The following is a 72089-nucleotide window of genomic DNA, read 5'->3' on the forward strand; positions in this document are numbered from 1 at the left end:
CCTCTCCTTCATATATTCTGCTACTGATTCCTTCTAGAGTATTTTTAATTTCAGTAATTTTATTGTTTGTCTCTGTATGTTTATGTTTATTCTTTAATTCGTCTAGATCTTTGTTAATTAATTCTTGCATTTTCTCCATTTTCTTCTCAAGGTTTGTATCATTTTTACTATCATTATTCTGAATTCTTTTTCAGGTAGTTTGCCTATTTCCTCCTCATTTATTTGGACTTCTGTGCTCCTAGTTTCTTCCTTAATTTATGTAGTACTGCTCTGCCTTTTCATTCTTTTTTTTTAACTTATTATGTTTGAGGTCTCCTTTTCCCAGGCTTCAAGGTTGAATCCTTTCTTCCTTTTGATTTCTGCCCTCTAATGTTGGTCCAGTGGTTTGTGAAAACTTTTTATAGGGTGAGACTTGTGCTGAATTTTTGTTTCTTTGTTTGTTTGTTTTTCCTCTGATGCGCAAGGCTGAGTGAGGTGGTAATCCTGTCTGCTGATGATTGGGTTTGTATTTTTGTTTTGTTTGTTGTTTAGATGAGAGGTCCTGCACAGGGTGCTACTGGTGGTTGGGTGATGCTGGATCTTATATTCAAGTGGTTTCTTTTATGTGAATTCTCACTATTTGATACTCATCCTCTGTCGTCCCAGTCTCCTCCTGACCCCAATCCCTCCCAGCATCAGAGTCTTTTCCAATGAGTCAACTCTGCTCATGAGGTGGCCAAAGTACTGGAGTTTCAGCTTTAGCATCATTCCCTCCAAAGAAATCCCAGGGCTGATCTCCTTCAGAATGGACTGGTTGGATCTCCTTGCAGTCCAAGGGACTCTCAAGAGTCTTCTCCAATACGACAGTTCAAAAGCATCAATTCTTTGGCGCTCAGCCTTCTTCATAGTCCAACTCTCACATCCATACATGACCATAGGAAAAACCACAGCCTTGACTAGACGGACCCTGAGAAGAGGACAACAGAGGATGAGATGGATGGATGGCATCACTGACTCGATGGATGTGAGTCTGAGTGAACTCTGGGAGTTGGTGATGGACAGGGAGGCCTGGCGTGCTGCGATTCATGGGGTCACAAAGAGTCGGACATGACTGAGTGACTGAACTGAACTGAGGGTTAGTTCTCTCGTAGTCTAGGGTCTTGGAGTCAGTGCTCCCACTCCAAAGGCTCAGGGCTTGATCTCTGGTCAGGAATGAAGATTCCACAAGTGGTTTGTTATGGCATTAAGTGAGATTAAAGCAAATATCCAAAAACATGAACCTGAAGATCAACCCCAGACAAATGGAAGTTACAAAATCAGGCAAATAATAATTAAAATAATGGAATATATACATATACATTTACACCCATGAACAAAGTCAAAACAGTCCAACAAAAATAAAGTACAGTAGATTGACCTGGCGAACAAAGGAAATAAAAAATTATACTTACTAGTTAAGAACAAAACTAACCAAAGCACAACCTGGAAAACAAAAATAAGCAAGGTGCCATGTGGTACCTTGAAAACAAAACTAACAAGTATGTTGAGAAGAAAGAAAAGAAAGAATAGATATGCAAAGTTAAATAGAGGTAGATGAAGATTTATATACATTAAAGATGAACTGCAAGGGGAAAGGAAGAGTAGGAAAGGCAAACAAAGGAATAAATGTAGAAAAAATATAATAGGCTTAAAAAATTAAAAATTATAAAAAAGAAAGAAAAATGAAAGAGTAAAGAAAAAAGGAAGAAAAAAAAAAAGGAAACCTCCACAGAACTGCCAAAGCTCAATGTAGAGTTTTATAACAATAAAAAGTGTGACTGAATAAACACATATACGTATATACCCATAAGCAAAATCAAAATCCAACAAAAATAAAGTACAATAGATTGACCTGGCAAACAAAGGAAAGCAAAGATTACATCTACCAGAAAAAAACTAACTAAAGCACAAACTGGAAAAGAAAACTAAAACAAGGTGCCAATTGGGGAATAAAGCACTGAAAATAAAATAACAAATATTTTTAGAGGAAAGGGAAAAAAGAAAGAAGAGACATGCAAAGTTAAATAGAGATAGATAAAGAAGATTTATATACATTAAAGGTTAACTGCAAGGGGAAAAGAAAAGTAGGAAAAATAAACAAAGGAATAAATGTAGAAAAAATAATAGGTTTAAAAAATTAAAATTAAAAAAAGAGAAAAGAAAAAAAGGAAAACTCCACAGAACTGCAAAAGCTCAATGTAGAGGCAGAGGTTTATAACAACAGTGGAAAAAATATACTGAAGGAAAAAGAAAGCTCAAATGCTTAATTAGACTTCATAGTGCCAATAAAATCGACTACACCAAGGGGGGAAAAAAGGAAAAAATATGAAAGAATCTACACAACAAGTGAAAACATAAGAATAATAAATGTTTTTCTTGAGTTATTGCTGTCAGAGTTCTTTCCCTTGCTGGGAGTCATAGTCCGTCTCACCTTCCCAAGAGGCCCTCCAACACTGTCCTGTCCTGATCTCTGGACCTGCCCTGGGGGCGCTCAGATTCTCATCTTGTCCTGTTCCTGTGTGTTCTTGCCTCCAATGTCCGCAGCTATCAGAGCTAGTGCATTTTCTCTTGTGGGAACTCTCAATGTCCTTTTATATATTCCATAGGCACAGAGTCTGCCTCGTTGATCTTATGGATTTAATCTGCAGCTTGTACAGCTGGTGGGAAGCTGTTGGGTCTTCTTCTTTAGCCACACTGCTCCTGGGTTTCAATTGTGGTTTTATTCCCACCTCTGGATATGGGCTGTCCACTGGGGTTTGCTGCTGAGGCTGCCCTGGAGGACTTTGGTTTGCCTCTGTGAGGGCCAGGTGTGGAGGTGGTGCAGCTGCTTGGGTTGCAGGGGTTCTGGCAGCATTAGGTACTCAGGGGAGTTGGCAGCTAGGGCAGCAGGAAATACAGTGCTCTAGAAGGGTATGGCAACCAGTACTGGCCAATGCGCTTCAACATTCTTGCCTGAAGAAGCCCCCTCCCTGATAGAGAAGCCTGGCAGGCCACAGTCTACAAGGTTGCAAGAAGTCAGACACTACCAAAGCAACCCTGCGTGCATAGATGCAAGACTTTTTTTGCCTGTGGCAGCTCTGCCCCGTGAGAGTTGAGCATGAAGGTAGTGCAGCTGCTTGCTTGCAGGGACCCTGGCAGCACCAAGTGTGCAAGGATGTGGACTGTTTCCGCTGCAGGAGTTATGGCCCTATCAGAGTCTTTTTTCGAGCCTCTTGTAGTTGACGATCAGAAGGCCTCTTTGGCCCGTCTTTCTCCATAGCTCCACCCATTCAGGCACTTAGAGGGTTCCACTGCCTGGGGTCCTTCTCTGTTGTTTGGCAAGTCAGGCACATAGAAGGGCCCCCATTCTAGGGTCCCACTCTGTAGATTGGCACATCAGGCGTTTGATGGGCCAGCCTCTTTATTGTTCGGCTGCTGATGCTGGCCTGTGGGAAGTGAGAGGCTATGGTGATGGCTCCACCCCCTACGCATGACTCAGCAGGATCCCCTTGCTTCCATGTCTGCCCAGCTTTCCTCCACAGGCATTTCCCACCGTGATCTCCTCTCTCACATCCCCTCAATCCTTCTCTCCACAGTCAGCGGCAGCCCTCACCCTGGGATTGCTCCACTTTCCCTAAACTCCAGCTCCCAGCAGCTGCACCTTCCAGGGGATCTGCGTCCCTATTCGTGATATGTATGGGCACGGCAAGGAAGGACTGTCTGATTGTCATTCTATTTAGCCTGCCACAGATCTGCTATTTCACTCTCAGCCTTAAATGTGTCTCTTCTGACTCAGACCGTTGCCCCAACGTGGGGATTGGACCCCTGCTTCAGTTCCCCCACTGGCCGAGGGCAGGTCCAGTCCTACTAACACTCCCATTTTCCCCCCTAGTTCCTTCATCCTACCGAGTTTTGCCTGGCTCTATATATTCTTTTCCACTGGTCAGGTCCTCCTGTCTGCTCTTGGCTGGCATTCTTCATGGACTTATGTGTCTTAAGGTGCATTCCTGATGTATCCATGGAGAGAGATGTACTCCATGTCCACCTACTCCTCTGCCATCTTGTACTGCCTGTAAGAAGCTTATTTTAACAGAGGCTTGTGCTATTGACAGAGTAGAGTTGGTGTAAATGCTGAGGTCATAAACATTACATATTAGGGGAAATCCAACCAAACATGTTATTTCAGGCCCTTCCATTTACACTTAATTTGAGTTATTTTAGTTTTCTCCTTTCAATATTAACTGGATTAGTAGAGCAATACTCTAGTTGTATGGAGAAGGCAATGGCACCCCACTCCAGTACTCTTGCCTGGAAAATCCCATGGATGGAGGAGCCTGGTAGGCTGCAGTCCATGGGGTCGCTAAGAGTTGGACACGATTGAGTGACTTCACTTTCACTTTTCACTTTCATGCATTGGAGAAGGAAATGGCAACCCACTCCAGTATTCTTGCCTGGAGAATCCCAGGGACGGGGGAGCCTGACGGGCTGCTGTCTATGGGGTTGCACAGAGTCGGACACGACTGAAGCGACTTAGCAGCAGCAGCAGCAGCACTCTAGTTGTTGCTGGTTTCTGGTTTCTCTCTTTGTTTTTTGGCTTACTATTGATTATTTGAATATTTTGAGGAATATAAACCATTTCCCATCTTCTAAGTAAAGAAGTACATTTTTAGAACGTAGGCAAACCAGAAAATTGTAGCTCAGAAAAGCCACTTGGTCTCCTTGGAAAGAAAGTTGTCCTTTTTCTTTTTGTGTTTCTTTACTTGTAGTCTTTGTCTGAAATTTTAACATTTATTGTCCACATGATTATAATTTCTTTGCGTGTGTGCTAAGTCACTTTAGTTGTGTCCAACTCTCTGCAGCCCTGTAGACTGCTGCCCATCAGGCTCTTCTGTCCATGGGATTCTCCAGGCAAGAATACTGGAGGGGGTAGCTGTTACCTTCCTCCAGACGACCTTCCTGATCTGGAGATTGAACCGAGTCTCTCCTGCATTGGCTAGCGGGTTCTTTACCACTAGCATCACCTGGGAAGTTATCATCTCTTTGGTGGAGGGGTGGGGGTGGGGACGGGGGCACCAGAATCATGAGCCATATCTTATTTTCAGACTCTCAAAGCAAGATTATTTCTGAGAATGGATTTCTCAAAATATATATCACAGGCACTGATTTGTACTTGTTTCAATTGGAAGTTTTGTAGCTGTGGTTTCTGTCAGTAGGAGAGCGTTTGTTAGGTTGATTCAGCATTATATTGATCAGTTCTTCCTTCCATACTCCAAGGACACTGTTTTTCCTTTGCAGAATATATCTTGAGTCAGTGTTGAACTTTCAGTGTTAAATCTATTGTAGACCTCTCCTTTCTATGGTTGGAGAGAATTTCCAACTCACCCAGCACTCCTATATATATATATATAACAAGTTACATTTTGTGTTCCCAAATGTCTTGTATCATTGGCATTGTTTATTTTGGTTTGGGAGTCCTAGGGACCTCTGGATCTTACTACTTCCCCTAGAAGCTGTACAGTGGATTTCCAGAATGCCTGTTGTATTGTATGAAGAGGTACATTCATCATAGAGTTTATAATTTAAGAGGTTGTTGTGGACTTCTTTATCCAGGTATGCTATTACGGTCTGAAAAATCACCCATATGAATGTTTGGACTTCCCCGCTTGCCATCACCTTATGGCACAATGGTCCCTTGGCCCACTGAATTAGAAACAATAGAGATTTTTAAAAAGTCATCTGGCCATGTCTGACTAGCAGGGAGCAAAGATACTGGAAATAGCATGCCATTTTAAAGTTAAAGTGTCTAACTTTTTGTATGTTTTCATTTTAAAATGTGGAAAAGGGTGACACTTGGCTGTCAGAGATAACATTCCTGACACTTTTGCATTTCTATATTTGGGATTTTAAATTTCAGTTGTGACGTTGACTTAAAGCATCTTAGAGCATCAGTACAGGATTTATAAAAGAAAAATTGAATTCCTTTACTGTATATACTTAATATTTTTACTGCCAGGTGTACAAAAATCATAAAAGAGTTTCTGTAATCTAAATCACCAAACTTATTTCAGTTTTATCTATTCTTTGCAATTGTTCTTTAGTTGCTAAATCGTGCCTGGCTCTTTGAGACACCATGGACTGTAGCCCACCAGGCTCCTCTGTCCATGGAATTTTCCAGGCAAGAATACTGGAGTGGGTTGCCATTTTCTCCTCCAGGGGTTCTTCCCAAGCCAGGGATCAAACCCATGTCTCCTGAATCGCAGGCAGCTTCTTTATCACTGAGCCACCTGGGAAGACCAGTTCTTTGAAATACCTGCATTAAATATGGTGAGATGGTATGAAACATGTACTTCCTGAAGCACCACAGGTAAATCACCAAATCCATATCCCCTCCTCCCACTGGAAATGTCAGTGGCAAGAAAGTCAATGACAGGACACTTCAGATGGTGTGAGCTCTGCAAACATGGAGATTGTATAATGTGATGCAGCACTGTTGACCTTCTCAACTGCCCCATCCCACTCCTGAGGATCCCTCCTTACCCTGCCCTGCGGGTGTGGCTCCCTGCAAGGGTGACCATCTGCTTCCATTTGCCTGAAAGTGAAAGTCACTCAGTTGTGTCCAACTGTTTGTGACCCCATGGACTATGCAGTCCATGGAATTCTCCAGGCCAGAATACTGGAGAAGGTAGCCTTTCTCTTTTCCAGGGGATCTTCCTAACCCAGGGATCAAACCCAGGTCTCCTGCATTGCAGACAGATTTTTTTTACCAGCTGAGCCACAAGGGAAGCCCAAGAATACTGGAGTGTGTAGCCTATCCCTTCTCCAGGGGATCTTCCCAATCCAGGGTCTCCTGCATTGTAGGCAGATTCTTTACCAACTGAGCTATGAGGGAAGCCCTGGACTTCTCCCAATTTTAATACCCAAAGTCTCATGTCCCAGGAAACTTCTTAGTCCCAGGCAACCAGGACAACTGGTCTACCTACCCTGGAGCCATGTTCTGGTTCGTGACCTCCCCTAGGACCATGACTGACACAGCCCATGGTCCTTGTTGTTCTGAAAGTGGACCGGTCACCTCTGCTGTTGAGATTCTGAATGCTGAACTGAGAGAAATTCACTAGGAGACTAAGGGTTGTTTTGCAGCATTATTATATTAAATGCAGTTCTTCAGAGCAGTTCCACATCAAATACATGTTAAAATCGCCTGGGACACTTAAAACATACTGCTGAATAGGCCTGGGCCCCTGAAACCAATTTAATTGGTTTGAGATGGGGCCTGCATATGGTACTTTAAAGCAGTCTTATCTGTTGGTTCTAGGTTGTAGCTAGAGTCCCTCATCCACTGCTCTTAAATAAAGATATACAAACCCCCCAAACTTCCAGAATTGAGGTTTCTGGAATTGCCTTGACTTCTGCTATTTCTGAAGCTTGCTTGTTTAACAATTTATTGGATTACAGGCACTCTAATACCATCCTAGTAACTCAATTAAAAAAAAAAAAACTAACTACCTTTACAACCAAAAGAAACACAAATATTATACAAAGTCAGTTTTTCAAGTTTTCTACTTTGGGTAAAGCAGTTGGAGAATATGGATCAACACAAGGTACAGTGATGAAGGAAAGACTTGCTTAGGACCCAAGAATAACAGTATTATAGCTAAGACCAAAGCCTCAGCATAGCACATGTTAAACATTCAAGCATCATGAACTGAATGAATTAATTGATGAATTCCATAACCCCATGCTATGGAATATGGACCAAAAACCAGATGATCATTTAGAGTTAAGTTATAGGAAAAACTGTCATCCCAGATAAACTAGTATGCTTTTCATTTTAAAAATAAAATATTAGAACAGCTGTAGCACTCTGTTTTCTGTTATTTTGTCTCTGTTGCCAGGAAACTTAGAACCAAAATTATGCTTAATCAATAAGCATATTTCCATATGTTTAAAGCACTTTTTATTTTTCTGTTCCTTTCTAAAGTTTACAGTTTTTCTTTTTATTCAAATTGTTATATTTTAGGAATCTCACTTATTAAGCTGTTTTAAAGTTTCTTTTGAACTAAAATGTTACAGACTTAAAAGAACAAAAAATTTAAGAATGAAGTGTTCATAAGATGAAAGTCACTATGAATACTTGTGGACATGGCTTTTGGAGATAAAGATCTTTTAAATTACAAATGCTGATAAATAAGTGCTATGATAATAAATTTGGGAAAAAATCAGAATTTAGACAAGGAAATATTTTCAGAACATGCTTCATACAAAAATTAATATTTTTAATATAAAAATCTGATAAGTAAAAAGATAAAAGACAAAAATCCCATAAAAATGAGCAAAGATTATAACAATTCACAAAATTAAAAAGGGTAATAATCACATTAAAATATGTTCATCATTACAAGTAGTCAAAATTAAGCAAATAAGACAAGAATAAGATGTTTTATTTTTCAGACAGGCAAATGTTTTTAAAATATCCAAGGCTGTCAAAAATTATGTATAAATAAGAACTGTTGACTGGGATCAAGAAAGGGAATGATATTTCTAGAGGACAAATTGGTAATATAGATTAGGGTATTCATAGTTTTGCAACTCTGAACGTACAGTTGACCCTTGGTATCCATGGGTTCCTCATCAGAGAATTCAGCCAACCACAAATGGAATATATTCAGAAAAAAAAAAAAAACAATCCAGAATGTTCCAAAAAGCAAAACTTGAATTTGTAGTGTACCCTGACAACTATTTATATGCATTTACATTGTATTTGTAGCTTGAGCACCTGAAGATTTTGGTATCCACTGCGGTCCTGGAACCTGTCACCCATGGATACTGAGGGATGATTATACTCATAACTCATATATGTTATAGTGAAAGGGAAAGTCGCTCAGTCGTGTCCAACTCTTTGCGACCCCATGGACTATACAGTCCTTGGAATTCTCCAGGCCAGAATACTGGAGTGGGTAGCCTTTCCCTTTTCCAGGTGTTCTTCCCAACCCAGGGATTGAACATAAATTAAAAGCAAATACATATGTGCATTTTTACTCTGTGTGTGCACACACACATATATACAGCAAAATTCTTACTAGGATATTGACCTGTACTACTATTATTGATGATTTTTTATTGTCCTTTCTATAATTCTTACATTACTTTAATGAATGTATTATTAAAAATCAATAAAGTTTGTCTAGTAATTTGTAACCGATATATATAAAAGTCATTCTCTTCATTTCACACTATTCTGAAATATAGTTCACTATAGTTTTTATAGCTGTATTAGTTGTTTCCTAAAAGTGGAAGTGTTAGTCACTCAGTCCTGTCTGACTCTTCTGCAGCCCCAGGGACTATAGCCTGCCAGGCTTCTCTGTCCATAGGATTTCCCAGGCAAGAATCCTGGAGTGGGGTGCCATTTCCTTCTCCAGGGGGGTCTTCCTGACCCAGGGATTGAACCTGGGTCTCCCACATTGCAGGCAGATTCTTTACCATCTGAGCCACCCAGTGTGTAATGTTGAGAAATTGGATGTGTGTATGTAGCTCTAATTCTCTGATGGAGGCTGGATTGACTTGCCCAGACTCTGAATTTATCCTTAACTGTTGAAATATATCCATGAATTGGGAAGGAGAGGATGCATGAGGGAAGAAACCTATTCTGTACTTTTAAGTTCTTTTAAAGCTTTTGCATAACTACTGATATATGCTTTGGTTATAAATATTGTAGACAATCATAAAATTTCATTTGAACATGTTTGTTGGAATTAGACTTTACCACCATACCAGAAAATTAGGATACAAACTTTAATTATGATAACCCACAGAAAACATCTTTTGTGGATTAAAAGCTATAATCAAAGCCTTTATGTGAATAGTTACATTTTGGAATAGAAGGGGTAATTTAAACATTGAGAATATATCAATCATTTCCATTTCACTATGACCATTGCATGTTCCTTAGACTATTAAATATATTTGTATACATATGATTAGCAATATATATGAAACCAAATTTTGCAATGATTTTTTGACAGAAAATTTTAATAACATTTATTAATTTTGAAACATTATTAAATATGAAGTATGGGACTAGATACTTTACATAACATGTCACTTAATTCTCCTATTAACCATTTAAGGTATTCCCATTGTAATGGGAATGATGAAAATAAATTGTTTGCTCATAGATGAATTATCTTTTGTCGTCACCTTTATTTTAAAAATATGTAATTAGAATCTGTAATCTTCTAAGTCCTATGATTGTTTTATATACTTATTTGGCACAATGGAATTGTTTTTCTTGCGTCATATGCATTTTAGATAATCACGAACTCTCTTTATATCTATTAGTATATCTTAGTGTAAGAAGAATTTGAGGTTATTGCTTTTGAGTTTTTGCTCATAATTTAGAAATGTATACTATCCTGAATTTATACAAGTATTAATAAAAATAATTGGTGAAACTTCTGAAGAATTCCATTAAGCACAGAACATGGTCTTTCAAATTCAGTATTTTAAAATATCATGCCTAATACTAAAATATAATATAGGGAAAAGTAAACTATAAAACAATAAATTACATATGCATTATATTTTTAAAATATTAATGACATGAATTGTCTTATTCTATTTTATTTAACTAGAACCTACATTTCCAAAAACTCCTTTGAGAATTTTGATGCAGCCAGCCTATGTGATGCTTTTTGAAATCCCTAAACTGTTCCATGACTAAATAAGTTTGCAAGATGCTGGGTTAAGTGAAATTAAACAAATTATTTGGTGTGAGACATCACAGATTTTTTAAATGACAGATATACTTTGAAAATTGCCCTAAGAATACTATAGTATGCACCATTTCTCAAATGTATTTGCCCTCAGAATCCTATTTGAAGGAAACCTACCTTGGGACTCAAGTCCTGTGAAACATTCTGAGAGTTTATGACATCTGGTCCTATGTTGCTAGAGTGGAAATAATGAAAATGGCTTTATTTTTGGCAACCGAATGCCCTCTCAGGTGACACTACTATCCCCAAATGAGCAGATATTTCTTACCAATAACTATCATACACACAGACAATACTTATATCCCTGATAGTTTGCTATCTCAACACATGATGTGAACTTGAAGGTCATTTGAATGAAGAGTCTATTACAATATGTATAATCACATTTGCTAAACAAAATAATACACCATTTAACAGAATCCTTAAACCTATACTGGATCAACATATCTAACTAAAAATTATTGCCTTATCATACCTTTGATTAATAGTATAAGATATGTTTTTAATCATAACATGTTTTTAATCAAAATTCAGCATAAAAAGTGACAAGCACAGAGGATTTTTAGGGTGGCAAAATGAATCTGTATGATACTCTATTGGTAGATACATGTCATTATACATTTGTCAAAACCCACTGAATGTATAACACCAAGAGTGGACCCTAATGGACTTTGAGTGATAATGATATATCAATGCAGGTTTATCAGTTATAACAAATGTATACCTCAGGGGTGGGATGTTGATAGTGGGGAGGCTGTGTATATGTGGTTCTTGGAACTATACCTTCCACTCAATTTTGCTGTAAGCCTAAAACTGCTTTTAAAAATAGTGTATTAAAAAAAGTGACAAGCTTATACGTTTTCAAAACATGAAGAGGAACCTCTTTTTCTCTCTTCTAATGGAGGCATAAGTTGAATGAAGATGAAAGAACAAGATCGTTGGGAAATATAATGGATTTATAGAAACTTTATGCTCTAAGCACATTTCACGTAAAAAATAGGTCAGCAAAAGCTTTTGCACATGGGTGGATAATCGCAGCACTACTGATACCAGATATCTCAATGGCCAGGAAATTCTTCAGATGCATTTCCTTTTTTCGTAGAATTATTACCGACAGATAGGAAAGCCAGTTTTATTTCAGAGAAGAGCAAATACGCACAAAAAAATCCCTAAAATATCACTGATAGCCAAATTTGACATTTCTTTTTTTAAATTGAAGTATAGTTGATTTACAATATTGTGTTAGTTTTACAGAGAAGTGATTCAGTTACATACACACATATATTTTCTGATTCTTTTCTATTATAGGTTATTACAAGACAGTGAATATAGTTCCTTGTGCTGTACAATAAATCCTTGTTGCTTATCTCTTTTACATATATTTTAGTGCGTTTGACATTTCTTGATATCAAAATTTACTTTAATGGATTTATCACTTTTAATTAGGAGTACAGGTTTTCCATAGAATCCTTGAGTTAGTAATAGAAATGCAAAGCATAACTTGGAGGATATATGATCTTAAGGATAATGAGTTTAATTGAAAAGTCACTTAATGAAGACTGTGGACAAAGTGCATGAAATGTAGAAAAGATTTTTGCTTTTTACCTGATTGAGTCATTCTAGATTCTTTGGCCTCCATGGCAACCACATTAAATTTAATAAAAACATTAAAACATAAAACAGAAACAATATTGTAACAAATTCAATAAAGACTTTAAAAAATGGTCCACATCACATAAAAAAATTCAATAATAAATGAATAGATAAATAAATACTGGCATTTGAGAAAGGGAGGCTATCTGTTTTAGTTTTTATTTTATATTTATTTATTATTAAAAATTGTATTGATGTATAATTGACATACAATATTACATTAGTTTCATATGTACAGCCTAGTGAGTCAACATTTGACTACCTTGAGAAATGATCACCACAATAAATCTAGTTATCATCTGTAACCATAAAAAATTAATGCAATATTTTTTAATATATTCCCCATGCTTTACTGGGGAGATGGAGAAAGAAGAAGGTATTACTATTATCCTCTCTTCTCCCTGTATCCCAAGGATGGTGTCCTTATGATTTGAGGGCCCTTTCTTAGGATATCATTGTCCTGGGATGTGATGTTAATGACCTATCTAGGATTTTAGCTTACTCCACTGGGCTCTCACCTCAGATGCTTGCCTGAGACCTGACTTTTTACCGAAGTGTCACAAAAAAGCAGTAGACACAAGCAATGACACTTTTCACTGGCTTCTGTCTCCTTAGAGTCTCATTGCTTCTTTACTTGTATAGTACCATCAGCAGCTGGTCCTTACACTACATTTGCTCAAGTATTTCTGTATAGTCCTTGGTAAAGCAAAGTTTAACATAACTCCAAGGTAGCATTTTTGTTTGTTAACAGTAGCTGACAAAAGCAAGATTAATTTTGTTTTTGTTTTAAACAAAGCTTTCAATAGTTAACTGTTTTTTTATTTTTATCTCATTACCTTATCCCTTAAGAAAAACACAACAAATGCAAAAAAAATACAGTAAGGAAAATTACTTTAGTGCAGATGTACCTCGAAGGTACTGCAGGTTTGGTTTTAGACCACCTCAATTAAGCAAATATCACAATGAAGTGAGTCATACTAATTTTCTGGTTTCCCAGTGCATATAAAAGGCATATTTATACTCTCCTGTTGTCTACATATGCAATAGCATTGTATCTAAAAAAGTGATGTACAACCTAAATAAAAAAAATAATTTATTGCTAAAAAATGTTAACCATCATGTGAGGCTTCAGCAAGTCATATATATATTTTTTACATTGGGGTATAGTTGCTTTACAATGTTGTGTTGGTTTCTACTCCCACTACTGGGCATATACCCTGAGAAGTATAATCTTTTGGTTGCTGGTTGGTCTTGCTTCCATGTTGATGGCTACTGACTGATTAGGGTAGTGGTTTCTGAAGTTTGGGTGGTTTTGGCAGTTTCTTAAAGTAAGACAACAGTGAAGTTTGCCTCATCGATTGACTCTTCCTTTCACAGACAGTTTCTCTGTAGCCCAAAATGCTGTTTGATAGTGTTTTTCCCAGAGAAGAACTTTCAAAATTTGAGCCAATCATCTCTAATCCTGCCACTGCTTTATCAACTAAGTTTATGACATATTCTGAATCCTTTGTTGTCATTTCAACAATCTTCACAGCATCTTCACCAGGAGTAGATTCTACCTCAAGAAGCCACTTTCTTTGCTCATAAGAAGCAACTCTTCATCTATTAATATTTTATCATGAGATTGCAGCAATTCAGTCATACCTTCGGGCTCTATTTCTAATTCTAATTCACTTGCTGTTTTCACCAGCTCTGCACCTTCCTTCACTGAAGTCTTGAATCCTTCAAAGTCATTCATGAGAGTTGGAATCAACTTTTTCCTAGCTCCTTTTAATGACTATATTTTAAACTCTTTCTGTGAATCTTAGGTCTTCTTAATGGTGCCTAGAATAGTGAATCTTTTTATAGGTTTTCAATTTGTTCAGGCCCATCAGAAAACTCACTATCTATGGCAGCTAAAGCCTCACAAAATGTATTTCTTAAATAATGAGACTTGAAATCACTCCTTGATCCATGGGCTGTAGAATGGATGTAGTGTTAGCAGGCATTAAAGACAACATTAATCTCATTGTACATCTCTGTTTAGAGCTCTTGGGTGGCCAGGTGCATTGTCAATGAGAAGTAATAGTTTGAAAGGTATGTTTTTTTTCTGAGCATTAAGTCTCAACATTTGGCTTCAAATATTCAGTAAACCATGTTGTAAACAAATGTGTTTTCACCCAGGCTTTACTGTTCCATTTATAGAGCATAAGGAAAGTAGATTTGACGTCAGTCATTCTTTAGGGTCTTTTCAGAATGGTAAATGAGCAATGGCTTCAGATTCATGTCACCAGCTGAATTAACCCCTAATGAGAGAGTTAGCCTTTCCTTTGAAACTTTGAAGCCAGGCTTTGACTTCTAACTATGAAAGTTTTAAATGGCATCATCTTCCAATGGAAAGCTGTTTCATCTACACTGAAAATTTGTTGTTCAGTATAGTCACCTTCATTCATTATCTTAGCTAGATCTTCAGAATAACTTGCTACAGCTTCTGCAGTAGCACATGCTGCTTCACCTTACATTTTTATTTATGGAGGCAGTTTCTTTTCTTAAATCTCATCTGCTACCTTAAAAATTTTCTTCTGCAACATCCTTAGTTCTCTCAACCTTCATAAAATTGAAGATAGTTAGGCTTTGTTTTAAGGGGAAGGTTGTTTTAAGGGGATGACCTTCTATCCAGACCACTAAAACTTTCTCCATATCATCAATAAGGCAGTTTCACTTACCGTTCATGCGCTCACTGGAGGAGCACTTTTAATTTCCTTCAAGAACTTTTCCATCGTGTTCACAACTTGGCTAAGTATTTGCCTCAAGAGTCCTAGCTTTCATCTTATATCAGTTTTCAAAATGCCTTGCTCACTAAGTTGAATCATTTCTAGCTTTTGATTTGAAGTGATCCTTTCTTTCACTTTGACACTTAGAAGCCATTGCAGGGTTATTGATTGGCCCAATTTCAGTATTGTGGTGTCTCAGCATATGAGGAAGGGGAGAGGGGCAGGGATTGGTTGATTGATGGAGCAGTCTGATCACACAAATGTTTATTCATTGTTTGCTATCTTATATGGGTACCATTTGCAGGCCCCAAAATAAACACAAGAGTGACATCAAAGATCACCGATCACAGATGACCATAACACATATAATAATAATAATAATGAAAAAGCTTGAAATATTGCAAGAATTACCAAAATGTGACACAAAGACAAAAAGTGAACAAATGCTGTTGGAAAAACGGTACCCATACCCTTGCTCGATGCAGGGTTGCCAAAAACCTTCAATTTGTTAAAAAAGAATCTGTAAGTCACAATAAAGTGAAGCACAGTGAAAAGAGGTATGCTTGTAATAGTTTAGCAGTATGAATCTATCATCAAAGATTTGTAAGAAATTAGTAAATTTGCTCAGTATTAACTGACTGCTTAATTCAGTAGCTTAAAAACATGGTGTTTTTGAATGCTAAGACGAGAGAATCAAATGTGCTTTCCTTCTGGCTCAGGGGTTCTTGGGGAAAGTCCTGTTGACATGTGGGTGGGAAGAGACCTCTTTGGCAGAATGTTTAGTTACTGTAGGACTGTAATCCACTGCCTGCAATAAGCTTTCTCCAGGCATTCTGACCACTAGAAACCTACTCCTTTCCACATATTTCTTGATGCTCCCTGGGAAACACAGTATCACTCCAGATGAGTGGGATTATATTAATCTAATCTATAAAATGGGGCTTCCCTGGTGGCCTTGCTGGTAAAGAATCCACCTGCAATGCAGGACACCTGGGTTGGATTCCTGGGTCAGGAAGATCCGCTGGAGAAGGAAATGGCAAATCATTTCAGTATTCTTGCCTCAGAAATCCAATGGACAGAGAAGCCTGGAGTGAAAATCTGTGGGGTCCCAAAGAGTCAGACAAAACTGAGCAACTATAACACCACCAACAATCTATAAAATAGTTGACTCTGAAAAAGTGTTGCATAAATTGGCAAATATTTAATAAATTAGAATTGTCAGTCCTTTTGACTGAGAATTTGCTGTACTTTGTTTCTGTGTGCAGCAAATTGTATCTTGTCCTAATGAAGGCCAAGTCAACTTTCCTCTATATATGATCCTTTTACCCCCTACTGAAAGTCATGCTAATGTAAGAACATTCCTGAGTCCTTTCGATGTCTTTAATGTTAAAACCTCTAGAAACTTTGGTAGAAAAGTCAATTTCACTGTTTAAAACACTATGTTTAAGGAAGGGCAATCGCTTAGCAAATGAAAAAATTTTATTATAAAACTCAAAATTATAAAATTTTATTATTGAAGATCAACACTTTAATAGGGAGGATAAATCAAAAAGAGTGAAAGAATAGGATGGCATATTATCGTAAAAAATGATGTGTTGTAGAAGATTTCGGAGAAGGCAATGGTACCCCACTCCAGTACTCTTGCTTGGAAAATCCCATGGGTGGAGGAGCCTGGAAGGCTGCAGTCCATGGGGTTACTGAGGGTCGGACACGACTGAGTGACTTCACTTTCACTTTTCACTTTGATGCATTGGAGAAGGAAATGGCAACCCACTCCAATGTTCTTGTCTGGAGAATCCCAGGGACAGGGTAGCCTGGTGGGCTGCCATCTATGGGGTTGCACAGTGGGACACGACTGAAGTGACTTAGCAACAGCAGTAGAAGATTTAAGTATAAAACTTATTACTGATTTAAAAAAACTATTTATTTGCTATACAGGTTCTTATTTGCAGCATACCTACTCTCAGTTGCCACATTTGGGACCTAGTTCCCTGACCATGGATTGAATCTGGACCCCCCTGCACTGGGAGCTTGGAGTCTGAGTCACTGGACCACCAGGGAATTCCCAGCCTGGTTCTGGTTTTAAGTGTGTACCTAGGTGACCTGGATCTTGTCACCGCTTTATCAGCCCTCAGTTTTCTCATCTGTAATATGCAGGATTCACATGATATCAGTTAGATCTGAAATTGAATCTTTCTGAAATGTCCAGTTCATTTCTATAGAAACAAATAAATGGCAACAACACCTAGTTTGAAATAAGTATCTCCAGAATTATGTTACAGCTGTTGAAGAATGAAATTTGAACCAGAAAAGATGGCCAACTGAACTTTGTTTTTATATTAAAACTCTATTAAAGAAAAAGCTAACTTACATAATATTAATGCCCAGCAACATTCTAGATAAAGTAGCAATGACTTTATTTTTACTTTGAGGTCAGATTTCTTGAGGAAGTTATAGTCGGATCATATGGATGGCTGCGGATTTATTCAACTCTTTTTTTAACGTTGACTTGTGATACATAGTACAGAAAATTGTGTGGAGTCTAAACACTATTTAATATTGCAGGCTGCCAAATCATGCTAAGGGCTCATTATTTGCCTCAGAGTTGTGTTTCAAAAAGACACAGATGTGTATAACAGACTTTTGGACTCATAGGGAGAGGGAGAGGGTGGGATGATTTGGGAGAATTGCATTGAAACATGTATACTATCATGTAAGAATCGAATCACCAGTCTATGTCCGATGCAGGATACAGCATGCTTGGGGCTGGTGCACGGGGATGACCCAGAGGGATGTTGTGGGGAGGGAGGTGGGAGGGGGGTTCATGTTTGGGATTGCGTGTACACCCGTGGTGGATTCATGTCAGTGTATGGCAAAACCAATACAGTATTGTAAAGTGAAATAAAGTAAAAAAAAAAAAAATTAAAAAAATTTTAAAAAAAGTGACTTAATTCGAAATAGAAGACAAGTGGCATATTATATAAACTGTTAACTTTTTTGCCTCCCTAGTAGAATGGATTTCTTATCCCAGGAAAGACTGACAGAATGTGGCACCTTCCAATAGTGTGTTCCTACTCATTTTCTTAGCTTAAATTCTTCCTGATGCAGTTAATGAATTCCAAGAATAAAGAACTTTTTCACTGAATGACCTGATGTATGTGAAGTTCCAAAGAAGCAGTGCTTAAATTAACTTGTTTACTTCATTTATCTATCCCCAATATCTTTTGAGTTCCTATTGGTACTCAACCAGGCACTACATTAGTGAATAAAACAGATGTGAAATGGATTTCCCTGAAGGGTTGTACAGGGACTGTGAGAAACAGACATTCAGACAAATTATTGCAGCTGAATATACTTGTTATGGTGGAGGAAGTTGCAGTAATAGAATAGAAAATGGAAGCAGCCTAAATGTCCATCAACAGAGAAATGAATAAAGAAGATGTGGATATATACAATGGAATATTACCCACCCATAAAAAAGAACAAACTTGGGTTATCTGTAGAGATGTGGATGGACCTAGAGTGGATCATACAAAGTGGAGTAAGTCAGAAAGAGAAAAATAAGTATCATATGTTAATGCATGTATGTGGAATCTAGAAAAATGGTATAGATAATCTTATTTGCAAAGCAAAACTAGGGACATAGACATAGATAACAAATGTATGGATACCAAGGGAAGCAAGGGGGGATGGGTGATTGGGACTGACATATATGTACTATTGATACTGTATATAACAGAGATAGCTAATGAGAACATACTGAATAGTCCAGCAAACTCTACTTAACACACCATGGTGATCTGAGTGGAAAGCAAGTCCAAAAGGGAGGTGATACATGTACATGTATGGCTGATTCACTTTGCTGTGCAGTAGAAAGTAGCACATTGTGAAGCAACTATAGATCAATAAAAATTAATTTTTAAAAATGGATTACCAGCATCTACCTGGATGACAATATTTCATAGAGAAGGTAATTAAAAGACTTCAGGGAAAATCAGAGGATGCACTGGAATTTGTTCTTATGTCCTAGGAGCAGATGGGTGGGGAGACTATTTTAGACAAAGGCAGCACAGGATTAAGGCATGGAGGATGGGAGAGCCAGTGCTATGGGAGGTATTGGAAGCATTTGGGGGCTAGTAGGTTTTACAGTCAGGAGAAGGCAATGGCAACCCACTCCAGTGTTCTTGCCTGGAAAATCCCATGGACAGAGAAGCCTGGCAGACTACAGTCCATGGGGTTGTGAAGAGTCAGACACGATTGAGTGACTTCACTTTCATGCACTGGAGAAGGAAATGGCAACCCACTCCAGTATTCTTGCCTGGGGAATCCCAGGGACGGGAGCCTGGTGGGCTGCCGTCTATGGGGTCGCACAGAGTGGGACACGACTGATGTGACTTAGCAGCAGCAGCAGGTTTTACAGTTGAGGAAGTTGAGACAGAACAACTTCCATATAAGTCAGACCAATATAATTTTTTTTCTCATTTAAGGCTAAAATGATGAGATTTAGTCATGTTGCACTTGTTTCCCAACACAGGCTTAATTTAAACTTGGGTTTAAACATGACCACGTCTGTGGATACTTGAGGTTGCTGTATATCCAAGCAAGCAGCATGTTCTTTGAACAGCTTAAACTTCAGTAATTTGAAATTTTTATTGACACACATATGTATTGTATGGCCAAAAAGTTCATTTGGGTTTTTCTGTTACATCTTATGAAAGATGTAAGAACTAGAAAACAAACGTTCATTTTAGAGACTAAACTTCAAAATTTCAAAGAAAATTCTCTAATGAAGCTGAAGTTGAGGGCTACACACCCAGAGCCTCAGTGGGTTTGTTTGCCTTTGATTTCCTTGGTCATTGAGGCCTCTTTAGCACAGGGGCTTATGAAAGTTTCCTGAATTGTGATGTATTACTGACTTCCAAAACAAGATAATGAAAAAAAAATAAAGCTATTATTTACAATGAAATAAAGTTTAACTTCTTTTTTTACTGCAACAATAAGAAATATGTCCATCAAAATAATTAAAGTTTGTTATTAATATTGGTAGCCTCATCCATTATACTACTATATTGTGTTTATCAAGGTTAAGGAGTAGAATAAAAGGATCCTTTGTCATATGAAACAGTCCAGTAGAGTTTTGTATTATGTTTTGGAAATTGAGACTTAGGCAGTCCTGAAGGCAGACATATGCCCCCTAACAGATATTCCAGGAGGTATGAAGAGTTGATGACTTAGATCTAGGCACTTTTGTCACACTGAAAAATGACATTTCATATAATGGCAGTTTAATTGCTAAGTTGTGTCTGAATCTTGCAACCCCATGGGCTGTAGTCCACCAGGCTCCTCTGTCCACGGAATTTTCCAGGCAAGAATACTGGAGTGGGTATTCCTTCTGCAGGGGATCTTCCCAACCCAAGGATTAAAACTGGATCTCCTGCATTGCAGGCAGTCTCCTGCATTGCAGGCAGATTCTTTACAGACTGAACCCCAGTCGTGTCCAACTCTTTGCGGCCCCTTGGACTATATACAGTTCATGGAATCCTCCAGGCAAGAATACTGAAGTAGATAGCTGTTCCCCTCTCCAGGGTATATTCCCAACCCAGGGATCGAACCCAGGTCTCCTTCATTGCAGGTGGATTCTTTACAGCTGAGCCACCAGGGAAGCCCATTATAAAACTACACGTAGTTAAATAAAACATTATTCTAACATGAAACCAAGAGAGATATGCAACTGTAATGATTAATTTAAGTTCCTCTTGTTCATGGCCCACATGGACTTTAATTTTTAGGGACTGATTGATAATCTTTTTATTTGAAAATGATTACTTCAGAGGCATTCAGTAACAAGTGTCACTTGTTAAACTGAATTTGTGATTACTTAATTGAAGATAGTGATAACAAAAAGGGGATCACAAGCTTCTTCAGTATTATTTCAACAAACCAGTAAGAAAAAATAATTTGTAATGAAAGAAAAACAATGTTTAAAGTCTAGTCACTTTACGAGAATCCAAAAAGCCTTTATTTATTACTAAAGAAAAAAAGAAAGTGAAGTCACTCAGTCGTGTCCAACTCTTTGCAACCCCGTGGACTGTAGCCCACCAGGCTCCTCCATCCAAGGGATTCTCCAGGCAAGAATACTGGAGTGGGTTGCCATTTCCTTCTCTAGGGGGTCTTCCCAACCCAGGAATCAAACCCAGGTCTCCCGCACTGCAGGCAGATGCTTTAACCTCTGAGCCCCCAGGGAAGCCCATTTATTACTAAAGGTGGATGCAACTGTGATGTTCATGAAAATTCTGTTTTCTGTTCCTCTGTCATACACTTGAAATCTCCTTGACCCTGGCAAAGGTGCTTAATCTCTTACTCTCCTTTCTCCATTTTGAAAAGGATATAGAAATTTATCAATCTTTTTAGTTTATGGTTGAATGAACTAATGTCTATAAATTAAAATATTTTATGCAAATATAAGGTAGCACTGTCATTCTGTTGGTTAGTGACCATAAATGGTCTCTTACAGGCTATGATAATTTTCCTTTACTTTTGTGGAATTTAAAAAACCACTTTTGTACAGGCAAGCTGGTCATGCTTTCCATATAACAGATTTGTCCATATCTTGAAATTGAACTTTAATTCACATTTTTTCTGTTTTCATATTGCTTCTTCCTGATTTTGTGGTTGCCATATTCTTACAAAGCAGAAAAATAATATCATAAGATAAAAATAAAAGTAACACAAACGTATTACAACCACAATTTCTCCCATTTAAAAAAAAAAGAGGAGAGAGAGCAGCCATATTGCTACCATCCAAATATAACTGCTATTTCCTGCCAGTCTTCCTTCCTATTTATTATTAGTGTATTCATATAATTTCTTATATAATATTATAGCATAAGAATTTTTCCTTCCTCATCATCTAAATCTGGGGTTGAGCACACCTGCTCTGCAAGTGCCAGAAGGTAAATATTTCAGGCTTATGGGCCTGAGTCTTTTCACATCTACTCAACTCTGTCACTGAAGTGGCCATAAATGGTATGTGAATAAGTAAGTCTTGCTGTGTTTCTGTAAAAGTTTATTAACAAACATTGGCTGAGGGTTAGATTTGGCCCATGGGTCCATAGTTTGCTAACCTTAGGTCAAAATGATTACAAGTTATTATGTAACCATGGAATTATTGTATTTCTCTAGAATTTTTAATATTTCTTTCTTCCTCAATTGAAATTTGTCTTAAATCCAATGTTGGCCTTTAGTTTTTTTTTTTCTTCTTTCTTTTCTTTTCTTTTTTTGCTTCTATAATTACTATCTAAGAACATCGTTGAAGTAAAATTATATTGGTAGGTATAATTCTTTCATCTACTTCTGAGAACACTGTTCTAATTGAAAAATTTGACATGTAACATTGTATAAATTTGAGGTCCTCTGTCTGTTTTTTAATTGGATTGTTTGGGGTTTTTTTTAATGCTATTTGAGTTCTTTATATATTTTGGATATTAATCTCTTGTTAAATATACAGTTTATAAGTATCTTCTCCTGTTCGGTAGATTGCCTTTTAATTTTCATACCGTGAATCTCTACTTGTTTTTTTTCCAAATGACAATCCATTTCTGTATCTTATCTTCAATATCTTCCCTTATCTCTTCAAGTACATTTATTACACTTATTTAAAATTCTTCTTTTCTAATGTATTATATTAATTCAGCTTTGTTATAGGTTTGTTAATTTATTGAATTTTTAAAATAGCATGTATGTTTAGATGTCTCCTTTTCCCTCATGAGATCATTCTCTGGGTCTAGTAATGCATTGGGAAGAAGTACTGGCAACATACTAGATTACATCCCTCTTGGAATATTTCAGAAGGGGAACATGTTTCTGGGAGAAGATTCTTTGGGACTGTGATCCATTGGGATGAACCATTCTCATTCCCTGCCTCTGCTGTATTCCCTTTCCCTAGTAAATGTCCTTATATCTTTAGTTTGGTCTCTGCTCTTTCCCAAATGCTGGTTCTCTGAGTTGTAATTGTCTAGTCCTCAAGATATTTTAGCATAGAGGGGAAATGCTCAGGGTCTACCATGGGCCTATGCTTGTTCTTGTCCATTCCCTATCTGGCCAGAACACTGATCTCAAGTTACCTGGTCATTCCAGGCTGGTACTAGCACAAGACTGTGGATATATCACAGCCTCATACGATTGTGGATTTTATTTTATATTCTGTATGTATGTATTTTTTCAATCCCACAGAGCCAGTGGAATGGTAAACAGTGTGATAAAGGATGTAAAGAGGGAAGGAATAGCAAAGAATGACTACAAAACTCTTCTTTTTCTCTATTGCCAAATGTGACCCCTAGCCTTTGAACTCTATTACTGTTCCTGCCCTCAGCATATATGCCAGAACTCAGGCTCCTTCTATTTTCCCCCAAAGGATTGTCAAGGTTTCTATGATATTTTCTCACATCCATCTGTTTCTTTCTCACTTCTGTAATATCTCCAGTACTGTATTGTGATTTGAGGAGGCTACCTAGTTCCATGTCTAGTTCACCCTCTCATCAATACGTCAGATCAAGTTGATTCTTTAAGAAAGGCTTATGAAATCTATGATCTGATTCATGTAACTGAAAATGTCCATCTTATACTTGAATGATATTTTGGCTGGGTACACAAATTTGTGGCCTCACTTCCTTTCCTTGGGGCTTCATGTGTGTAGCTTACCTGCTCAAAGACATTCTGAGAACTGTCTGATTATTTTCCTCTATAAACTGCCATGGTTTCTCTGCTTTGATTTTTGACATTATTTCTTTAAAGTCTAGTAGGTCAATTATTTTACTCTTGGGTCTGGTTGGTAAACAGATAGTAACTTTTTTCCTCCTGAAACACTAAGTACTTCTTAAAACTGCAGAGTCAATTGTCTTCAGTTTCTGAAGTTTCTTTGAATGACAAATAATTAAAAAAATCTGTTTGTTTTTTTTTCTTTCCTCACCTTTTGGAGACACCAATCGTGCCTAAGTTGAATCACATTCGTATTACATGCATTCCATTTTCTTTAGAAATTCTTGGATCATTTGTTCACTTCTCTTAAGCTTTCCTTGCACATCCATCTTCTTTTCTATTTTGCTGCTTCCAATGCAGACTTCATTTTGTGACAGTTTTATTATTTGCATTTTCTCTCTTAAGTTCTGCCAAATCATTTTTCATTTCCTAATCTGATGTTTCCTCATTTCTTCAATCCATATCTCTCTTGTGATCTCTTATTTTATAGACTTGGTATTTTTTTTAAATTTCATTAAATTCTTGGAAATGGCTGAGGTCATGAAGTTTAATCTGTAGAAACATGTTTTCAGAGGTGTTCTTTGTGGTTTGTTTTCCTTATTCCTTTATTGCTTTTTGAAGAGAGTTTAAAATATGCTGCATTTGTTTCTCTCTGATTATTAGCCATCTTTTAAAGTATACAACATACAAAATTTAATAGCTAAAATGAGCCTAAATTGTATGGGGGAACAAATAAGGTCACATAAAAAGAGTGTCAGAATGTTTTCCACATTGACTGACAAGCTTATAGGGATTAAACAAAATAATATTTAAAAATAGCAATGATTGTCTTTAGGCCTCATTTTTAGCCTTAGGTTAATTAATGACATAGGAGTCTATCTATATAGCAATTTTTAATTTATGTACTATCTCAGAAACAATGGTTTATTGTTTATTCATTCCTTCACTGATATACTTCCTATCAGGTTTCTGACATATGTCCCTTCTTTCTAAAGAATTTTCTTTTAAACTTCCTTGTAAGGCAGGTTCACCAGCAACAAAATTTCAACTTTTGTTTGTCTGAGAAAGTTTTTATTTCTTCTTCACTGTTAAAGGATACATTCACAGGGTACAGAATTTTCTATTGGTGTTTTTTTCCCCAGAATTATTCATTAAGGACAGTTCAGGTATCCCTACCCACACTGATTCCCACAGACACTGCTCTGATTCTCTGGATTCACCTGTTTGTCTCTCGCATTTGGAGATGTTCAGTTCAGTTCAATTCAGTCATTCAGTCACGTCCGACTCTTTGCGACCCCGTGGACTACAGCACACCAGGCTTCCCAGTCCATCACCAACTCTGGAGCTTGCTCAAACTCATGTCCTTTGGGTCAGTGACGCCATCCAACCATCTCATCCTCTGCCATCCCCTTCTCCTCCTGCATTCAATCTTTCCCAGCATCAGGGTCTTTTCTAAGAGTCAGTTCTTTGCATCAGGTGGCCAAAGTATTGGAGCTTCAGTTTCATCATCAGTCCTTCCAGTGAATAGGAATATTCTCTTCACTGGGGATATTAGAGAAATCGAAGGAAGTCTTGTTCAGGCTTCTGACCTGCTTGGACACTGCCCTGATTCTGTGCCTGCCTGCAAGCACAGAAAGTCAGGCAGTACTTCGTGTAAGAAAGGGAGTGGATCTGGGAATCTCTTAAGCCCCTGAGGGCCTGGACAGTACCACCCTGCCCTGGGGGTCCAAAAGTTAAATCAGAGTTGCATTTTTGCACACAAACTGAGGATGATATCAGTTTGTGGCCTGGATTATAAATGGAAGCCCCGAAACTGCAATTTGAAGTCTCACCTATGTGGTGGATGCACTGCCTGGGACCTTTTCCCACCTGGGACTCCAGATTGCTGTTAACCAGGGACTTCCCAGTGTTGTTCAAGTCTGGATGTAGGTCAGTCCAGTTTGGTGATATAGACCCTCTTACTTCTCTCTATTGTTTCTATTTCTTTTCTTTCAGTGACTGTATGAGATTAAGTCAAATAATCTCATGTAAAAAGTTGAAATTCTTTATTTGTGAGTAACTAGTGGTTTCTTTAGTTATCCAGTCTTTTGAACCTAAAATGAAAGTAACTTTTGGCAAAACAGGGGGACAGACCTCACTTACAGATCTTAGAAGAGTTGTTGATTTTTCAGTTTGTTCAGTTTTCATCTGTTTTTAGGATGGAGTGATGACTTCCAAGCTCCTTACCTGCTGCTCTGGGTACAGGATGTCCTATTACTTATTTTTAAATGAGTAATAAGGCTTTGTCCTTGCATTCCTGCCACTTTGAGGAAGTCAAATGTGATATAAGATGCCTCTGTAGCCAATGCTTTTATCTTAGTTTTTTTTCTCTCAGTGAGAAAATTTTGTTTTTGTCCTTCATCACATCCATCAAGCTAAAGAAATCTGTGCCTCACACACTGTTTTCTAGGAGCACAGTTCTGGGTGCCTATGCTTTGTATCATTTTCACCCTTACCCAACTAAACTGTGTTCAAAGTTCCTTGTCATTTATGTTAACTTCCAAGATCTTAATGTTAACTTAAATAATAATTGGAGAGGAGGAAATAGAGATGATAATAAATTGCCATCTTAAAATTGGAAGATACCTGGGGACTTCCCTCTTGGCCCAGTGGCTAGGACTCTGCACTCCCAATGCAGGGGGCCTGAGTTTGATCCCTGGTTAGGGAACTAGATCCCACAAGCCACAACCAAAAATTCTACAAGGAAGATCAAAGATCTGATATGTGATAATCGGATTTATTGCACAGAAGAGGCAAATAAATACTTAAAAAAATGGAAGATGAGTGTTTTATTTTGCAACTTAACCCCTCTCCTCTTTTTCTATATTATGGACACACCATGCTGTAGATGTTCTAAAGAAAAGAGCCACCTAGTTAGATATCACTTTCATGCTTTGGAGAAAGACATGGCAACCCACTCCAGTGTTCTTGCCTGGAGAATCCCAGGGACAGGGGAGCCTGGTAGGCTGCCGTCTATGGGGTCGCACAGGGTCAGACACGACTGAAGCGACTTAGCAGCAGTAGCAGTAGCAGTAGCAGCAGTTAGATATCTACTCTTAGCCAAAATGGATTGTCAGGAGTTTTACAATCATGACTCTGCTTAACCTTAAGCAAATTAAATTCTTACAGGTCTCCACTTCCCACACTGGAGAGAAAAGTCCCACATTTGGGAAAAAGAGAAAAGTTTATGATCTTAATGTTTAGGAAAAATCCTACGGATAGTCCCTGGGGATGGTAGATAAACTAATTCAGAGAAAGAAGGGTAACTTTTCCATGATCTAGGGGGATCATAGTGTGAATGTATGATGTTTGTTTTCTGTCCTCTGAGAAGTGATGATGGTATTTTCAGTCACATTCTTCCTGGTCCATAGCCCAAATTGAATGGAACATGTGCTGTTGTGTCCCTACCACTTAAATTATGATCAACACAAAGCACAAAAATTTTCCAAATTTCTCTGCCAACATGCCAAATCTTCAGTGATATCTTTTCTTTATATTTAAAATAGTTTATTAGAAATTTCCTTAACCTATAAAATTGAAGATAAAAGTATTTTCATACCCGTTTTCTTTAAGTGAAAGGAATCCTTTTGTATCATGTAGAAGAAACAGGAGAGAAATGAACAATTAGTGTGTCACTGATTGTATTATTTATTCAGACAAGAGGCATTGTTAGTGTGGAGACCACCAGAATTGCATCAGCATCCAAAGTTTCTCTGTTTAGTGTCAGTCTCCAACTTTGAGTTAAATAGGAGAAACAGTCCAAGCCTTAAAGCTTCATTGTCTGATAGACAAGTTTAATAAACACACAAGGCCTAAACAGAAGACTAACGTCAAAGGAATCAAAATATCTCATGGACAACCAAAGGGATTCAGACCTCAAGGACACAATTCATGAAAACTATATATTTAGATTGGGTTGTCACCAGGGGAATTCATTGATTCTCCTTTGCTTTAGATATATCTATGTCTAATGAATCATTTAGGAAATATTTATCAGGCACCCACTGGCTGAGAAATAGCAATGCTAGAGACTTAGTGACAGATATAAGATAAATCAGACATGGATCCCTCTCCCTACTAACTTACAATGTAAGAGAAGAAAGTCCACAACATAAAAAAGAAGTGGAAAGTAGTGGGTGTTATTAAAAGAGTTCTTGCAGATACCTGGCGGCTCCTTATATTGCTGTTCAGTGGTTTTTCTACATTGTCAACTCAATATGAGGTTTAGCCTCATCTGTGATTTTCACAGCAAGTATACAACCAACAAGAAGAATAAAAGTACTTACACAGACTTGGCAGATAGGTTGAAGGTTTGGTGGAGATGGAGACTGGAATATATCATGTAAATCAACAAATCCTTAAATTTCATATTAGGATCCCTTTTATTGAAATTTATTTGGCAGCTCTGCTCTCTTGATATCCATCCAGTCCTTGTATACAAGTACCATTTTCATCAAAAAGTGGTATGTTTATAAGACTGTGTTCTCTATTTTGTGCAAATGAGTATAGTCTGAGTGTCTCTAATAAGAAAAAATATTGTTTCCAAATAAATAAGGAGATTTCAAGTCTTTCCTTACTTTGCATAGGATTCACAAATGTTCATAGTATACTATTTATGAGCCATGGGACACACATAGGGCATTGCTTTTCCATGGGGATCTAATTACTTCTGTATGGTCCCTTTATGTGGAACTGGTAACCTAACAACATTTATTCATGGATTAAAAATTGGTTGCATGAAAAATGGCCCATGAAAAAAGTCTTAGAATCTCAGGATATTAGACCTTGAAAGGATCGTAGAGATTCTGAGCTTCACCCCTTTATGTTACGGTTGAGAAACTGAGACATAGAAAGGTCTACCCAAGGACACCTGGCTATCTTATGGGATCGAGCAATTTATAACCTTCTCTTATAGTTCCTAAGATTTACATGCCATAAAGTGGTGTGTGAAGTCATAATACAGGAGATTTCACCCTTGAGAATTGTTTTTAAGACCTTTAGAATTTATGTGATTTTCCATCTCCCTAGATTGATCATTTCTGATGTTTTATAGCAAGTTAATGCAAAACCCAGATCCAAATCATTTCCATAGAAGAGAAAATATCATTTTACAACACAATGTAGAGTTTGGTTTTAATTTAAAAATTGAAATGAAAATCTTGCTCCTAGTTTAATATTATTTTTTGCTTTTAAACTTCCCTGGCACTTACCTGTATCTTTAATATTGCCGTTATACCTTTATTACTTATATAATTACTTATATTTTATATTTTTGTTAATTGACTATAATCATTCTGAAAGCAGAGACAACCATATAAATGACCCCCATGTGAGTTATCCCAGTGTTTTCCCATAAACATTTGCTCCATAAATGTTTGATGCATTAATGAATACATGAAAGAAACATCTTCTTGCTAAATATAAACTTACTGTTTTCCCCTTTAAAAAAGATATATATGATGATAAAGGTAAAATGGAGCAAATACCTATACTGTAGATAAAGGACTAGCTTTTCTGGTTGATTGATGTTAACTTTTTTTTTTCACAGTGAAATATCTAAACATAACTCGGACTAATTTTTTTCTATTCATAGTTATCAAGCATTTTGTTCTTTTCCTTGGTCAACATGTTTTATTTTCATGATAGTCTTTTATTTCAATGTACTAAATATATAATGATTTACTATGCACTTTTCTGTCTTTTCCTCATTATATGAGACTGTTTTTAGATTTGACTTGCAGCATGGATTCATTTTAGCAGAGTCCAACAGGGAGTTTGTGGTGAAGATGATTAGTTGTTTTTTTTTTTTACATCATTATTCCTAATTACTGACTCTCAATTTTAGAAGGACTTTTCATATACTATCAAAATTCATCAATTGGACCATTTTCCAAATGGTTAGACTGGTAAAATCCACTTCAATTCATTAAGACTATCAGGGTACAGTCTAGCATATTTTAAGTGTTATTCCACACTGAACCTTTGCTTACTTCCATTTTTAATGGAAAAAGCATAAGGCCCTTCAGGTCAAACCCACTAACAATCAATAGTACAAAAAAATCATTCAAAAAATAAAACAATCCATTATTGATGAAGCTCAATGGTGGCATCTTCCCATGTTAACATTTATAAGTTAATAATAGATCTATAGAGTGGGAAACATAAAATATTTAAAAAATGAATAATTCATTTAATGGAGGATCATTCATTAAGATTAGAAGTATTTTACCAACATGGAAATGAGCAGGTAGAAACAATATTGTAATTCATTCCTGAGAAATTACCATTTAGCTGAGGAATAGAAAAGATTGAGAGAATGAGAGACCCATTATTAATCTCAATTATTTCATTTGAAAGAAAGATATAGGTTAGAAATAAGTGGCTGAAGTTTTATTTCTTAGAAGGAAATGGCAACCCGCTCCAGTGTTCTTGCCTGGAGAATCCCACGGACGGGGGAGCCTGGTGGGCTCCCGTCTATGGGGTCGCACAGAGTTGGACACGACTGAGCGACTTAACAGCAGCAGCAGCAGCCACACTTCTGGAGTCTTTTAGGGCAAGACTTATTTTGCTCTAAGGATCAAAATTCGGAGAAGGCAATGGCACCCCACTCCAGTACTCTTGCCTGGAAAATCCCATGGACGGAGGAGCCTGGTAGGCTGCAGTCCATGGGGTCACTAAGAGTCAGACATGACTGAGCGACTTCACTTTCTCTTTTCACCTTCATGCATTGGAGAAGGAAATGGCTACCCACTCCAGTGTTCTTGCCTGGAGAATCCCAGGGACGAGGGAGCCTGGTGGGCTGCCGTCTATGGGGTCGCACAGAGTTGGACACGACTGAAGTGACTTAGCAGCAGCAGCAGCAGCAGTAGGATCAAAATTATTATAATAAAAGAGCTGCAGCATGAGTACATTAGAAGTTTGTGTTTATAGGGCTAAAAAGCACAGTGCAATAATATTCTTGCCTATAAACTTTTGAGAGTGGTGTAGGTGACATTTTCATGGTCAAATCTGGTTTCCCATTTGGGAGAAAATCTGAAGGTTATTTCAAGAAAGGAGGATTGTATTTCCCCACAAAGGAAGCCAAAGGTGGATGAATGGGTTGAATAGCTTTAGCATTTTCCGGGCTCCTGCCAGCTAATACAGAGATGCTTGACCTAAGTCCAGCTCCTCCCTGGGACTCTGAGGTTTGAGGAAATGACCCAAGGTGCAGGGTCAGATAGAGACTTTTTCTGACACAATTTGGAGTTGGGAGTCTGGTTGTGGAACAGAGGGTAGAGTCAGCATCCTTTCTGTAAAAGTATCTGGGCTGTGTTCTGCCCTTCTCCATTCTTCCTCAAGTCTGATTTTTTTTTTACCATTACCAGAAATGCTTTCAGTTGCCCAATTTCTGATTAAATTAGCCAGATTCCCCCCTGATTTATCTGTACTACATTCTTTTCATCAATGAAGCAGAGATTAAAGATTGCACCTACTGAATGAATTCAGTACATTCAGTACCATGTGTAGAACAGATCGCTGGTGGAAAGCAGCTGCATAGCACAGGAAGTTCAGCTCAGTGCTCTGTGATGGCCCAGATGAGTGGGAGGAGGGGGCGAGAGGGGGGCTCTAGAGAGAGGGGATATATGTGCACTAATAGCTGATTCACATTGTTGTACCTCAGGAACTAAGACAATATTGTAAAGCAGTTATACTCCAATTTTAAAAAACGTGCCTTTCTTAGAAGATTTGAGGATTAAATGAGATAATTTGAAAAGTGTTTGGGCCTTGGCTCATAGTCTACACTTGGTAAATGCCGGGTATTATTTTCATCAGTCTATCAGCATAGTTGGTTTCAATTAGATCCTGCCAAAAATATTTTGTCTTGGCTGGATTAATTATTTACCTGATTAGTGCAATGAGCTAGACCAAATGACCTTTTACAGCTTCCTCTATTGATTTCCTAAAGGCTGTTTATTCCTTGGAGGAAAGCAGTAGCTTCTGGATTCTTGTTCAGGATGAGGATGTGGTTCTCAAATTGGCATGCTGCACCAAATGCATAAGAAGATGTCATTAGAAATGTCATAAATACAGATCACAGAGTAACTTGGAAATCCCAAATCAATGTTTTAGGTCAAAGTTGAGGAAATTTTGTGGATGAGTTCCTAATTATATTTCTGTGGTTTTGAAACAATCTCTTTGTGTCTCCTTTGGGTGACTTGGCCAAGATCTACTTTTCCTGGGGTAGGAGACTGAGTCCAGGAAGTGACTGAGGACTCTCTCTACCTTCCTCAGGTCTTGGAGTCACAGGGTCATAAAAGGACCAGTATTTCTAGGCTGTTGGAAAAGAAATTAGATTCTGTTTCTTTAAGAGAGTCATTTTGCCTAACTCTCTCCTGAGTCTATTCAAAATGAATATGTACATCATGTTCCTCATTGGAAAATGAATATACCAGTTGGGCTAATGTTTTTCACCTAAAATTGAAATTACGTGTTTCAATTAATCTTGCATACCCGTGCCTAAGAAAAAATGATTACTGTCAACAAGTGGAAAAAACTAGGCAAACATATGCTTCATGGTTCCACCATACGAGGTAACTTCAAAGTGGACCTAGGAATGAAATACTGACTTCCTGAAACTTAGCTTAAAGTGTAAGTATATGTTTGGTCTTTAGTGGAAACACATCTTTTCTAAAACTCTTTTTGTCAACTTTTGATGGAAACATCATTTTTATGAAGGTTTTATTTCTAAAGGTCTAATTTTAACCGTTGAAATGGTGGCATTCTCTTAACGTGAGGACATCCTCTTTTAACTTCAATCACTTACCTTTACCAACCATTTTCTTCCCTTTTCATTAAGCTTCCTTCCTTCATTCTTCCTTTCAATCACACAATTATCCCATCATTTTTGCATGCCCATATTTCTACTATGTATCATGCACTTTGTTAGTTTTGGGGATTATCATGATAAATAAGGCATTGTTCTCACCCCAAAATCTCTCACTTCAATGAGGAAGATGGACAAATGAATAGAAGATAATTTAGCAGTAGGTTATTTTATGCCTGCCCTCCATCAACTAGCAGACTATACACTCCAAGACAGCAGAGACCATCTAGTTTTTAGCATAATGCCTAGAATGTAGTAAATAATAAATATTTGTAGAATTGATGAAATAGGTGAATAAGAAGAGGGGAAGATCATTATAATGGGTAGCTGACTTTATCTGTCTTCCACAAAAATTACCAGAGGATCCCATTGCATATTATATTCTGTAATTCATAGATCACACTTCATCCTAACAAATGAATATATTCAGTGCTTTACTTTCTTGTTGGAAATCTAATTTTTATATACCAGTAGGACATGTTGGTAGGAAGTGAAGGGTAGACACAAACAAAAGAGTATGTGCTTTGTTTTCAGGATTATGGTAATTTGCTATTTATGTCAATCCTGGGTCTTAGTCATCATGAGAAACGCTAGGCTGGAGGAAGCACAAGCTGGAATCAAGATTGCCAGGAGAAATATCAATAATCTCAGATATGCAGATGACACCACCCTTATGGCAGAAAGCAAAGAAGAGCTAAAGAGCCTCTTGATGAAAGTGAAAGAGGAGAGTGAAAAAGTTGGCTTAAAGCTCAACATTCAGAAAACAAAGATCATGGCATCCGGTCCCATCACTTCATGGGAAATAGATGGGGAAACAGTGGAAACAGTGGCTGACTTTATTTTGGGGGGCTCCAAAATCACTGCAGATGGTGATTGTAGTCATGAAATTAAAAGATGCTTACTCCTTGGAAGAAAAGTTATGACCAACCTAGATAGTATATTCAAAAGCAGAGACATTACTTTGCCAACAAAGGTCCTCTAGTCAAGGCTATGGTTTTTCCAGTGGTCATGTATGGATGTGAGAGTTGGACTATAAAGATAGCTGAGTGCCAAAGAATTGATGCTTTTGAACTGTGGTGTTGGAGAAGACTCTTGAGAGTCCCTTGGACTGCAAGGAGATCCAACCAGTCCATCCTAAAGGAGATCAGTCCTGGGTGTTCATTGGTAGGACTGATTTTGAAGCTGCAACTCCAATACTTTGTCCACCTCATGCAAAGAGCTGACTCATTTGAAAGGACAGGAAAGATTGAGGGCAGGAGGAGAAGGGGATGACAGAGGATGAGATGGTTGGATGGCATCACCGACTCAATTGTCATGGGTTTGGGTGGACTCCGGGAGTTGGTGATGGACAGGGAGGCCTGGCGTGCTGTGGTTCATGGGGTTGCAAAGAGTGGGATATGACTGAGCAACTGAACTGAAGTTAACTGAACTGGGTCTTAGTATCATATAAGTTATAACATTGGAAATATTCATCTTTTCCTTGACTGGTCTCACCTATTACCCAAGCAGTGTATATCACTATCGTCCTTTATGTTGGCTAGTCTACGTCTCTGGAGGTGAAGGCTGATTTCAGTGATGAATGTTTTAATTCTTTGTCTAACCTAATAGTATAACTCTACATATTATGCCCTTTCTCAATCTGACATTTCCCACTGTCAGCAAATTCTTCCTGATATTTAGATGAATGATTTCTTTCCTCCTACTTTATTCTGACCCTGTGTGACAACAGATATAATTCTTATAATTTTTTATGTTACTCTTAGAAAAATATATACTAAATAGTAAAAAGTGTTCAATATAATAAGAATATAAATATCTATATAGACTCATTAACCTTAATTCATCTCACCCTTTTTCCTATAGTACTATTGAGTCAAGTTAAATTGAATTTTTTCTCATCACAATTAGATGGGTCAAAAACTCATTTGTTAGAGGATTAGGATAAATTGTAAAATTACCTTAATAACTGCAGTTATTTTCTTTGTCTTCACACACTTTCTTGCTTAACTTAAACTAGATATTCTAGATCATTGCTCTCTGGATAAATGTAATACCTACATAAATCTTTAAATAGCTTCTTAAACAATTTTTTTAGTCATTTCCATTTACTGTTCAATCTTATATAATGCATTTTACTCATTCATTTATTCACCAAATATTTACTGATCCCTGGTAAGACATGATGCTAACAGTACATATTAAGGATAGAACAGAGAAAGACTAATTGCAGGGAAAAATCATGAGGATTGCATCAGCTACCAAAGAAAGCTGATTTTTATTTATCAATATTAAATTAGGTTTTAAATTATTTGTGCATATTTGCATTTTACATTCACCTCCACATTTAATATTGGGAGTATTTCACATTTTTGTTTGCCACATTTAACATGAGTAATCAATAATTCATTTTTCCTTCAAATTTCTTCCTCAAAAAGCACCTTATCAATGTTGATAAGAAGTTCCAGAGATGAAGTTTTGAGCTCATTGTTCACCCATTGTTCATAGGAATATCAGTCTAACTTTATCAGAATGGCAGCTCCATCTTCCCCCTTCACTTTGTCCCTCCCCACTCAAAAAATTTACATTTCGCTTTTCACTCCTTTGTGTTTCTTTATACCTAAAATTCCACCTTTCATTGACATCTGCTACCTTCGTCTAGGCTATGGATTTCTGCTTATGTTAGATAGGGTAACCTAACTTACTTCTACTATGGTTGTAAGAAAAGCTAAATACTCTCACAACCCCTTTTAGTGGCGTTTAGGGGTCACATGACACAGTTCTGGCTCTGGAGGAAAGTACTACAAGGTGTCTGGAAAAGCTTTTGCCTTTCTGACATGCAGCAGTAATAAACATGTACTAGCTTTCTGTGAGATTCCATGTGTGATGGCCAAGATTTGTCACTTTCAGGGAAGACTCAAAGCAAAAGTTGGTGACTTAAGGTACCTGATTGCTCCTCTGTTTATCGTAGCATGAAATGCCTAATGCATCCACTGTGAAGGATAGCGGGCTGAACCTGGACTCTGTGTGTCTGAGGAGTTCTCTGTCCATCACGGTAGTTCTGCCCACTCCCAGTGCCCAGAGCTTTCTTCTCCACACAGAGCTCAGATGGCAGTACCAAAGCTTGAGTGTCTGCTCTCTGACGTTTTCCTTATATACCACTATGGAAAATTGGGAAAAGTACTCAGATAGTTCAAGTACATCATCGTCATTAATGTCTTTAGGAGGAAATAAGAGAAATCCTTTGTGAACCCCACTGCTGGTATCAGTTCAGTTCAGTTCAGTTGCTCAGTCTTGTTTGACTCTTTGTGACCCCATGAACTGCAGCATGCCAGGCCTCCCTGTCCATCACCAACTCCTGGAGTTTACCTAAACTCATGTCCATTGAGTCGGTGATGCCATCCAATGATCTCATCCTCTGTCATCCCCTTCTCCTCCTGCCCTCATTCTTTCCCAGCATCAGGGTCTTTCCAAATGAGTCAGCTCTTCGCATCAGGTGGCCAAAGTATTGGAGTTTCAGCTTCAACATCAGTCCTTCGAAATGAATACTCAGGACTGATCTCCTTTAGGATGGACTGGTTGGATCTCCTTGCAGTCCAAGGGACTCTCAAGAGTCTTCTCCAACACCACAGTTCAAAAGCATCAATTCTTCAGTGCTCAGCTAACTTCATAGTCCAACTCTCACATCCATATATGACTGCTGGTATGATACTAGGCAAATGCTCCAGTTTGGCATTGGGCCAGAGGGTAAATTGCAGCCATTAAAGAAGTTCCTGCCCCAGGTAAAATGGGTTCCACCCTTTCGGGGTTTCTTTGGCATTTCTTGTCTCATCATCTACCTTTTAGCTGACAGTGACCTCTGGCTGCCAAAACAACTCCACAGTCACCAGCCTAGGCCTGCCCTGTTCAGTGGTGCCCGATGCCCTCAAATTGACTTTTTTACAGGACCCAACCAAATAGAATTGCTTTTTCTTTCAATTCCCCTCAATAGTTTGCTCTAGGAGAGTTAACCAGTTAAACCAAATTATACTCAGGTATTCATGGCTGCTGCTGCTGCTAAGTCACTTCAGTCATGTCTGATTCTGTGTGACCCCATAAATGGCAGCCCACCAAGCTCCCACGTCCCTGGGATTCTCCAAGTGAGTACACTGGAGTGGGTTGCCATTTCCTTCTCCAGTGCATGAAAGTGAAAAGTGAAAGTGAAGTCGCTCAGTCGTGTCTGACTCTTTGCAACCCCATGGACTGCAGCCCACCAGACTCCACCATCCATGGGATTTTCCATGCAAGAGCACTGGAGTGGGTTGCCATTGCCTTCTCTTTAGGTACTCATGGGGTTATTGCTAAAAGCATCACAGATCCCAGTAATTTATTTGTAGGTTAATTGGAGGCCTAATGAAAAATCTGAAGGAATCAAATTTAGATACAGAGAATATTTACTGAAGTACTTCTTAATGAAAGAGACACCATGGAAGGAGATTTTGTGTATATCTGTGAATCTTTCCCACCTGGTAATACGGGTATTTGTATTCTTTAAGTGAAGTTACACATTTTCATGTAGCTATGTAGTGAGGAGTTGAGCTTCAAAATTAGTTCCTATAACTCCCAGTTTGGTGATATATCTATGTTGAGGGTTAAGTATAGCCTAATGGTTAAGAGCATGAATCTGGAGTTATGTTAACTTGGTTTGATACTGACTTTGCTGCTAGTTAGCTGTGTGACCTTGTACAAGTTACTTAATATCTCTGAGCCCCAGTTTCCTCTAGTGTAAAATGAACATGGTAATAAAGACCAGAAATACTCCATAGGATGACTCTGTGAAGATTAAATGAGTTGGTATCCATAAAGGCTTAGAATAGTGCCTAGACTATAATAAATGATGGTCAAAGTATTTATAATTATAAACTGAACTGTGGACTATTTTTGATTGGGCATTTCTGGACTTCTAAACCATCACATGGAAAACTGTCTACCTGGTAATGCTTATGTATGGCTTATTATGAGATACAAGAAAGTTTTGCTAAAGGAAAGTATAGAATATTCTTCCAGGTAGACCCATTAAAGTACAAAGATAACTCAGGACATGTGGGACATTTTAGTTACACTATTCAGTAAGGCCAGTAAGGAGATAAAGTTATCACTTTTAAGTAACCTTTTAGCAATCACCTATGACTCCAGCTGGTCAAGTAGCAAGTTGTTTTCCACAAGTCTGCCAGAACTGTCTAAAGCAATTTATGTGTCATTTTCTAGGGTAACCATCTTGGCCTATTAAATTCACATTTACATCCATGAAAAGTTTTCCATTCCCATCCAGTATTGCTAAATTAGAGTTACATTGATCTTACATAGATCACTTTTATGGTATAGACGTTTAACTTGGAGTATAAATATCTTGTCCTTGTAATGTGCTTTGTGTACAGTGATATAGAGGGACTTAAATGGAACTGGGAAAGCCTGTAGCATAATTCTGAGCAGGCAGTGGTGCCCACTATATTTGGTGCTGATATGATTTAGCCTGATACCAAATCTAACATCCTGCATTAAATCAACCACTTCTATTAACCTAAAAGGTATTATCTCATCCACTGAAAGGCAAATATGCTCACACATTTGGTTGTGAGGTTATTATTGAGGCCAAGCAACATTATAGAGAGGAAGCCCCATAACCTGTACCCCACCAACTCTTCCTCAGTCTGCAAATTTGGGGTCAATTCAATGCAACAAACACTTATTGAAGAGCTTAGCCCTAGAAATTATAGTTGTATTAACAGAATTGTATAATGATACTATAACCCATTAATTGTTATAATTAGAAGTATGAAGAGCAGTGGAAATGAAGATGAAAGGGCACATAGGGAGTTGTCATATCATACCCAACCACAAAATGCTGGCTAGCTCCAAAGCTGAGCAGTCTTAATCAGGTAGTGCAGCAACCTACTATTTAGGGAAAAATTAGAGCATTTCACATACATTGTCTCATTTAATATCTGCCTAATATAGTAAGTAGATATTATTTTCATGCCTTTAGATGGCTAAATGGACTCCTAGAAGGTGAAGTAACTAGCAAAAGGTCATAGAGATAATATACCACTGAACTGAAATTAAAATTCGCACAGGCTGACTCAAAAACAAAGCCTTAAACTCTCTGTGCTGTTGAACTTTTGTAACACTTCAGTTTACCCTTTTTACTCTGGTGGAGACTATTTTAATCATTTCATTTTCCCATTTTGTTACCTCGTTGGCCCTGTGACAATCAGGAGGAGGAGTTATTAGTCTGTTTTTCCAAGTGAATAGACAAAGGTTTAGAGAAGTGCAGTGGTTTGCCTAAATCAGAAAGGAAAGACAGGAGCTAGGGTGTCAATCCAGTTCTAACTCCAAAGATTGTGCTTGCTTTAGGGAAAAGACAGCCGCTATTAAATTTGTGTAATAATCAAAGTTTGTGTTTGCTATCTCTCATTAATTGTGGGTCTGATACCAAGTATTGTTCAGTGGTCCCCAAATTGGAGCTTTCATTAAGGAACATAATCCAGTAATTCTTTTAAAATACTGTGTGTGTATGTGTGTGTGTCAGTAAAGTCAATAAAGACTTTTACAAGTCTTTATTGAATTTGTTGCAATATTGTTTCTGTTTTATGTTTTGGTTTTTTGGCTGTGAGGGTCTTAGCTCCCCGACCAGGGATCAAACCCATACCCCCTGTATTGGAAGGCAAAGTCCCAACCACCAGACTGCCAGGGAAGTCCAATTATTGGACTCAATAATTATTTTATTCTGTACTGTTATAGTTAATGAGTATCATTATATCAAAAGTATTGCTTTAAACAGGAGTGTATAGCTGCTGGGGAGGTTTCAGCCATTCAGTGTTATTTGGAACTGGAGTTTCTCTTCGTTCTACCTCAAAAAAGTATGGAAATACCTGGCCTAATTCTCATGATTGACTATGGTAATCTCCGATAAATAGGCACCCCATTTGCAGACTAAGTCCTGTCCAGCCTCTAACACCTCAACTTTGGTTGCTGATGGATTCCTGTCTTGTACTGGGTTTGCATCACATGCCTCACCCCTCAGGTGCAATCTCCCTCCAAACCCTCCTCCCCTGCACCCAACTGTGCCCTGTTGCCCTCCCGCCTCTGACACACACCTTTGCCTAAATTAGTGTGTTTTGACTTCCTGCCAATTATCCAGTTCTTGTCTATAGCTTGGGCCTTTCTCGCTCTGAAATCTCCTGCACTAGTGCTGCTGAGTGACGTGCTGACAAGCAGCCGGACTCTGCTTCCTGTTGCTTTGCTTCTCTATGCTGTGTAACCAATTACTGCAAATTTAGCGACTTAAAGCAACACACATATTTTAGCTCAGACTTTTGGTAGGTCAGAAGTCTAGGCTTTGGATGCTTCAGGGTCTTACCAGGCTGCAGTTTTGGTATTGGCCAGATCCATGTTCTCATCAGAGGCTCAACTGGGGAGAGCTCCACTCCTGGGCAGTATCAGTGTGTTGGCAGAATTCATTTCCTTACAGTTGTAGGGTTGAGATCACAGGGTTTTTTTTTTTTTTTTTTTTTTTTTGGTCTTTTTTTTTTTTTTTAACTTGGTTGTCTTGGCTGGGGGCAACTTTAAGCTCTTAAAGGTCATCTTCAGTTCTTTGCTGTGACCCTCCTGGTATGCCCTCTCTCAACATGAAAACTGACTTCAAAGCCAGTTGGTGGGAGTCTGTTGCTCCGTTTGTTTAGACAGAGTCTTATATAAGGTAATGGAATTGTGGGAATGATGTGCCTGTCACTTTGGCCAAATTCTGTTGGTTAGAAGCAAGACACAGGTTTTGCCAGGATTCAGGGGGAGAGGATTATTCAAGGGCATGACTCATTGGTGAGAGTCAGTTACAGTGTGTTGACCACATCTGGGAACAATTTTCTTTAACCTGAAGGCCACTTGTGTGGATTTCTTGGAGCTGTTTCTCTGACATCTTGTTTTCTTATCTTTGCCCATTTGATGACTGGACAGGTCACTGGATGGGGCAGAGACCTCTAAGCAGAGCTAAGCATCCCTGAATTAATCAGAAATATGATACTTGTGAAATGAAATTTTCACACGTGACTTTTATGTGATAATTGAAATGTAGTTAGAACAACCTCTAATGAAAATTCTTGAAAGTTCTTCATCTGTCTAGGCCTGGTTATGTGAATTAATTTTTCAGTGCACAGGTAAGCGTTGCAAGTGGTGATTCTACCTCCTTTGAGACCAGCAACTTAACTGGCCCCTGAAATCATGTGAAATTCTGAAACCAAACAACACTTGACTTGCCATGATTTGCCACAATTAAGTGATTTCTCTATTATTCAAGTCATTTTAAGGACCTTTCACATATTTGTCTGTTGCACGAAACCATAGTTCTAGGGCAATACTTAATAAAATGTTACCTTACATTAGATGCCCCTCATGATTTCCTTATTTTGAAGATGAAATATTTTATAGAAGATCAGTTTCTTCCAGTCCTCTACATAGATGTTTAATAAAGGCTTTCACAGGGCATTACATTCTTACTCTGACTAGGATGTTCCTGAGTCTCCATAGGGCCGTGCCTGTCAGAAACTACTGGGTTTCTTATCACCAGCGGCTCACCTCTGTTTTCAGTGTTGGCGATCATACCCCTTTGGTCTTCTGAACGTCAGCCTCTCTGTTTATCCCATTAGCTTGTGTTACTCCACTTGTACGTTCAGCTCCTGGGACCTTCCCCTTCTTCCAACCCCATCTCCATGCTCTTGTTCTACACAGCACCTGGAGTTACGATGGATTTGGGCAAGCAAGCCATGAATGACATTTTATATTGTTGTCATTTATAAGCTTATTAACATGCCTTGATCCCCACAATAATTCTCGAGGGGGTGTATTCCAAACTTTGCAGGTGACGGGCTTTATTGAGAATGGAGGGAGGGAGATGGTGTAGTTTACTGTTGGTTCCTGTGCTTCCTTTTGGAGCAGCTGAGAGGCTGAGAACTGACCACCATATGATTTAACTATCCATTGGTAGTAACGGATCCTTCAGATTATCAGTAAGTCTTAACCTGCCACAGGTTGAGGGATGTCCAGTTGAACAAACAACATCTCAGTCCCATCTACTGACACTGAAATTCATGTCCACTTAGCTTAGCTAGCTGGGTGACCAGTGCAATTGGTTTTTTATTTTCACATGGTACAAATGGTAAGAGAAATGAGACTTTCTGTTATTTCAAGGAATAAAAAATGCGTCAATACCGAGCTTGGAATCTCTTTCACTCTGCCAAAGTAGCAAATTGGAGGCTGGAAATACAGCAAAATCTGATGAAAGATGGAGGTAGACATCAAATGGCAAAAATACAGATCCATCGAAGCAAGATTGGAAGAGAGGAAGCTAGGCAAATTCAACTTGCCCAGACCTGTCGGAAGTTTTTGTACAGTTTTTCCATGTATTCTTGCCACCTCTTCTTAATATCTTCTGCTTCTGTTAGGTCCATACCATTTCTGTCCTTTATCGAGCCCATCTTTGCATGAAATGTTCCCTTGGTATCTCTAATTTTCTTGAAGAGATGTCTAATCTTTCCCAATCTGTTGTTTTCCTCTATTTCTTTGCATTGATCACTGAGGAAGGCTTTCTTATCTCTTCTGGCTATTCTTTGGAACTCTGCATTCAGATGCTTATATCTTTCCTTTTCTCCTTTGCTTTTCGCCTCTCTTCTTTTCACAGCTATTTGTAAGGCCTCCCCAGACAGCCATTTTGCTTTTTTGCATTTCTTTTCCATGGGGATGGTCTTGATCCCTGTCTCTTGTACAATGTCATGAACTTCATCCCATAGTTCATCAGGCACTCTATCTATCAGATCTAGTCCCTTAAATCTATTTCTCACTTCCACTGTATAATCATAAGGGATTTGATTTAGGTCATACCTGAATGGTCTAGTGGTTTTCCCTACTTTCTTCAGTTTGAGTCTGAATTTGGTAATAAGGAGTTCATGATCTGAGCCATAGTCAGCTCCTGGTCTTGTTTTTGTTGACTGTATAGAGCTTCTCCATCTTTGGCTGCATAGAATATAATCAATCTGATTTTGGTGTTGACCACCTGGTGATGTCCATGTGTAGAGTCTTGTGTTGTTGGAAGAGGGTGTTTGCTATGACCAGTGCATTTTCTTGGCAAAACTCTATTAGTCTTTGCCCTGCTTCTTTCTGTATTCCAAGGCCAAATTTGCCTGTTACTCCAGGTGTTTCTTGACTTCATACTTTTGCATTCCAGTCCCCTATAATGAAAAGGACATCTTTTTTGGGTGTTAGTTCTAAAAGGTCTTATAGGTCTTCATAAAACCATTCAACCTCAGCTTCTTCAGCATTACTGGTTGGGGCATAGACTTGGATAACTGTGATATTGAATGGTTTGCCTTGGAGACGTACAGAGATCATTCTGTCATTTTCGAGATTGCATCTAAGTACTGCATTTCGGATTCTTTTGTTGACCATGATGGCTACTCCATTCCTTCTGAGGGATTCCTGCCCACAGTAGTAGATATAATGGTCATCTGAGTTAAATTCACCCATTCCAGTCCATTTTAGTTCGCTGATTCCTAGAATCTTGACGTTCACCCTTGCCATCTCTTGTTTGACCACTTCCAATTTGCCTTGATTCATGGACCTGACATTCCAGGTTCCTATGCAATATTGCTCTTTACAGCATCGGATCTTGCTTCTATCACCAGTCACATCCACAACTGGGTATTGCTTTTGCTTTGGCTCCATCCCTTCATTCTTTCTGTAGTTATTTCTCCTCTGATCTCCAGTAGCATATTGGGCACCTACTGACCTGGGGAGTTCCTATTTTGGTATCCTATCATTTTGCCTTTTCATACTGTTCATGGGGTTCTCAAGGCAAGAATACTGAAGTGGCTTGCCATTCCTTTCTCCAGCGGACCACATTCTGTCAGACCTCTCCACCATGACCTGTCCATCTTGGGTTGCCCAAGACTAGAGATCTCTTCAAGAAAATTAGAGATACCAAGGGAACATTTCATGCAAAGATGGGCTCAATAAAGGACAGAAATGGTATGGACCTAACAGAAGCAGAAGATATTAAGAAGAGGTGGCAAGAATACAAGGAAAAACTGTACAAAAAAGATCTTCACGACCCAGATAGTCATGATAATGTGATCACTAATCTAGAACCAGACATCTTGGAATGTGAAGTCAAGTGAGCCTTAGAAAGCATCACTACAAACAAAGCTAGTAGAGGTGATGGAATTCCAATTGAGCTGTTTCAAATCCTGAAAGATGATGCTGTGAAAGTGCTGCCCTCAATATGCCAGCAAATTTGGAAAACTCAGCAGTGGCCACAGGACTGGAAAAGGTCAGTTTTTATTCCAATTCCAAAGAAATGCTATGCAAAAGAATGCTCAAACTACTGCACAATTGCACTCATTAATGCTCAAAACTCTCCAAGCCAGGCTTCAGCAATACGTGAACTGTGAACTCCCTGACGTTCAAGCTGGTTTTCAAAAAGGCAGAGGAACCAGAGATCAAATTGCCAACATCTGCTGGATCATCGAAAAAGCAAGAGAGTTCCAGAAAAACATCTATTTCTGCTTTATTGACTATGCCAAAGCCTTTGACTGTGTGGATCACAGTAAACTGGAAAATTCTGAAAGAGATGGGAATACCAGACCACCTGACCTGCCTCTTGAGAAATCTGTATGCAGGTCAAGAAGCAACAGAACTAGACATGGAACAACAGACTGGTTCCAAATAGGAAAAGGAGTACGTCAAGGCTGTATATTGTCACCCTGCTTATTTAACTTCTATGCAGAGTACATCATGAGAAACGCTGGACTGGAAGAAACACAAGCTGGAATCAAGATTGCCGGGAGAAATATCAATAACCTCAGATATGCAGATGACACCACCCTTATGGCAGAAAGAGGAACTAAAAAGCCTCTTGATGAAAGTGAAAGAGGAGAGTGAAAAAGTTGGCCTAAAGCTCAACATTCAGAAAACGAAGATCATGGCATCCGGTCCCATCACTTCATGGGAAATAGATGGGGAAACAGTGTCAGACTTTATTTTTGGGGGGCTCCAAAATCACTGCAGATGGTGACTGTAGCCATGAAATTAAAAGATGCTTACTCCTTGGAAGAAAAGTTATGACCAACCTAGATAGCATATTCAAAAGCAGAGACATTACTTTACCGACTAAGGTCCATCTAGTCAAGGCTATTATTTTTCCTGCGGTCATGTATGGATGTGAGAGTTGGACTGTGAAGAAGGCTGAGCACTGAAAACTGATGCTTTTGAACTGTGGTGTTGGAGAAGACTCTTGAGAGTCCGTTGGACTGCAAGGAGATCCAACCAGTCCATTCTGAAGGAGATTAACCCTGGGATTTCTTTGGAAGGAATGACGCTAAAGCTGAAACTCCAGTACTTTGGCCACCTCATGAGAAGAGTTGACTCACTGGAAAAGACTCTGATGCTGGGAGGGATTGGGGGCAGGAGGAGAAGGGGACGACTGAGGATGAGATGGCTGGATGGCATCACGGACTTGATGGACGAGAGTCTGAGTGAACTCCGGGAGATGGTGATGAACAGGGAGGCCTGGTGTGCTGTGATTCATGGGGTCGCAAAGAGTCGGACATGACTGAGTGACTGAACTGAACTGAACTGAACTGTCGGAAGTACATTTTCCTGCTAGACATGATAGAATGTGTGATTCACACAGAGCAAATGAATGATTGTCTTCAAACCTGGGGACTCTCTCTGTCTCTGTGTCTTTCTCTCAGAGTCATGTACATATTAAGGTTTTAAACAACTGAAAAACATATCCACTGTCAGAATGAAGATACAAGTTCACTAAAACCTGAGAATCTGTGAATTCCTTTCTTCAGCAACATTCACATTCAAGCATCATGTGCGTAGTTTTGATGAATGTTTTGTTGGCAGATTCTGCTTGGTGTGGAAACCTCAATAGGAAACTGTCCTGGTTCCTAGAGTACTTAATTCGGTTTAACCCAAAGGGACTATAATGGCCAAAAACTTAGGTTCCAAAGTAGTCTCTAAATTCAGTTTGTAAATAAAAACTCAAACAGCATATGATGTCCACACTAGATAAAGCTAACTGCCTAAATTCTGTGGCTTCATTAGTGAGTGCTACCTTATCCACGAAAGTCTTTCCTGCACTGTCTTATCTGACACCATTTTCTCCTGTTTCCCCTCTTTCTTCCTTTCATAATCTCCTCTTCATTTATGTATCCAGTCATGGTGGCATTTCCTTGGGTTTAGCCAGTCTCGCTTTTCAATTCTGTGCACCCCGCAGCAACCTTTCCAGTGCTCACTGCATCTAATGCTACCTGGATTCTGATGACTGTGAATCAGTATCTCCACTCTTGATTTTCTTTAGCTCTCTTCTCTTCTCTCTCTCTTTTTTTCCATTAACTCCCTGCTATTAATTACTAACAGGATATCCTACAAGAAAAATCCAACATATTTAAGACCAAAATTGTTATCTTTCTCCCTTGACTTGCTCTGATGTTGTGTATATACCAAAAATCTGGACATAATTACAAATTTCTCCCTTTCTGCCAATCCCTGATCTCTCATATTCATCTAGTTACTCGATATTATAGGTTCTCCTTACTTAACATCTCTCAATCAGTCAACACTTCTCCAACCCCAGTGCTAATGCCCTATTTCAGGTCTTCCTCAGCTCTCTCTTGTGGGCTGTTTTAAGGATTTCCTGATCGATCTTTCTCTCTACGATTTCTCCATGTCTGTCTTCTATATTGTTGGTAGTTTGTATTTTTAATGAAAATAATATTATATTACTTCCATGCTTCAAATCTTCTGGTTTGCAACCAGAAAAAGTTATATTCCTTGGCAAGCAAGGTGGCAGTAGGTGAGTCCTGTCCTGTACAGGAGGTACTATAACACCAGCAAGTAAGTGGTTAGACAACACAGACAATTCTAAATTATCTCCAGGTGATATTACACACTTGCAAAGCATCTTAGTAAAGCCTTTGGTTTTGTATCAGCGAACTCAGAATCACATATGAAATATACATCCTCCCTTTTATCTTCCTTGCTTACTGAAAATGATGGGAAAAAAAGCTTATCCTATGGGAAGAGCTGCATTTGCTTGATAAGTTTCTGACATTGACTTTCTCTGGTTCTTACTAAGAAAAACATGAAATGCAGTTGTTTGTGCTGAAACATTCATGTATTGAACGTTCAACATAGCAATGTCAAAATATGTATTTTAGATGTAGTTCCTTCTTTTAGAAATGGATTACCTTGAACTTCGCTGTGAAGAACATTTTAGGACTCATCAGCCATGTATGTGTGTGCTCTGTCATCTATATGACGAGTGCATCTTTTCAATAAACATGCTCCCCCATTGATTATGTGTTATTTATTCCTTCATTTGTTGTTTATGTATTAGAGCTATCATATGGCAGCAGTATTCTGGGTCCACAGATGGAACTGAGCCAAACCAGAAAAAAAAAGTATTTGCCTTCATGGATCTGACAGTCTAGTGAGAGAGAGATGCAATCAAATATCTCTTGAACAAATGTAAAACCATGCTTCTGTTGGAAGAAATAAATGGCTCAAAGAAAAGTGTATGAGAAGATCAGGAAGATCAAGATGATATCTACAAATAAGTGAATTTTTAACTGAAGAGAATTAACTAGGTGGTGAGAGAGGGAAAAGTGTTTTAGTTATAAGGAACAGAATTTATTGTTTCAAAAGTTGTTTCTGATGTAACATGGAAACATTTGTGTTTGTTAGGCCTAAGTTTTTTCTTTTTAAAATTAAGATATGTTTGACATATAAATTGTATTAGTTTTACATGTATAGCATCATCATATATATATTATATATTATATATATATAAATGAACATCACAGCAAGTTTATTTATCTTTCAGCACATATAGTTACAATGTTTTTTCTTGTGGGGAGAACTCTTAAGGTGATCTACTCTCTTAATAGCTTTCAAATATGCAATATAGTATTGATAACTCTAGTCACCATACTGTATATTACATCCCCTGAAAATTAGCCCTACATTTAATTTCAATGTTTATTCCACCTGGGTGGCCTTGGTTTAATTTTGTACCCAGAGATAAAACATACCCCTGTGGCTTTTCGTAAAGATAATAATGAAATTAATGTGACTAGTTTTAAAATATTATTTATTTAAAAATATTTATTTTTTTAACTAAAATTTGTTTTATTTCTTTGCCTTTTTTTGTCTTACCTGCTTTATTTCTATCACCTGTTCTAAATGTAAGCCTCTAGCTTTCAGTTCAGTTCAGTTCAGTCGCTCAGTCATGTCCGACTCTTGCTGACCCCACAAATTGCAGCACGCCAGGCCTCCCTGTCCATCACCAACTCCCGGAGTTCACTCAAACTCATGTCCATCGAGTCGATGATGCTATCCAGCCATCTTATCCTCTGTCATCCCCTTTTCCTCCTGCCTCCAATCCCTCCCAGCATCAGAGTCTTTTCCAATGAGTCAACTCTTCACATGAGGTGGCTAAAGTACTGGAGTTTCAGCTTTAGCATCATTCCTTCCAAAGAAATCCCAGGACTGATCTCCTTTAGAATGGGCTGCTTGGATCTCCTTGCAGTCCATGGGACTCTCAAGAGTCTTCTCCAACACTACAGCTCAAAAGCATCAATTCTTCGGAAGTCAGCTTTCTGCACAGTCCAAATCTCACATCCATACATGTCTACTGGAAAAACCATAGCCTTGACTAGATGGACCTTTGTTGGCAAAGTAGTATCTCTGCTTTTCAAAATGCTATCTAGGTTGGTTATAACTTTCCTTCCAAGGAGTAAGCATCTTTTAATTTCATGGCTGCACTCACCATCTCCAGGGATTTTGGAGCCCCCCAAAATCAAGTCTGACACTGTTTCCACTGTTTCTCCATCTATTTCCCATGAAGTGATGGGACCAGATGCCATGATCTTAGTTTTCTGAATGTTGAGCTTTAAGCCAACTTTTTCACTCTCCTCTTTCACTTTCATCAAGAGGCTTTTGAGTTCCTCTTCACTTTCTGCCATAAGGGTGGTGTCATCTGCATATCTGAGGTTATTGATATTTCTCCCGGCAATCTTGATTCCAGCTTATGCTTCTTCCAGACCAGCATTTCTCATGATGTACTCTGCATATAAGTTAAATAAGCAGGGAGACAATATACAGCCTTGACGTACTCCTTTTCCTATTTGGAACCAGTCTGTTGTTCCATGTCCAATTCTAACTGTTGCTTCCTGAGCTGTATATAGGTTTCTCAAAGAATAGCAAGAAGAGATAAGAAAGACTTCTTCAGCGATCAATGCAAAGAAATAGAGGAAAACAACAGAATGGGAAAGACTAGAGATCTCTTCAAGAAAATTAGAGATACCGAGGGAATATTTCATGCAAAGATGGGCTCGATAAAGGACAAAAATGGTATGGACCTAACAGAAGCAGAAGATATTAAGAAGTGGTGGCAAGAATACACAGAAGAACTGTACAAAAAAGATCTTCACATCCAAGATAATCACGATGGTATGATCACTCACCTAGAGCTTCTACCTTTAGCCATTAGGAAAAAGGAGTTAAGAAATTAAGAAGTGTACCATTCTGCCATAGGAATTGAAGAAAAGTTTTTAAGACAAGCCTCTCGATTTTTCCACATCTGATTTGCTCCATTCATTTATGGTCTTCTTTTGCTTTTCTGCAGTACTTGATTATATTAAACCCAGTTACCTTCCCCAAACCTGAATTATCTTGTTTATTATTGTTGTTGTCCTTTAAAAATCAGGGTTGTGGTACACTGGGTGAATTAAAGATTCTAATTCTTCAATCTTCTCCATTGAGATGCATTTGGTTGTATGACTTCACAGCTTTTCTTACTAATGCAGTAGAGTCTGCTGCCCTGTCCTTTTGGATCTGAGTGGAACTTGGAACTTGCTTCCGTTAATGAGCTGTCAGCAGAGATAGCACAAGCAGAGGCTGGAAAAAGCCTTTGTGTGCTTCTGCTTGCTTTGGCTCTTCTGAAATTGTCTTGAGAACATGCCCTGGCAAGCCTCCTGGAAGATGAGACAGACAGGTGGAGGGAAGCCAGATCATCTCTGTTGTCATGGCTGATGCCGTCCTCATCAGCAAGAGCTGGGTGAGCCCAGACCAGAACAGTCCAGCCAAGCCCAGCTGAGCCACCAGAGTCACTGACCTGGGGACTTACGAACAAAACAGATGCGTATTGTTTTAAGCCACTGAGTTTGGGGTGGTTTATCATACCATGTTTCTGTGGCAGTAGAAAACTGATACACAAAGAAACTCTCATTTGTAACTTTATTATTTCTTTGTAGATTACTTCATTGACCCATATTTGATTTTCTAATGGAAGCCAATAAGACAATTATAAAATAGATATTTGGCTATAAATAACTTACTGCAGATGGTGATTGTAGCCATGAAATTAAAAGACGCTTATTCCTTGGAAGAAAAGTTATGACCAACCTGGATAGCATATTGAAAACAGAGACATTACTTTGCAACAAAGGTCCATCTAGTCAAGGCTATGGTTTTTCCAGTGGTCATGTATGGATATGAGAGTTGGACTGTGAAGAAAGCTGAGCGCCAAAGAATTGATGCTTTTGAACTGTGGTGTTGGAGTAGACTCTTGAGAGTCCCTTGGACTGCGAGGAGACCCAACCAGTCCATCCTGGGTCTTCTTTGGAAGGACTGATGCTAAAGCTGAAACTCTAATACTTTGGCCACCTCATGTGAAGAGTTGAGTCATTGGAAAAGACTCTGATGCTGGGAGGGATTGGGGGCAGGAGGAGAAGGGGATGACAGGATGAGATGGCTGGATGGCATCACCAACTCGATGGACATGAGTCTGGGTAAACTCCGGGATGGACAGGGGAGGCCTGGCATGCTGTGATTCATGGGGTCGCAAAGAGTCGGACACGACTAAGCGACTGAACTGAACTGAACTGAACTTACTCCATTATTCTTGCCTGGAGATTCCTATGGACAGAGGAGCCTGGCAGGCTACAGTTCATAGGGTCATGCAGAGTTGAACACGACTGAAGCGACTTAGCATGCAAGCACAACCTTTCAGGAAGATTTGTATTCTGTGAAGTGGGGTATGCCTTTAGTTAGATACTGGAAGTATGGGGGGGAAAACTTTTTTTTCTATAAATATAATGAAATATGTAGTCAATTTGTCCAAATAACATTTATTTTCTTTATCTATGAAGAAATTCAGGTCACCACACGACTATGGTCTAGAAACCAAAGTGTGTATGAAGATCATGGCCATTCATTTTATTATGAGAGATGCATAAAACTATGCTGGTTTGGAGTTTTACTGTATATAAACTCATGTTAATTTTATTAGTTGCAAAGAAACTTTCTTCGATCCCTACTCCTTAGAAATGTGCGTGCCTTCTTAGGCGTGGAAATGTGACTGCACTGCCTAGTTTCACTGCTGATTCTGGATAACCACTTAATTCCACGTCCCTGAAAGGAAGTTATTTGAAAAGCAAACAAATGGGAAGACCTTGAGATATGTAAGTTAGGGTGTTGTATATAGTTGTAGAGATACACACGAAGGATTATGTACATTGCTAGGTAGTTTATATTCAAGGAAGTTGTGAGGTTATTAAAAGTAATTTAGGTTGGATTTGGACTGTTTTTTTCCCAGCTACTCTTGCCTTCTTCCTGCCAAAAGTTCAGAAGATGGGAAAACTATCTAACCAATGAAGCTTCCCAGTCTTGGGGAAAAGGATACAGAATGGGAATATTGTGGAAGAAGGCCATAGGGCCCTTGAGAGGTCCTGGCCTGCTCTAGGGAAGGCTTTATTTATTATGTCATTTTTTAAATTGAAGTATAATTGCTTGACAATGTTGTGTTAGTTTCTGCTGTACAACAGTGTAAATCAGTTGTGGAAATCAGTATGCGACAGAAAAAACAACCCAATCAAAAACTGGGCAGAAGACCTAAATAGACATTGCTCCAAAGAAGACATACAGATGGCCAAGACACACATGAAAAGATGCTCAGTATCACTAGTTATTAGAGAAATGTAAATTGAAACTTCAATGAGGTATCATCTCATACGGCCAGTCAGAACAGCCATCATCAAGAAGCTACTGACAATAAATGCTAGAGGGGGTGTGGAGAAAAAGGAACCCTCCTACACTGTTAACAGGAATATAAATAGATACAATCACTGTGGAGAAGAGCATGGAGGTTCCATGACCCAGCAATCCCACTACAGGGCATATCTGCTGAGAAAACTGTAACTCCAAAAGACACATGGGCCTCAGTGTTCATAGAAGCACTATTTATATGATCCAGGACACCTATTAATAAATGTCCTTCAACAGATGAATGAATAAAGGAGTGTGGTACATATATATGATGGAATATTACTCAGCCCTAAAAAGGACTGCTTTATTTTAACATAGCTCATACTGTGTAGGTCATGACAATTGACTGCATAAAGCCAGCTGTCATGCTTGACATGTTTTTCAGAAGTTTCATTCCTTTAGCTAGCACACCATCTCTATGGATGTGATTTCCATAGCGATTTCCACTAGTTGTAGATTTACTTTCATCTTTAGATAATGTTGAAATGATTATTGTATTGGCTATCCATAAAATGAAATATTATACAATACTAAACATGATACATTTAAAGAAAATGTTAATGGCTTAAAAAATGCTCTATATGTAGAAGAAAAAGGCCAATTTTAAAACTGGGCATGTAATATAGTCATAATTATGTACATCTGTATTTATCTATTTATAATATGAAAAATGCCAGAAGGAAGTACACCAGAATGATTATCTCTATGTGATGGATTTATGATTATTTTTAATCTGTCATACTTTTTTATTTTTCAATTAAAAAATGATGATATGACATTTATGATTAGAGAAATTAATGTATTAATTAAAATATGCTGGTTTAGGAGCATTTTGAAAGACAAGGGATGTGTCTTTTTTCCCCCCAAATTCTAGTATTATGGCACCTAGTCCCGAGAGAGTCCCTTGAACAGCAAGGAGATCAAACCAGTCAATCCTAAAGGAAATCAGCCCTGAATATTCATTGGAATGACTGATGCTGAAGCTGAAGCTCCAATACTTTGGCCACTTGATGTGAAAAGACCCTGATTATGGGGACGATTGAATGCAGGAGGAAAAGAGGGTGACAGAGGATGAGATGGTTGGATGGCATCACTGACTTGATGGAGATGAGTTTGAGCAAGCTCCAGGAGTTGGTGATGGACAGGGAAGCCTGGCATGCTGCAGTCCATGGGGTCACAAAGAGTCGGACACGACTGAGCGACTGAACTGAACTGAACTAGCACCTAGTGCTTGGAATGTTGTAGGGGGGAAACTGAAGAAAGGAGACCTTAGACCAGGGTCCAGTAGGCAGAATAGGGCCTTGGTTAATAAAGCAGAACACCAAGGCTATTTTAAGGTACTGTTATAAGAAGGCAGAGATTCTGTTTCTTTAACATTAATGCATATATGTGGAATCTAGAAAAATGGTACAGATGAACCTAGTTCCAGGGCAGGAATAGAGACACAGATGTAGAGAACAGATGTATAGACACAGGTGGGAGAAGGAGAGAATGGGATGAATTGAGAGATTAGGTTTGATATAAATACACTGCTGCTGCTGCTAAGTCTCTTCAGTCGTGTCTGACTCTGTGTGACCCCAGAGATGGCAGCCCACCAGGCTTCCCCATCCCTGGGATTCTCCAGGCAAGAACACTGGAGTGGGTTGCCATTTCCTTCTCCAATGTATGAAAGTGAAAAGTGAAAGTGAAGTCGCTCAGTCATGTCTGACTCTTAGCGACCCATGAACTGCAGCCCACCAGGCTCCTCCGTCCATGGGATTTTCCAGGCAAGAGTACTACCCTGTGTAAAATACATAGCTAGTCGGAAGCTGTTATATAGCATAGGGAGCTGAGCACAGGGCTCAGTGATGACCTAGGTGGGTGGGATGGGAGAGGGAGGGAGGTCCAAGAGGGAGGGGATGTATATATACATATAACCGATTCACTTCGTTATATAGCAGAAACTAACACAACCTTGTGAAGCAATTATATTAAAAAAAAATAGTTATAGGAGCACTCAGTTGTGTCTGTTTGTGGCCAATGCACTGTAGCCCACCAGGCTTCTCTGTCCATGGGATTTTTCCAGGCAAGAAAACTGGAGTGGGTTGCCATTTCCTTCTCTAGGGGATCTTTGCAACCCAGGGATCAAACCCCTGTCTCTTTTATCTCCTGCATTGGCAGGAAAATTCTTTGCCACTAGCGCCACCTAGGAAGCAGGAATTAAAAAAAAATAGTTACTATCATCCTTATGGTAGAATACCAAGAACTTTGTGAGATCTAGGAACTATTATTTTTTTATTCAGTTGATAACCTTTGGATTGTTTCTTAATTGCTTTGTGTCCTTTTGTTCCTGTTGTTATGGAAGTGTAATTATTTCTGAATGCAGTGTTTCCCTGGAGTAACACTATGTGATGTGAGAGAGACTGTAAATGACAAAGAAAATAAAGGAAGCAGTTTCACATTGATGAAAACTTCATTCCTTTCCTCCAGGAAGTCTTTCTTGATTACTGCAACTACTGTTCTGCTTAATTGCCTTCACTGTGCTGTGCTTAGTTGCTCAGTTGTGTCTGACTCTTTGTGACCCTATGAACTATAGCCCACCAGGCTCCTCTGTCCATAGGGTTCTGCAGACAAGAGTACTGGAGTGGGTTGCCATGCCCTCCTCCAGGGGATCCTCCCAACCCGGGAAGCGACAGGTCTCCTGCATTGCAGGCAGATTCTTTATTGTCTGAGCCACCAGGGAAGCCCAACTACCTTCATTACCTACTGTCATTTAGCCAAAGCTATGCCAAATGCCTACACCTACTCATTTTGGTAGTGCTCCCTGGGCAGGAATTACTGCATAGAACTTTTCATTTTTACTGTAAAGTGAAAGCTCTGCGGTGGAGGAAAATCCATGCAATTGCTAACTATGTGCTGGGCCCTGTCTTAAGCCCTCTTCTTAGTCATCCTCTTGACAGCCATCAAAACCAGATAGTCCTTGTTCCCATTTTACCAACAAGAAAACTGGGAGAGAAGTTAAGGCCCTTGCCAAAGTCATATGACTCATGAAGAGTAGAGCTTTGCTGCTCTAATTACCCTTGTCTGCTCTTCTATAATATTAATACTAAGGTGCCTAGTCAGTGTTCACTGATCAATCAAAAAGAAGCCCCTGATATTTTTGTGATTTCAGAACCATCACAGACTGAAAATGGAGAAGAGTCATTATATCTGACAAGTTTGATAGAAAAGTTTGAAAAATTGATCTCACTTTAAATGATAAATCACAAGCAAATGAATAATTATTGTTTGCCTTACTCAGGGGAACGTGAGTCGTTGCACCTTGGGGATGAGTATATTTCTGTGCTATTAGGGGAAGTAAACATGCCCGTGCATTTTTTCACTCTGATTTTGTTCTGATTCTTATTTTGCATATACAGCACTTTCTCAACTCATATTACAAAAAAATAACAGTGCAGACAACATCTGTACCTGTTTAAATAAGGAGGTGAGTTGATGGGATAAGAAGATTTGGAAATGGTATGTGCAGTGCAGAGAGTCTGCCCCATCTGGGCAGCTCCTGGGCAGAGCAGTCAGTCTGTGCAGAGAGCAGGTCTGGAGGGTCAGATAATTCTGGAGGACAAAACATCATCCAGGAAGGCGGGCCTCAGCTCTTTCTTTCAGCCGTGCCCCAAATCACATGCCCGCTCCTGGCCTAATCATGTTCCTTCTTTCTGCTTGAGTTTTCTTATCTGTCATTTGGGGAATTAAGAACTGGCCTTACCTTGCAAAGCCTTTTGAAAGCATTCCCTGAAAGGTGTTGGTTGTCCCTGTTGTTATTAATATTACTGGATCACCATTACAGGCCAGCCCTAGGCTTGGAATGGAAAAAGTGAGCCGACCTTGACTGACGTGATCACAACCCTGTGAGCCAGTCAGCTTTCTTTCCCATCTGACCCTGAGGGCCTCGTGCTACCTGATGAGGCTCAGGCTTTTGACAGCTGGCCCAGGGTCATCCAGTTCAGAGCAAAAATGGGCCCTGTGGACCCAACACTTTGAGGGTTCTTTGAATGATTCGGCTGGGGCAGATCCAGGTTCTTTTCATGCCAGATGGAAACTCGGCCTGGGCAAACACGGCACGGGCAGCGGTGCACCCTCTTCTTTTTCCCCCAAACTCACATTTGGTCTGAGCTGCTACACTTAAATCCTTTATTACCTACCACTAACCGCAAACATTTCAAAGCCCATGGACTCTGCCTCATGGCTTTGAACTCATCACCTATGATGGAAACTTGAGATGTTATGTCTGCTTGGCTGAAATCTCCTCCTCTGGGAGAGAAGACAGTAATTGCCTTTTGGGTGATTTCACCTCCACTAATTCTTTTCATATTCATAGAGGGGGTTTTGATAAAACCTAAAGAAACAAACCTGCTTCCTGAGCTACATCGACCTTCCAGGGGCAGACTTCAGTGGCAGCAGCCTGTTTATAATCTCCTGGGCCCATTTCTGTTTTCATTTTCCTGAAGATTGAAGTGGATGCAGTGCAGAAAACAATAGCAGGATAATACCGTAATCCTCTTGGTTCTCACACATGTTATTCACTAGCCCGCATTCAGAGATGTATGTAAGAATCTTCCGTCCTTATACCCGAGGGTAAACAAAGGAGCGCATGGTCTGTTGCCTATCCCTGGGGAATTAAAAACAAATGTATATACCATAATATTCCCAGAGATTAAGTTATTTGAAAGGCATTTTATTTTATAATCATGCAAATACATCTGTTCTTGTTTTTCAGGCTGGTAACCAGATCTCAAACGGCCAGTAAATAATCTCTCGTTTTTCTTTCTTTCTTTCTTCTCCTCTACTCTGTCTCTCCTGCCCTTTGCTCTTTGATGTGTGCGAGGGGATAGGAGGGTAATCAGGCACTGAGAAACCACAATTACGGAGGGTCGTTTTTCACTTATTATTTCTTCTGATGCTTTTACTTTTTGACTTTGCATGATTAAGGAAAGGGGAGGGGAAAAGGTTGGTGAAAGGGTCAGTCTATTGTGTTGCTTCTGGATTCTGTGTATTTACTCTTCCTAAGTCTGTGTACATTCTGAATCACTTGACATGCTGCACATTCTTCTATAAAATCTAGCTTGGAGCAGCAGTCTTTGGACACTGTGGAGGTACACTGAGTAATTCTAGGATTTGAATAGTTAAAAAAAAAAGCTGAGAGGTTTTTTTTTTTTTTTAAACAACCTGATGTCTTTGAGAACATACTTTCCTTAATTAGCAGTGACTAATTCTATAGTTTTTCTTTTAAATGAACTACCATCATTATACATAATGTATGGAAGCATTGCTCTTTTACAGTAATAAAGTTCACACGGAATGTGTCCATTTCTGCTTTGCTGAATGGAAGCACCATTGCAAATGCTATGTGTTGCTTTTATAAATAACATAAATGGTAGAATCAAATGTCATAATGGGCTGCTAGAGATTATCTGATCTATTATTAGAATTCCAGTAAAATTAGGTTTAGGGTTTGATAGAAAGAGCATTTATTTAATAATATATTATATTATAACATATATAATAAAAATATATATTAATATATTTTCATGAGCATATATTGCAGCTAAAGACAGAATACTAGTAATTCATAAAAATGCATCTACCTATTTGTTGATTTGAAAGTTAAAGATTAATGTATAGTTTAATTTTGAAGGATAATCAAGTGCTATTCTAAGACTTTAAGTTGATTACAGGCATCAGCATTTGAAAACATCGACTGAATCTACTTAAAAATATGTGATGCATGAAATCCAAACACTATGAAAATTTAAATATTTATAATCACAGATGGATATTAAGAAAACTTATAATGATTAAAATGTATTATTGACTTTTAAAAATTATTAATAATTACAAGTAATCAGAGATTTCTAGGCAAATTATCTCTCACAAGAAAGATAGTTATTGTGTTTTCGAACAAACTTCTTATAATCATTTAGTAAGTCATATAACCTGTTACTTCATTGTAAAATGATCCATAGTTTGATTACTTAAGAGATTATTAACCCAATCTAATGTCTCCAGAGCCATTAAAACCTGACTAGGTGGGGGTGACATTTTAGTAATCCAGAATCTGTTAGTTTATGCTGGATTCTGACACTCACTGGCGTTTTGCTGGGTAATCCCGCCAAAGGGCTATACTATAAATCCAAGTGTGTTTCCTTCCTGAGCTTGAGCCACATGAAACCAAAAGACTTCTGTGTGTCGAACATGGGTTTTGTTCCTGATTTGAGCATCGAAGCCAAAGGTTGAATTAAACCATTCTTTTTCAGTTCAACTCTGTACTGGAATCATTTTATACTTTATAGTCTAAATAGTAGAAGAATATATGCAATTATAATAACTGAGTGAAAGCTTTTAATTGCTCTCCCCGCCATTGACAGTTTTTTATGTTTAGTCCTTAGCCGAGCCGTGGCATTCATTCAGAGCAGCAGTTATCAAGGATGGGGATACAGGGTGAAGTAACATGCGTACTCAGTCACTACGTCATGTCCAACTCTGCAACCCCATGGGCTGTAGCCCACCAGGCCTCTCTGTCCATGGGAAGTTCCAGGCAAGAATACTGGAGTAGGTTGCCATTTCCTCCTCCAGGGGATCTTCCTGACCCAGGGATCCAACCTGCATCTCCTGCGTCTCCAGCATTGGCAGGAAGATTCCTTTCCATTGAGCCACTGGTCCAGTTAAGTCTCTGTGCTCCCAGTACAGGGGCCCTGGTTCAATCCCTGGTCATGGAACTAGATCCCATGTGCAGCTACTATAAGACCTAGCACAGCCAAATAAATAAATATTATTTTTAAAAGAAGTGGGGCTAAATTAGCACTCAGATAAAACTACTCTAGGCCTTATGCCAAATGGTTTAAAACCATTTAACAAATGGATCAAAGTAGCCACATGGGAAGCCCTAGTGAAGTAGAAGAAATGGTATATCAGAATCTCTGGGAAGGAGGCTTGAATTGAGTGCTGGGATTCAAAAAACATGCTTGCCTACTTGAGGAGTGATTCTATGGTGAAACTCTGTCACTCATGTCATCATGCTAGGAGAAAGTGATGGACTTGAAGCCATTGACTTAAAGTATTTGTAGCTGAGTGGTCTGTTTAAGTAAATGCAAAGATTTCTCTCTCCCCAAAGGGCTTTTTTCATGATCTGATATGTAATGTGTGTGTGTCTGCATGTGTGCACTCATGGAAGAAGTTTGGAGAGAGGGAGGTGCTCTTACCCTCTCCAAGTGACAGGAAAGATAGGGAACTGGAGGACAGACAGTGTCTGCTTCCTCTCCTGTACTCAGAGCTGATTCTGATTCTGACACTCGCATGTGAGGAGCCTCTAGGGACTCCCAGGATACTTGGAGACACCTCAGCGGTGGTCTGAGATCCTATAATCAATTGTCAGGTCTCAGAGGTAAATCAGGGAAATCCAGATGGTAAGGTCAACAATTTCATTTTTCTCACAAGCTTGTGAGACCAGAAAAGCTTTGGGCAACATTGTTTTACTTTAACAATTAAGATAATGAGTATTTTAGTAGTTCAGAATTCTATGTAAGTATCATATTCTGAAGGTTGAATTTTAGACACTGAGTCATTGGCATCAAGAAGATATATTAATAAAAAATCCTGATTTTTTTTAAATGAAAAAGAAGCCTTCCAGCGAAATAATATATTCTGAATTTTTTTCCACTTGTGGATTATAGCCCATAAGTTAAATGCTTGGATAAAAATTAATGTCTGGGATTGTTCTTGACTCAGATAATGTATTGGCTGTGTGACTTTTGACAAGTCTTTTAATGCTCTGTGCCACAGATTCCCTATCACTGGAAGAAACTTAATACTCACTGCCCTAGATACATCAGGAAAAGTACTTTATTAATGTTTTATTTGCATTGCTTAACAGCGACTGAAGCAAGGTGAAGCTTTTTTGTGAACTTAGTTTATCAGAAAGCTGAGAAATGAAGTTTCAGAAAATCATCTGCTGGTTTCCAAAGTTATGGCAGAGTTCTTATAGAATCCCTATGCCCTCTACTCTACCTCCCCTACACAAAGAAAACTGCCCCCTCCACAAAAAAACACCTTTGATGCCACTGAATATTATGCATGCTGTTTATTATGATTAAAAAGATCAGTTGTCTTTGTGAGCATATATCGGTGTTTATACATATAATATTTCTGATTGTAAGTGAGATGAGTGCTTTCTGCCCAGAGAAAACTCATATCACTTCATTGTTTAGTTGCTCAGTCATGTCTCATCCTACAGCGCAGGGAGCAGGGATCCAGGTGGAATCCAGCAGTCTTGCAGAGTTGAGGAGATGGACACTAGGTTTCTGAAGTCCAAGATGTCTAGAATTTTCAAGGCAAAGTACTGGGAGGAGGGAGCTATTTGAGAAAGAGGTCCTGAAATATGCATGAGACCCCTTGAGACCTGTTGAATATGGTTTGCAAGTGCCTGGGTGGAAACTCCTCAAGGCCAGATAAAAACAACCTTCCAAATACGTTAACTATTACTTGGCGCTGTAACACAAATGGTGACACAGGTCTGGAAATTATGTTCCTTCTAACTGAATCCAAGGAAGGAGACCTGGGGCATTCAGTAGACATCCTAGCAAAGCTATAACTTAGAAGTGGGCTATAGGACTTCCCTGATGGTCCACTGACTAAGTCTCTGTGCTCCCAATACAGGGGCCTGGGTTCAATTCCTGGTCAGGGAACTAGATCCCACACGCAGCAACTAAGACCTGGCACAGTCAAATAAATAAATATTATTTAAAAAAGAACTGGGGCTAAATTAGCACTCAATAAAACTGCTCTAGGCATTTAACAAATGGATCAAACTAGCCCACAATTAACTTAATTATCTGCTAGAGAAATTCCAGTGTTCTTTAAAGAAATACAACAAAATTAATTGCTTAAAAGCAGAAAAAATGAAATATACTGTCTCCAGAAAATTACTAAAAATTGGAAAAAACAGAAGCTATAACACATAACCATCAGGAAATAATTCAATAAAACATCCAGAAATTAGAGAGTGAAGAAATTAACAGAAAAGAAAATATGCCTCTTATGCACAAGATAAAAGGTAACATGTTCTTCATTATGAAGATGATGAAGAGAAAAATGGAAAATATGAAAAATAATACAAATATAACTTGTAGAGATAAAAAGCATAATATCTGAAATTTAAAAATACCATAAATGGAAATTATAGCAGATTCCACACTGGAAATAAAAATGCCAGTGGAATTAAAGTGACAGCAACAGGAAAAATTCAAAATTAAAGTACGGTGCATTAAAAAATAAAGTCTCAGAGACCCACTGGATAATATTCAGTGGTATAATATATGTTTAATTGGATGCAAAGATGGTGAGTCAAGTAATACTTGAACAAATGATAAAAATCTTCCCAATTTGATGAAAATGATAAAGCCTCATATCAGAAATTTAAATACTCAAATAAGAAAAGAAAATGGCCTAAAATGAATGATTTAAGCTTCTATTTAAAGGGAAAAATATCAGATTAAGCTCAAAGTAAGAAATAAGAAGGAAACAGTAAAGATAAGGCACCAGTGAAATAGACTATGGAAAAGCAAAAAGTTAAAAATAACAAAAAAGTTCTTTACAGAGATTATTAAAATTACTAAATGTTTAACAAGATTAGTCTAGAAAAGGAAAAACTTCAAGTTACCAATATAAGAAATGAAGCTTAGAACATAAGTATAGACCCTACAAATGATTAAAAAAAAAATGAGGAAGCGTTATAACAAGTTTATGCTGATTGTGACACATAATGAAATAGATTCCTTGAAAGACAGATACAAGCTTAGCCACAGAGGAAGAAGTAACAGAAATAGCTTTATATCACTGAATTAATAGTAAAAATTCATCTCACAAAGAAAATATAGTTGTAATTGTTTTCATTAGTGACGTTACCAAAAATTCAAATATACAAGAACAACTTAAATGCAAAGGGCCTAGAATTACCAACATAGTGAAAAACAAACAAAACTGAAGGACTTGAATTACTTGATTTCAAGAATTACCATGCATTTACAAAAATACAGTATTAAGGTTGATATATAAATTAATGAAATAAAAGAGTCTAGAAGTTCAGTTTTCAAGGTAATACAGTAGACTGGAGAAGAATCTTTTCATCAGATGAGGCTGGAACAAATCATCCATAGCAGAAACATGGGCCTCAAATCTTACCTCACACTATATACAAAGTTTAATTCAGTTTGGATCATATACCTAAATGTATAAGCCCAAGCCACAAACTACAGAAAGAAACAGGAGAAAAATTTTATGACCTTAAGTTAGACAAAGAAGTCTTAGATCACAGAGAAGACTCATAGACTTACTTGCAGGAGCCACAACTATAAAATTTCTAGAAGGAAACATTTGTCATCTTGGGTGACAAGATTTCTTAGATCTACTCAAAGAGCTTGTACATAAAAGCAAAAATGGTATGTTGGACTTCATCAAATTAAGAAGTTTTGCTCTCCAAAAATCACCATTAAAAAAATGAAAAGGCCAGACATGGAATGGGAGAAAATACTTACAAAACATGTATTTGATAAAGGATTTGAATCCAGAGTAGGTAAAGAACATTTATAACTCAATAACTAGAAATCCAACAACTGACAAGAAAAAAAGAAAAAAAAAAGGAAAAGCAAAAGAATTAAATACTCCACCAATGAATATGTATGAATGGTTAATAAATACAAGGTGTTCAGCATTGTTAGTTAATAGTAAAATGTAAATTAAAACTACAATGTGATACCTCTACATACATTCTGAAACTACTAAAATTAAAAAGACCCCAAATGCTAAGTGCTGGTGTTGATATAGAACAACTGGAAATATACAAAGCTGATGATAAAGTTCAATAATACAGCCATTTAGGAAACAGTATGGAAGTTTGCTGTCAGGTTAAATGGACTGTTTAAACCCAGTTTTAAAGAAACTTTCTGAACCACAATGCCACTTACTATGTATTTATATACTCACCCACTTATTCACTTAACTAATTATATGAGCAAAGGTCTTGCAATTAAGGCCACTTGTAACTGCATCAATGTAAACACAACTTGGTACTGAAAGAACTGCAGTTTAGTTGATTTAGTTAATTGGGCTCATGGAATATAATGTCCAGAACTGCCCCTCTGGGGCTTCCCAGATGGTGCAGTGGTAAAGAATCTGCCTGCCAATGCAGAAGACACAGGAGACGTGGGTTCGATCCCTGGATTGGGATAATCCCCTGGAGGAGGAAATGGCTACCTGCTCTAGTATTCTTGCTTGGGAAATCCCATGGACAGAGGAGGCTGGTGGGCTAAAGTCCTTGGGGTCACAAAGAATCAGACATGACTGAGCACATGACTCACAGGACCATGTAGAGAGACTATTGATATCAGATTTATGGGATAAGGGAAGACTTTTTAGAGGTAAAGATAGCAAGTGGAAACCTGAAGATCAAGATCTTCAAAATTCTGTACCATCTGGCTACTGGCTTTCTATGCTTCAGCCCACATAGCTTTGCAGATTTGTGCCAGGATATACCCCAATGCCAAGGGGTCAGAACTGCATTGCAAAAAGCTTTCCTCTCTAGTGAGATGTAGTAAGGAAATGGACAATGGTATGAACATGAAGTTGATCACAAGACTAGATGTATTGAGCCTTGGCCACCATATCATGTTCATTTGTGTATACTTAACAATTAGGAGAAAATTGAATGAGGCAGAGAATAACTTTCCAAATGAATTATAAGGGAATTGCCAGGCAATACATGAGTTGAATTGATGTAGTGATGGGGCATAATGGATTATCTGGGGATCCCAGGTCTGTGAGTAAATAGTAACCGCCACTGCTCACAATGAGACCTGGTTGATCTGGTGACTGCATCACATATGGCAGGATAGCTTTTGAGTGCTAGACCGACTTAGAGGTAAAATTTGGGATGATCTCCCTCTGTTCTTACCATGCATATTGTTCTCAAATAAATAAACACCAGGCCTGGAGAAAAGCTTTATAACATTTTTAAAGCTCTGTAGTAATAGGAAAATCTCAGATCTCTCTAGACTATTCCTAGTTCACTTTACCAGACTGCTTGATATATCCATTTTCTAAGAATATAGAACATGTATATTATTATAAACAATTTGGTTCTTAGGTACAATCAAATAACAGAAGTGTTCTCATTCATAGCAATTGATTTTAAAACAACATCTCTGATCATATCAATTTGGAATCAATGTTATTTAGGTTGCATTAACAGAAAAAATGATTTTTTTTTTTGGTCTCTAAGAAAAAGCAAGTCTTATTTCTTCAAAGCTAGCTAAATAGCCTAGGGTACTGAGGTCATGGAAGTAAAAACAAGGGATTTGTTGTTTTTTTTCTTTTTCATAAGATATAAATATCTTTATGTTCTCTCTCTTTCATAGTACTCTTTATTTTTTCTTTCCATCTTTCATAATCCATGTCTTTTTTTCACATTTTGCTTTGTTCATTCATATTCCCTAGCTTGTAAAGTTGCCATATTCCCTGTTTGAATAGATGTTTCTTTTTTAAAATAACTTTGTTTTTTAATTGGAGGATAACTGCTTTGCAATGATGTATTGGTTTTTGCCATACAACTTGAATCGGTCATAATTATGTATGTGTCCCCTCCTTCTTGAGCCTCCCTGCCCCCTCCCAGCTCACCCCTCTAGATTATCACAAGAGCACCAGGCTGGGCTCCCTGTGTTATATAGTAACTTCCCACTAGCTATCTCTTTTACACATTATAGTGTACACATGTCAATGTTGTTTTCTCATTTGCCCTTGCCTCTCCTTTCCCCGCTGTGTCCACAAGTCCCTTCTGTACGTCTCTCTCTATTCCTTCCATGAAAATAGGTTCATCATGACTATTTTTCTAGATCATACATATATGCCTTAATATATATAATATTTGTTTTTCTCTTTCTGACTTGCTTCAGTCTGTACATCAGGCTCTGGGTTCATCCGCCTCACTATGACTGACTCACATTCATTCTATTTTATGGCTGGGTAATATTCCATTGTCTATATGGTTCTTAAACTTGAATGTACATTATCACAGTCATTTAGAAGGTTTGGGAAACACAGAGGACTGAGTTACAACTCTAAAGTCTGATTCAGAAAGAGGAGAAATGTGTGTGAAAATCTGCATTTGTAATAAGTTCCCAGGTGAGGCTAATGCTCCTGGTTCTGAGACCATACCTTGATAATCACCAACCTGTAATTCATCCTACAGGTAGCAGGCTAGGGAGATTCTGACTGTTCTAGAATGTGCTCAAATGGACTCTAAGTGGTCTGAAAGCCTAATTGCAAGGGAACCAGGTAATAAATCTGCCATCTCAAGGTTAATTGCCTATGTTGTTTTTAACCTTGAGATTGGAGGTGCTTTAAAATCTTTTTATAGAGGTTCCAGTAGACTATAAATCCAGAAAGTATATAGTTGTGAAACTTTTACCATTGTTGTCTCTTCCCCAATATGGTTTTTTTCCCCTTGGTTTGCATAATCACCTCATAATCTTTAAGCTTTGCTGAATATTTTCTACTGAAAACATAAAGTAGATCAAATCTTATTATTAAACGGTTCTGACAGCTGAAGAAAATGAAAATGATTGTTTGTATTTAATGAGTCAAGAATGGAAGAATAATTGTTTAACATAAATGAAAAAAAATGCAGAGCTCCATATTATCTGTATACTTGGCATTTCACCGAGTGGAGCAACACATCTTTGTTTGCAGCCCTGCTAGTTAAACCTTTTCCATATGTTATGCCAAAGCTAAAACATAACAAAATTAATAAATAAAAACCCTCTGAAAAGCCAGGATCTGTTTTTAGAATTTCTATCAGGCCTCAGAAAAATCACTCTGCCTATTTTTTTAATACCAATTTTTTTCTTTCTTCATTTGACATTCCTGAATTTAAATTATGTTTGTGGATTTGCCATCCAGTCTTTTTCTTATTCATATTTGTTTATTTGTTTTTTGTCCTTCACAGTAAAGATGGTTTCTCTATTTTTATTTTTAAGTATTGTTATTATTTTTAGGTGGGTAATAGTAGTTTTACAATGTTGTGTTAATTTCTCCTGTACAAAAATGGAATCAGCTATATGTATACATATTATCCCCTCTTTCTTAGACACCCCTCCCCTCATCCTACCCGTCTAAGTCAGCACAGAGCGCTGAGCTGAGTTCCCTGTGCTACACCGTATTGAGACTCAATTTACGCTTCCAGGTTACATCCGACTCCGGTGGACTCTTCGTCTGATACCTGAAAGGAGTATTGTGCATTTTGTGTAGTGCACTGATAGCTGGAAACAATCAGGTCCCTATTAGCCAATTCCACCTGGCAAGATGCAGCCTGTTGCCCAAGCTCTGGGACCTTTTTAATCCAGACATGTAGTGCATACCATTTGAACATCAGAACAGTCTTGCTTCTTCCCCAGCTGTCTCCTTGTTTCTGCTGAGTGGAGCAGGGGACATGGATGGTGGGGGACATGGCTGAGGGAGAGAAGACTTGGGAAGAAATGCAGCCTGCTCATTAATAATCTTAGGACGCTTTTCTTACCATGAAGGAGAAAGCCACTTAACAATTAAGATTTGCTCTTTGTTTTCAAAAATGCTTTTAGATTCCTTGTTTACCTAAAATTCAGGTCAAAAACTAAAGAAGACCATTGATCATGTCACAAACTCTTGTGTTTGACTGAGTGCTTAGGAAAGAGTGGTGGGTGCATACCAACCATACCAGCACACTCATTACACCTCGGGCCTTCTTCTGAGCCCTTCAGGAGAGTCAATGGGAGCTTTGTGTCAACATGTAGCAAAGAACTGGACTCATTGTGTGTGATTCTTTGCCTTCAGTCACCTGCGTTGGGATTTTAATCTCCTGAACTAAACCTTTGAGAGTTGTTCTGGCTTGATTATCCTCTCATTCTATTCATTCCTCTTCCATGGGACACCTTAGTCATTTTTACTTTGTTCAGTGGTTCAAACTGGTAAGTGGTCCTGATCAGACAGTGTGTTAGGGCTTGATAAATTGGCATTGTTTGGGGCCTAGCAGATGTTCAGAGATTGGTAATATGAAGAGAATGGGAGGAAAATGAGAATGGAGAAAAATTAGTTATAATGTGGAGGCAGTCTGATTATAGGCTAAATAGAAGGTATTTAGGCCAAAGAGTCTTAGAAATCCATTCTCAATTCTAATCAGCCCCATATGTGTTATATTAATATGTTGCATGAAGACACTGTTTTATTGGAAACTTCTTAATATTCAGAAATCTTCGTGTAGATATTCTTCCTTCACTGGGGTTTTTTTCTTCTTTAAATTTTTTTTTTTTTTTTTTTTTTGCCATGAGGAAGTTTTGTTTGGCCTGGAGTAAATGAAACTTAGAGCCCAAAAGTCTCAGTTAAATTGAGCTTGAAACTGAGAACCCATGACGCTGCTGCGAGTGCTGAGCAAAAAGAAGAGCACTGGCGGTACTTCAGCCCAGTGGAGTCATCTGACTTTTCTATCTGATTTCAGAACTGAGATAAAAAAAATTACGAATATATAAAACTAAACCTTCTGAGATATTCAATTTTTATAAACTGGAACTCTTTAATAACTGATGCAATCATTCAAACTAAATTAATGTTGGTGAGCAGAGTTTATTGACCTAGTTGCAATGGAATGCCATGGCACTTCATGTCACCTGCCAACTGTCCATCATACAAGCACTACCCTTGATACTGAAGCCAGCAGACCTATGCCAGCTGGCAGCTTTGGTGGCAAAGCCATTGATCCAAAGGGGATGGAGGAAGCACTGAGCCCTGCTCTTACATGCTATACGTGTCCCAGGCTGAATTCAGGTTTGGGACAGTCCAGCACAGGCCTGAGATAAATTCAGCAAAACCCATATTCGAGGCACCTGTGTAGATCTTCACTGGACTGGAAGCGTTATACCTGTCAACTCCCTGCAATAAATTAGTTTCCATGTCAACATTAAACCTGATAGAAAATTCCACCAGAAGGTAGAACATAGACATGGCAGGGTTTTCTTCATTGTAAAATGAAGAGTGGTGTGTGGAAGACACGTTTCAGGAAAGACATTGAAGACTGGCTGGCATTTTAAAATTGGTCTCTGCCTATTGGTTTGGTTCATTCCTTATCATGAACCTTGGTAATTACATTCTGTATATCCCTTGAGGCTTCAGACTGACAGGACTGTGCATTAGAAGAGGGGATGGAAAACTCCCAACAATACTTGAATTCAGCTTACTTGGCTGCATGTATTATGACAACATCTTTCATCACTGTAGTAATCTCATATAGTAATGTTGGGCAGCATAATAATAAATTCCTTTTATCTTGCCTTTTTTTTAGCTTAAAGATTTCCCTTGTAGCAAACATTTTTATGTAAAACTACACACATTTTTCTTAGTGTTTCCTTGGGGGAAAAAATTGGGTTAAATGTGTATGTGTTTGCATCTATTTGGTATTTTAGATTTTAATGAAGAAAATAAATGCTCACATTTTAAAGGCTTTCCTTGGTTTTAAACATTTACTATATCACAAAGCTGCTTTTATAGTATTCTTAAAAGGAGCTATGTATATGCTAAATATGGCAAGTGAGAATTGAATCATGATGGGAGAACTTGAAAAGGTGAAATAAGATGAAAATACATACGCTACTGAAATTATTTTAGGCAAAGTTTTCATGCATCTAGTCTTGAGTGCTGTTGGTTTTTACTGTAATTATGAAGTTGATCCTGTTTGTACATGAAAGATGTTACTTTGTTTTCATCTTACCCAACATAGAAGAGAAATTCTAGTCCATTGTGAATCTCTGTGTTCTTAGAAATAGTGAAACTGGCATTTAACATCAACTTAGTTTCCTTGTATGATGGCTATTCAGCTCCTAAAGTTTTTAGACCAAGGTGAGGAATTAGTTCCCTGTAAGGTAACATTCAGAAAACTAAGATCATGCCATCTGGTCACATCACTTCATGGGAAATAGATGGGGAAACAGTGGAAACAGTGTCAGACTACTTTTTTGGGCTCCAAAATCACTGCAGATGGTGATTCCAGCCATGAAATTAAAAGATGCTTACTCCTCGGAAGGAAAGTTATGACCAACCTAGATAGCATATTGAAAAGCAGAGATATTGCTTTGCTGACTAAGGTCCATCTAGTCAAGGCTATGGTTTTTCCAGTGGTCATGTATGGATGTGAGAGTTGGACTGTGAAGAAGGCTGAGTGCTGAAGAATTGATGCTTTTGAACTGTGGTGTTGCAGAAGACTCTTGAGAGTCCCTTGGACTGCAAGGAGATCCAACCAGTCCATTCTAAAGGAGATTAGTCCTGGGTGTTCATTGGAAGGACTGATGCTAAAGCTGAAACTCCAAAACTTTGGCCACCTCATGTGAAGAGTAGACTCATTGGAAAAGACTCTGATGCTGGGAGGGATTGGGGGCAGGAGGAGAAGAGGACGACAGAGGATGAGATGGCTGGATGGCATCACTGAGTCAATGGACATGAGTTTGAGTGAACTCCGGGAGTTGGTGATGGACAGGGAGGCCTGGCATGCTGCAATTCATGGGGTCGCAAAGAGTCAGACACGACTGAGCGACTGAACTGAACTGAATGAACTCTCTTAGATGCTTTAAAATATGTCACTGTATTGATGTGAATAACAACCCTTATGGCAAATACCATTATTGTCTCCATTTGTGGATGAGAAGACTGAAGAATTTCAATTTCTTTCAGGTTCTTCAAAGTTGACCAGTGAATTAAAAAAGAACTCTTAAATATTGTACTTTAGAGTTAGAGATGAGAATATGGCTAGGGTTCTATTGCTTCTTTGCAAACCTAAAGTGTGATGGTTGTGTGTTTCTTCTTGTAGGGAATTATCTGTTGATCTTCACATTACAATAATCTACATTATTTCAGTGATTGATAAGTTTTGTTTTGTATCCTTCTTTGGGTGGTAGAATTCATATTGGAGAAACACACTGGAAGTCTTCTCCTGTTAGATCCCTGCCCCAGTCTTTATCTTAGGACTGAGTTTTGACATCAAGATGACTAGAAGGCAAGTTCGTCTCTCTGTGGCCTCCTGGCAGAGGACTACTGAGAGAGAGAAAATTTCCCAGAGAGTTAAGAGTGGTCCCTCCATCCAGATCTTTGTACAAAAGTTTCCAAGATTATTAGTGAGCAATCCACAATCGGAGGTTACCCAGTCTTAGGCCTAATTTGTTTCTTTAAAACTTTGGTATTCAAAAGGTGGTGCCAGGGCCACCCAGTCTTCACCTGGGAGACCCCACCAAATAACATTCTTGACTCCCACACCCAAGACCTACTGAGCCAGAGTCTGTGTTTTAACAGAGCCTTCAGCCATTCATCTGCACAGTGAGAAGCACTGCTTTAAAGAGCATAAGTTAAAAAGGAACAAAACTCAGTCATTTGTAGTGAAGTGGATGGACCTAGGGTCTGACATATAGAGTGAAGTAAGTCAGAAAGAGAAAAAACAAGTATCATATATTAACACAAGTATATGGGGTTTCCCTAGTGGCTCAGCTGGTAAAGAATCTGGCTGCATGCGGGAGACCTGGGTTTGATCCCTGGGTTGGGAAGATCCCCTGGAGAAGGGAATGGCTACCCACTCTAGTATTCTGGCCTGGAGAACTCCATGGACTATGCAGTCCATGGGGTTGCAAAGAGCTGGACACAACTGAGTGATTTACACTTCACTTCATGGCATCTAGAAAGACAGTGCAGATGAGTCTACTTGCAGGGCAGGAATTGAGACTCAGACATCGAGAATGGACATATGGACGTAGGGCAGGAAGGAGAGGGTGAGATGGATTGAGAGAGTAGCGTTGATACATATATGCACACCATGTGTACAATAGATAGCCAGTGGGAAGCTGCTGTTTAGCACAGGGAGCTCAGCTCAGTGCTCTGTCACGACCTAAAGTGGTTGAGTGGGGGAGGTGGTGGGAGGTAGGTCCGAGAAGGAGGGGATATGTGTATACATATAGTTGTTTCACTCTATTATACAGCAGGAACTAACATAACATTGTAAAGTGACTACACTAAAATAAAAAAGAGCATGGGTGTCTATACTGCTAGAATGTAATCCAAAGTCCAGATCCCACCTCTGTCAGATATTGCAGATATTGGCTATGTAAACTCAGGCAAGTCACATGATATGTGGGCCTAAGTTTCCACATCTGCAAAGGAGAGAAATAACCAACAATGCAGGTCTGTTGGAGGATGAAAATAGGGAACACATGTAAAACCCATGTTCTAAGTTGTCAAATGACTCTGCTCACTTACAAGTCAGGCTGACCCTGTGCACTTTGTGTCAGGGTGATCTTGAGGGCAAAGACCACTCCATCCTTTTAGTTCCATCCACAGACTTCACCAGGGCAGTGCTGTCACTGTGGAAAGGAGTTGAAGGGATGGGTGGACTGGTTGAGGGTCACATGTTCCTGATGGCCAGAGGCCTGGAAGCTCTGATGTCAAGGAATGTTCTGGAAGCAGGAAGAAGGCAGCCGGTGTTCAGGGAGACTTTCTCCCTTTAGCTTGATTTGTATATTATTTGATAGCATTATATTAACACATGGACATCATCACACATTCAGTGCAAAATAGGTGCCTGTCCGGTATAAGAACTGAACAGGGAAAACATAAGTCAGCAATCAAGAAATTTAAATATAAGAGAGAGAAGATTAAGAAGGCAGCAAAAAGGGGGTTAGATGGTTACATAGCATCACTGACTCAATGGACATGAATTTGAGCAGACTCTGGGACATAGTGGAGGACAGAGGAGCCTGACATGCTGTGGTCCATGGGATTGCTTAAGAGTCAGACACAACTTAGCCATTGACAAACAACAACAAAAGAGGGGTTGCCGGCCACACTCAAACTCTGAAAGTGCTTTGAGAACGTTAATGAGCCTACGAGAAGAAGAGTTCCACAGGCAGGTCAGCCTCCCTCTTTGGGCTGTGCAGGGGAATGCAGGGACGGAGTGGGACTTTTCCTGGTGTCACTGATGGGCCTGGGACACCCTTTCAGAAGGCATTATAAACACAGCACTTCCTTAGTGTC

The sequence above is a fragment of the Capra hircus genome, chromosome 23, assembly GCF_001704415.2.
Source record: "Capra hircus breed San Clemente chromosome 23, ASM170441v1, whole genome shotgun sequence".
In the NCBI taxonomy this organism is placed as follows: Eukaryota; Metazoa; Chordata; class Mammalia; order Artiodactyla; family Bovidae; genus Capra; species Capra hircus.